Below are 72,089 nucleotides of genomic sequence, written 5' to 3'. Positions count from 1 at the left end.
TCTGTCAGCTCAAGATTAGTGGCAGCGAGAGGGATTTCATCACCTTTATTCAGAGCGGAAAAAGGAAGGGAAGATTGCTACTCTGGAAATGTGCATGCACAAACTACTGTAACCCCCCTCCTCCCCTTTTCTGAAAAAAAATTGCTCCGTTCTCCACAGAGGCCCGTGATTGCTCCACACTTCACTGGACTTGAGGGGCAAAGCTGGAAGGACAATAAGCCACAGGAGATACATTAAAGGCCCTCTAACACTGTCCAGGTTACTGATGGATGAGTTTCTGATAGCGGAGAGAGGGAACAGGTGAGGAGCTCCGTGCTGAATGTGTGCGATTACAGAACCTCATGAACCCGCACAGCCGCACACAAAGCTCAGAGAGGTCTGTAGCGGCCATGATTATGGAGGAGCTTTCGGCAGAGCAATATACAGTATCTCCAGCACGCCATATTCAAATGAGGGGGTTTAATGGAGCAAAAAAAAGTGGGTGGGAAGCGGTTAAGAAAAAAATAAGTGATGCAGGTGTTGGGGATGTAAATGCATTGAGGAAAAAAGTAAGCTGAGCTTCAGCCAGTCTGCTTGGCAAAGCACATCCTTACATAGAGGTAGGCTAAAATCATTTCAGCTTCAATAAACCAACTGCCCCCCCTTCCCCATCGCACACGCACCCTCTCAGAGGAGCCGAGGGGAGATCGTTCACATCAGCTTAGGTTAAGGTTTTTAAAGCTGTGTGGAGTGTCAGAGACCTCAGGGGCTCAATCCAGGAACATATCCCTGAGACGGACAGACAGGCCCATCTCCACTTCCTGTAGAGTCAAAGTGGACTTTACTTAACTTAATTTTACTAGTTGACCTACCAGACCTGCAAGGTTTGAATCTGAACGTCTCCGAGCACTCATTTAAGAGGGCTAATCTTCTTAAAAGGTCAGACAAAGAACCATTTCTCAAAGTGTTTTGAGATGGCACAGTACACATTCAGCGACTGTTGGAAGAAACGCACTAAAGCAAATCAGCCGGCAGTGCAGCTGTACTCACCTCTTCAAACATCACAGTAAACACAAATTTTCAGTCCTTTTTGACTTGACCTTGTCCAAATTTTTCTGAGCGCTGATGACTGCCTTTATGATTTAAAGCTCTCTTTTTGTATCACAGAGGCGGCCTTTGGCTGACGGGGGAGGCAAAGATCAGAATATTGAAAGGAAATGTGTTACTCTAGTTGGACTCATCATGCATTGTCTCTCCCTTTCTCTTGATCTTTTACATTCTCTACTGTTTCTTTCAGGTTAATTGCTTGTTAACCCTCCACTTACAGTAATTACTGGCCCCAATTACCATTTGACAGAAGCGCAAGGCAACCGGGAGAGAATATTACTCTTTTTCCCCCACTTATTTTTGACTTATCCTATCTAATTTTTCTAGTTCGTACAGTCCTTTACTTATGAGAATAGCATTTACAATTTGAGGGAATGAAGGCTAATCTATTTCATACCAAAATACGTTCCAAAATATCTTCTATCTAAGATGAAAATACTAATTAGCCAAAAGGTAATAATTGATCTTGTTAAAAATATCCTGCTTCCAAAGTGAAGGAATAAAGGTATTTGTTTATTTGAAAAATTCTTAAATTCTGAACAGGTTCCATAAAATAAATGGTTCAGTTACACTTCATTTTACAGTATGTTTACTTACAGTGTACTTAGCAAGTACTGGTAATATAATGGGTTAAGGTTAGGTTTAGGGGTCAGTTAAAGATGGTTGTAAAATAAACCGTAAAACTGTCAAATAAAGTGCTACCGATGGTTATTTGCTCACAGTGATGCCATAGAACCACCATTTTTGGTTACTCTACAATAAAAAGTTCTTAAAAAAAAACATTCTTAGTGTGAAAACCATTACATTTTAATAGTTTAAACAATTCTGCAATGGAAAGGTTTAGTGGATGCTCAACATAGATGCCAGTAAATAATCCTTATTTTTAATAAAGAGAAAATGGTTCTTTTAAGAACCATGGAAAGGTCTTTTCGGGAACCAAAAGTGGCACCTTAATGTTTAAGAGTGTATAGCAGCACACACTTCCTGTACAATATGCGTTCTAAAGACGATTTTCAATGAAGAATAACAAATTCAAACAGTATTGAAAACAGGATATTGTAACTCTTCAAACAAGAACATTCATCTGAGCACACTACAGCACAAACTGAGCATGAGGCACACTTATCCAGCCTTGATCCATAAAGTGTTGTTACACAGTAAATAAACTATAAGTTTAAACAAGAGCTGAAGAGCCGACAATATTTTTTTCCCCAACTGTTAAAATGGATAAAGAACACGCGGCTACAAAAATACAAACGAAAGTCTGAGATAAACCCAAGTGCTTGGTTTGACATTAAATAGAACTTACAGAGGACATGATGTTTTAAATGAAAACATAACTGCTTTTTTGAATATTTTATCTGCAGAAATGATTTTGTGAGAGTGCTGAAATGGCTCCCAGGGACCCTCGAGCACTTTGCATTTTCCTGCCTTTTCTTTCCAGCTATTCCCCACAGACGCTTCTTCATCACTGCCTGGCAGATCCAACATTCACAATTTTCCACCTCCGTACACCTCTAATTACAGGAGACACAATTGGCACAGAAACTTGCATGACTGTAAGTGTAGCTAACTTGTAGCGTAACAGTTGTCATTGATATAAGAAAGATGTCTTTAAACAATCACATCATTTGGTGGCTACCGAGAAACACTATTCAATAAGGTTCAATTCATTAACATTAGATAATCCATTAATATCATGTAGTTTAATGTTAATTCATTTAACAACAAATCTTTAATTGGTCATTCATGTTCATAATGTTATTTACATAATTTGGAATGTTACAAATGTAGTTATTAACATCATTAACATACATTAAAAGGATAGTTCACCCCAAAATGTAAATTACATCCTAGGTATATGACATTCTTCTTTCAGACAAATACAATCGAAATTAAAAAAAATCCTGGCTCTCCCAAGCTTTATAAGGGCAGTGAATGGCTGTTTCTGTTTTGAAGTCCATAAAAGCGCATAATATCCATCATAAACATGCTCTACACGGCTCCGGGGGGTTAATAAAGGCCTTCTGAAGCAAAGGGATGTGTTTGTGTAAGAAACATACTCATATTTAATACATTACAAACTGTAATCTCTAACTTCCGTGAACTGTACGCGTGTTCATAAGAGACTGGCGTTCCAGCGTATAACTCTCCGGTGAAAATAAGCTAGTTCTCGCGAGAACCAATTTTGTTTTCCTCTATCCTTTACGATGTTGCGTTTGCCACCGGAATTTACGCTATGCCTGCGTTATGCTGGAATGGTAGCAAAACTTGGTTTTCTTAAATATGGATATTTTTCTTACACAAACGCATTGCTTCTCTTCAGAAGGGCTTTATTAACCCGTGTGGAGCACTTTTATGATGAATAGATGCACCTTTGGACTTCAAAATAGAAACAGTAATTAACTGCCATTATAAAGCTTGGAAGGGCCAGGACTTTTTTATATATATAACTCCGATGGTATTCGTCTGAAAGAAGAATGTCATAGGATGGCTTGAGGGTGAGTAAATCATGTGCTAATTTTCATTTTTGGGTGAACTATCCCTTTAATTAATGTGTATGTAAATTCACAAATGCATTAACTAGTGTTAAAGGAGTGATCCTTGGAAGTGTCAGTGCATTTGTTTGTTAAAAAGCATGAATAATTAAGTGCTAATGGAAAACATTTTGTTAAGATTGTGTTAAGAAAATTACACAAAACCTCAAATCAAAAAATTCAAAAGCAAGATCTAAATTAGTAAGCAAATACAGTCTTAGCATTAAAAGCTCTTTATGTTTCCAACATAAAGGTTTACTTCCAAACAGCCAGAAGGCAACATTACACAGTTGAGAAACCTCAACCCGTTTTCCCAGGATTCATGCTTCTTTTGGCATCTGTATGTCAAAACTGTACTCTTACTTTTTCAAGATGAGCAAAGGGAACAGAACAGGATTCCTTAGTCCATTTACAACTTTCACAAAGCACTCAAATAAAGGTCCCGAGCACTGGCACGTGGAAATACCTTTGCAATGTTCGCACATCTGCTTCTTTCACAATCGGTGGGTGATCGAACAATATAAGAAGGCCATTTTTAGATCCTTTCCCATGATTTCACCGCTCTATATTCACTCCCATTTTCTCTTTTACAACTTTGATTTGGCTTCCTAACCATAAAGCTCCGAGAACGGTCATGTGTTCCCCTCAAGGTTAATGGAGCTGCAGCCGCACAGGTAAACTATGGGGAGAAAGATGACCCCTTGTATTATAAAAGGTTTATTGCTTTGCGAGATCTGACGTTGCCTATTTGGTTCAGTCTATGGCTGCTGGCATTCACCTTTTGGCCTATTGTGGCATGCAGCTACATGAAAGGACAGTTTCTTCCTACATGCACTGTTCAGCAGAGTCCATTGCAATGAAAAGCCTGTTATCAAAGCTTCACACGGCTATTCTTTTACCCTCTTTGCCGAGTATTTCTGATTTGAATATCTTTCTGCACAAAAAAGCATCACACTGCTACATTTATTACTTTATTCAGATTTGTACGCAGTGCGAACGTCCACACGCTTTTTCTGTACGCTTGTGTTAGAGGGGAAAGCAAGTAACCGCATAAATATGCACATAGAAAACACCCCCCCCCCCCCCCCACACACACACACACACACACACAGAACATGCAGAATATCTGCAATCAGCATCCAACTGTTCTGCATTCCCTCCCGCCCTGTTAAAAATGCAATTTCTCATGGAGTGGTGAATATGAAAAACAAACACACACGTAAATCACTTCCACCAGTAAATTACCTGAGTCCCGATTGCATCTGACCCTTCACCCTGCTGTCAGTAGCCAATTACAACCCCTCTCTGCGAACGCGGTGCAACCTTGGGATTGGGATGTCAAACGCAACTTCTTGAATTCAGATAAAGCTACGCAAAACCTGTTTGCACGGTTCACTTGTCATTTCTCTCATCTCACAATCTGGGGAATTGTTCGCTATTTGGGTATGTGCTGACAACCAGTGAATTTTATGACAATGAGCCTTTGATGTTTTTGCTGTGCATTGCAACAAAAAAAAAAACTATTTCTTGTTTTACAGTAATCTAAACAATACAAATGCAATTTAATTTATTTATATAAAAACTTATAAATTAAACATGTATAAATTAAACAATATCAAAATCAAAAAATATCATATAAATGTTATAAACTATAATATCTTGAATTGGGTACTTACATTATTGGCAACTTGTTTTTCCTTGCAGTTTTAAGTGTAAACTGCTTATGCTTAAAACAAGAAAACATATTAAAAACATATCTATTTGCAAAGATATGTGAAAAATAAACTTTAATTCAATACAATGTTCTCTGAAATTTAATTTTGCAAGTAAATGGATCTTGCTTAGAAGATTGTTATGTTTTAGTGCTAAACAATAAAATATGTAGTGCGATTTTTTTTTGAGAATGTATATTGAGAATGTATAATAAATGAAAATGTTATTTATTTTTCTTACACATTTTCTTGTGTTTTTAACAAGCCTTGTAAGATTTGTGACCCTGGACCACCAAACCAGTCATAAGGGTCTTCTTTTTTTTTTTTACTGAGATTTATACATAATCTGAAAGCTGAATAAATAAGCTTACCATTTATGTATGCTTTGTTATGATAGGAATATTTGGCTGAGATACAAATATAAGAAAATCTGGAATCTGAGGGTGCAAAATGAGAAAATCACTTTTAAAGTTGTCCAAATTAAGCCTTTAGCAATGCATATTACTACCAATAATACATTTTTTTTAAATATATTTAGAGTAGGATATTTACAAAATATCTTCATGGAACAAATTAATATCCTAATGATTTTGGCATAAAAGAAAATCGATCACTTTGACCCATACAATGTTGGCTATTGCCACAAATGGCATATTATAAAAGTATATTATAAAATAGTATAAAAGCGTCCAACTTATGACTGGTTTTAGGGTCCAGGGTCACATTTATGCTTAAATCATATCTTATTATTCAAGAAAATCTTGTTTTAAAGATTTTTAAAATATGTTTACAGGAACAAGACATGGCAAACCTATCATCTCAGACTTCATGCAGTCATTATCGTTAAAACCGAACAATTAAAATCTCTATTCTTTCTCACTGTCCATCTCTCTTTTTCACACACACACACACACACACACACACACACACACACACACACACACACACACACACACACACACACACACACACCTAAAGTGCTGCATTAATCATCTTAAGTCTCTGGTCAATATGCAGGCGAAGAGCAAAGCGGCTCAGCTCTCTGCTTATTTAACGGCTCAGTGCTTTTCCACCTCTGTGGATTAGAGAAGAACGACCTGCATTTACACATTTATTCACTCCACAGAGACCTGCTCATCTTCCACTCTTCACTATCAGAGAGAGAGAGAGAGTGACCTCACCGGCCATCAACATACTGTGGAAAACACTGTGTTCTCCTGCTTCGCTGCCTGTGTGCAAATGTGTGTATACTTCCAGTGATACCGCTGGAGAACTCGATGGATTGAAACCACACAGCGGATTAAATTGCTCCGTTATGAAATTGCCCTAAAACTGATAAGATGAACAGACACAAGGGGGAACAGCCTTTAAACATAATGGCAGCTTGACAGACAGCGCAGCACTTAAATTTTAAGAGGCACTTAAGAGCAATAATTGAGTAATGTCTTCACACAGCATCTTTTTGACGGGACGCAACAGGCACGTCGTGGCTTTGACAGAGCGCAGAACTTTCTTTTTTTAAATGACGGTCGTGGTTTGAAGCGCTTTCATTAGTCGATCCTTCTGCGATTAGCTCAGCTCATCCAATCTAGATTCATTGAAAAGTCCTCTTAAAACTCTGGAAAGTAGAAAACTGATTTTAGAGGGCAAGGTTCAGGTGGTCCTACTCCATGCTGGTGCGATTTAGGGGCATATGCCAGGCCCCGCATTTGACCCCAAAGGCTCCCGTGCAATTCTACCCATCAGAAATGGGGCACTGAGAATGCCTGTTAGACGGCATGCTGGGCACAGCAGAGAGCCAGTGTCTGAATGGCGGGGTCAACGGCTGGGCCTGTTTCTTTATGAAGGCCTGCTGAGGAGGGAGGAATGAATGGAGAGCAATGGAGGAAAGCGTGACGCACAGGGCAAAAAAGGCCCAATAAGCGGTGCGTGGTGACAAGGGGGGTCTTGTCAAAGGCCATTTCAGTTAACGGCCTCCCAAACTCACAATGCCCCGTGCTTTCACTATCCACACAGCCAAGTGAATGGGATTGACCAGCTGATAGGAGGTCACGCTGTAATTATGATCCAATTTTTACCTGCAGGGCTTTTTTATCTTCAGGTGGAACTCGGCTTGCGATCGCTAGTGTAAAATACCCCGTTGAATAATGAACAATACTGGTGATCTCCAAAATTAAAAGCCCATTACATGCATGTAATATTCAGAAGCTCTAATTCAGGCTTTTAGAGGCCACCGCGAACGCTCGCAGGATGCCCTGAAGCAAATTCAATCTGTGCAGTATGAACACCTGCTCGCTCGATACGGCCCCCGTGTCTCTGAACGCATCAACCGGGGACTTGTTGTGCATGCAGAAGTAACGAGAGGTTTTTAATCTTCCCATGAGGCTCTTAAGGGCCAAAAACGATATTTATAAAGATACCACACCAAATCATGATAACTTTCTGTATTTTATAAGCATGCACTCTTTAACATCAGGCGGATACTGATTTTAAGGATATCTTTCCGTTATCTTTATCGTTATTGGTGTGTTGTGGACTTCCCTGTTCTCATAGAAATAGAAAGATTAAAAAAACGTTATAGTCATTTATCGTTGTTAGTGTGAACGGGCCTTTACCCTAGTTTGGGCTGTTTTGGTCCACCTCTAAAAGACAAATATACAATAACCTAATGGGCACTCATTTACTACAATGGCCTGTATTAACATCGCAGTGAGATGCTGTGACAGAGCTCTTCCTGTAATGAGAAGCTTGAGAGTTTTGGGGAGAGCTTTGCTAAATCCTGTCCCATTACAATATGAAATTAATCACAAAAAGAGAGCAATTATATCAATATGGTCTTTTGTCATTAGAGAGGCCACACCTGCCACAAGCCGTCAGGGTGACCTGGGTAATGGCGCACGGAAACACACCAGTCCTCCATCACCGAAATTACGCTGGCTTGACCCCTCACAATGGGCAGCGACAATGCGAGCGTAATCTCTTAATCCGCAATCCTGATTGGGAACACCTTTCAGTTATGATTGCATTATGATGGACAGCCGGCCATTAAGCTCGAGGATACGGAGAGAGTGCTAAGACATCGAAACACGAGAGAGCAGGGAGTCATTCTCCTTATCCGTCTATCCCAACCAAGCTCCCTGGACCAATCAGAAATGATTAGAGAATTATATTGACATCCTTCCACCAACCAGGTCCCGTATCAGTGCCCTGAGCCCTACTCGACTGTCATATCCCTGAGTCAAAATCACTGTCTGGAGCCAAGCACACCTTCCACTCCAATTAAGACCTGCATCCGATCATCAGAGCTCCATCCTTAATCTCATAATACCACACTCACACAGCACAGACGCAGATAAGACCGCCACAGGTGTATCTGAGGGAGGAGGAGAGTGGAGAAGAAGGGGAGATGGAGATTTTGGAAGGTGACAAAGTTCAGGGATTAAAGGGAGAAAGAGAAGGTAACAGGTGGAATGGTGATGGGGACTGTGAGAGGATGCGAGGAGTTATAAATCCCCTCTTGAGTGCTGTGTGAACAGGTCTGAGAGTAGAGGGCTTTAGTATTAATTCCATATGCATTAACAACCCTTCAGTCATCTGGTTATTTAGTAGTGTCTGTCACCGTCCACCACAGTGCAAACTGAATGAAAATTAAAATCATTTACTCACTCTGTTGTTTCAAACCTGTATGACTGTACTTTCTTCTGAGAAACACAACAGAACAATTTAAAATATAAATACAAATTTTAAATAAATAAGTGTCAGTAATATACAGCTACGATAATATTTCTACAGAGCGGTTACTAAACCTCTGAGGATGTACGTTAGGCACTTACAATAGCTTGTGGTAATTATTACAATGTAAGGCAACTATTTGACAGTTTTGTAGGCTACATCAATTGTTGCAGTCATCTTTGCATAAAAAAGTGTAATGAACGCGGTTGAATGTGTTCCTTTTCCCCCTTACAACGAAAGACAGCTGAGTAGCTCCCCACTGGCTTTTTATTGTATGGAAAATAACCGTTGAATCTTTCTTAAAATATATTGTTCTACAGAATAAGAGTAAGTAAGTCATACAGGTTTGGAATGACAAGAGGTTGAGTAAATGACAGATTATTTTAAATAAACTGTCCCTTCAATCATATGCACACATACTCACATAAACAGTCCCTTGGTAATTCGATAAGTGTGTTTTGCGCCTCAGTCTTTAAGTAAACTTTCTCCTGACGAGATTGCTTTTGCTCGGAGGCACCGTGCAAATGAGCTCGCAGCTAAAAGCCTAAATTAGAAGCTCTGAATGTTGCATGTTTGCAGGACATTTACTGACAGGCGCCATCAGGTTCCCAAAGACCACCAGAGAACCCCTTAAATAAGCTCCCCATGCAAAAAGTGGAGACTGCTGCCACCCACTGGTGGTACACGGTGAGGCAGGACTGTGGTCTGTATTTCTGTCAGCATAGTCTGTTATTGGATTAAATCATTCAACACTGAACAGTAAAGCAGGATAAAACAATCAAAGCCTCATATCCGTAAATGTCCCGATCATTGGAAGCTTCGCTAATATGATTCAGTTCGATAATCCTCATGCCGCCCACAGGCTACTGGTAAGTGCAATTAACACTGCTTACTGTGGCCAATCCAATTGTGTCAACAGAGACATGAGTGCTGCTGGTGCAGTACTGCTGTTCACATAGGACTAGATTAAAGTTATGTTAGACATTTCAAAGCTCAAACTAAAGAGTGAGGTTGATTGTACATGGTGTAAAAGTAGGGAAGGGTGGGTAGTTCGTAACATTAACGAACATTTAAACAACCGTTTAAATGAGGTACAAGGTTTCCACCATCCTCCTGATGTCGCTGTACAAATATATAAAGGGCAAAAAACAACTGTGAGATAGGAACAACAACTTTTTACTGGAATTATATATATTTTTATTTTTGGTTTATCTTTGGGTTAGTAAGACTTCTTATGCTGACCACTTATTTATTTGATCAAAAATACAGTAAAAACAGTAATACTGTGAACTATTATTTCAATTTAAAATAACTTTCCTACTCATATATATTCTTTTTTTTTTTTTTTTTTTTTTATATATGATGGCAAAGCTGAATTTTCAGCACTATTACTCCAGTTTTCAGTGTCACGTAATCGTTAAGAAATCATTCCAATATTCTGATTTGTTGCTCATGAAACATTTATTATCATTGTTGAAAACAGTGGTATTTTTCAGGATTCTTTAATGAATAGAAAGTTCAGAGGAACAGCATTTGCTTGAAATATACAAGGTACAACAAAGTCTACTTTCACTTTTGATAAATATAATGTGAATGAAATATTTCTTTTAAAAATGTATAAAAATTATAGTTAAGAGGAAGGTATAAAACAAATATGATTTTTTACATGAATGCATTTTACAGAAGAACATTGTTTTGTGCTCTGGCTCTGTGTGACTTTACGGATGAATATGGTTATCCTACTACCCATAAAACATTTACAACTAGGCTTAAGATGCACAATCAGTTTAGATGGAAAGGTTTTCAAGCTCACTAACTGAAGATGTTACTGTAGCTGTACCCATTAAATAAACACAGCACTTCCTTGAAAATAAGTTCTGGAACAGCACTATAACAACCATAATGAAATGAGCCTTCACAATAAATAATGCTTTACAATGATCTCTGTTAGAGGGCTACATATGGCAATTTATCTGTTTAATAATATACCTTACTCCCCTGTTGAATGATAAAAACTGCATCTCTGCAACGACTTTACAAATGTTGAAATCCCTCTGTTTTCATCATCTACAAAAAGCCTATAAATGTTGATTCTCGTTTTATTACGGGCTCTGTTGCTTTCTCTTTATGCATGCAAAAGATCTTCTGTTCTATGTTTTTTTTTTTACAGGTGATTACTGAATCAGGGTTAAAGGAACACACTGACCTTTTGGGACTTTAGGTTATTCACCGTATCATGAGATAAGTCCATACATACCATTCTCATCTCTGTGCGTGCCATAACTCTGTCTGACGCACACACCGCTAGCCTAGCTTAGCACAAAGACTGGAGGTAAACGGCTCCATCTAGCCCACTGCTCAATAAGTGACAAAATAACACCAACATTTTCCTATTTACATGTTGTGATGTGTATAGTTACAACGTGAAAAAACTAGCCTTACTGAGTAGGCTAGATGGAGCCGTTTACCTCCAGTCTTTGTGCTAAGCTAGGCTAGTGGTGGGTGTGTCAGGTAAAGTTACGGCATGCATGGAGATGAGACTGGTATGCATGGACTTATCTAACTCTGGGGGATACGGTGAATAATCTGAAGTCCCAAAAAGTAGGCGTGTTCCTTTAAGCCTAAAAAAAAAATCTCTTGCCACAAATTACAAACTACGTAAATACTGCGCATGTGCAACCTGTGAGTAACTAAATATGGTTACAAGATCTGACGACACACGTTCACATGCTCTTTTGATGACAACATTTGCATCATGCCCATCCATTGTAAGATGACCCTCATGTATACGTAAAAAGTGAAGTATACTTTGGCATATACAGTAAAATTATTTGCATTAGTTACATTTTAAACAAAAAAAGTTGCATATGTACCTTTACCACAGATATGTATACGTATATATATATCTATGCCTTTAACATTAAAATGTTATAAACACGTAGAAATTTTAAATTGACATCCAATTCTGTATGTGAAAGATTGAACGACAGCAATTGCTGTAGGCCTACTTGACATGAATTTATACAGTTTAAGAATTGTAGATTTAAATAACATCATTTGTAACAAATGAGCATGGGAAGATTAGATCCAATTCTGAGGGAAACAGCACTAAAAACATCAAGCTACAAACAGTCAAAAAACAGCGTTACAACCATCCCTACTTGGCTATTCTTTGGAATCTAACTTTATGCTGGCGGAAGCAGTTCTCAGTCATTCTCTCTGCTTCCTCATCAGCCTCTCAATATGACACCCATGTCCTGCTGCTACCTTTCCCTCTGCCCCATAAATAAGATATATGTCCTTGTCTCCACGCTCAGCTGTCATCGTCTAAATTCATATGGCTCACGGGAGACACTCAGCATTGTGTTTCACAATGACCGCCCAAAGGAGCGCACATTGCGTCCAGATAATGCACATACACAATTGGGCAATGTGCATTATAGAAGTGGATTAAGAGCATTCACGGAAGTGGCCCGAGGGCACCTCCAGAATTAAACGCTTCAGTTGATTTGAATCAAAACTATTTTTATCTCTCTGACCTTGTGGTTCTTCTCCTTCGTTTGGCTGGAGGACACAGGGTCAAATGACTAACAGGTTGGCGGGCAAATCAAACGCGGTGAAACTTGATTGCGAGCTTTTGATTGGCTAAAAAAAAGTAAATGACTACAATGTGCGAGAGAGAAAAAAAACATACAAAAATGAAGCAGACCAGGCCTCAGTGTCTCTAAACACACGCTGTGGCGAAGTAAAGTGTGTGCGTGTTTGTTGGGCCGGCCTCTGTGGTGATCTAGTGATAATCCACTCCTCTCAGCCGCAAATGAGGTACAAAGAGCGAAAGAGAGAGTGAACCGGAGAGAGGGTGGCCTCAAGCAGTGATTACTCTATTTAATTCAACATGACTTCTGAGGCATGAAACATGCTCAACCCATAAATGACTTCCTCCTCTTCTCTCCTGTCTCCTCCAGTGCCTGGTCTAGCCCGCAGACCAAGGCTCCCGCACCTGATCGTATCTGCCTCTCTCTCCTCACTTACAAAAGAGAAGCCATAATATGGAGACAGATATTAGAAGCACATTGGTCTGGTTCCCCAGGCTACAGCACATCTGTGAAGGAGAGTATAAATACATTTTATACAATAGCATGTTCACTGATACTATATGAATACAGCATGCCTTTTCAAACTTTTTGAAACCAAAGATCCTTCCTAAAAAGGAAGGTAGACATGTTGTACATAATAAACATCAAGCTTCATATTAAAAAGCAAATTTGATTCCAAAATATTTTTTTTAAGTTAATTAAATAATTAATTAAAAGCTTAATTAGCTTTTATTTGCCATTGTACTAAAACCAAAATGCATAATTGAAACATAAACGTATATGCAAATATAAATGCATATATATATATATATATATATATATATATATATATAATATATATATATATATACACACACACACACACAAATATATGTATGTGTGTGTGTGTAATGGATTTTGCACTGTACAAACTGTACATTACCCCTACACTGCCCCTGCCCCTAAACCTACCCGTCAAAGGAAACATTCAGCATTTTTACATTTTCAAAAAAAAAAACACCATAATTTATGTTTATGAATCAATTGACATTGTGGGGACCGCTGGCTGGTCCCCACAGGTGATCTCAGGTTTTACTATCCTTGTGGGAACATACATTTGGGAACATTATCCTTTTGGGATATATATATATATATATATATATATATATATATATATATATATATATATATATATATATATATATATATATATATATATATATATATATATATATATATATATATATATATATATATATATATATTTTATTAGAGATATAATACAGTAGTACAGAGACTCATACTACGGTGTGTATGTGTTTATATTACATTGTGGGGACCCCACAAGGATAATGTTCCCAAATGTATGTTCCCACAAGGATAGTAAAACCTGGGTCCCCACAATGTAAATTGATTCATAAACATAAATTATGTTTTTTTTTTGTTTTGTTTTTTTGAAAATGTAAAAATGCTGAATGTTTCGTCTGATGGGTAGGTTTAGGGTCAGGGGCAGTGTAGGGGTAATGTACAGTTTGTACAGTGCAAAATCCATTACGCCTATGGAATCTCCCCACAATTCACAAAAACACAACGTGTTTTTGACTAGACAACAATTTGACTAGACTACAGTACTACAGAGACTCTTACAAACAAGTTGGAGAGGGCATTGGGGTGTCCTGATCCAGTTGAATGTACTGTAGAGCGGTTACACAAAACACAGTCTGTCTTTTACTCTGCAGATGCATGTTACAGCATATTGATTCTCACGCCCTATTAATTGCTAAAAAATTGCTGAAAAACCAGACGAGCCAAGCAGAGATGCATGTGAATGGGCAGGCCTGTAATTGGAGCCTGGTGTACGTGAGCGGCTTATCCTACCCTTACAAACACACGGTCCTGCCCTGACCTCACAGGGGCTCCGAGGTGTCATGTTCTGATCCGCTCTCACCGGCATTCCTGCTCTTTTCACTTGACTTGACAGTGTTTTGTTGTGAATCGCATAATTAACACAGGGATCTACAGAATTCAGTGACTAAACATAATTACTTCTCCCCTCCTATCCTTTCTTAATTCCTTCCTGCGGCCAGGGGTTTCGGCCTGGCTGGACAAACACAATGGGCTGTCATGTCAGGACAGCGCCGGCTGGTGGGCCGGTGGCTGAGAGGGAGGGCGCATTCAGCTCCAATGGACGCTGCATGCTGAGACTCAGGGATATCCACTGACACAGAGGTGACAGCTCAGAGAGGGAGAAACAGAGAAAGACATAGCAGGGGAGAGTCGTAATTAACGTCGCTTGACAAATACGAAGTCAGAGGAGACTGAGAGAAAGTTTATCACACAAATACATTAGCCATACAACACCTGCTGCTCGCAAGAGCTACGATCTTTGACGGTGACCTGCGGAAGGAGATAGAGTAAACTCGCCTCCATCCAAACGTGCAGCATTCGCCTCCCAAACAATGATGTCTGAGAATGCACAGGGCAACAGTATGTCTCAACAGGTAGGAACAAATCCTGCAGGAATGAAGAAAAGGTGGGGAAGAATACATGCAGGTCGGTGAATGTGGTTAATTAGAGCTGAATTACCTGGCTCTCTGTCCCCTGCTCTGTCCTCTCATTTCCTCTGTAATCCCACCAATCGGGCGGCGGTTAAGCTTCGGCCCCCAGGACGTATGGCTGTTCCTGCCCTGGATGCATTCTTTCAACAGCTCATTTACTTCTGCAATGTAACTAGGCTTTGGAAAAGAGGGTAATCCCCAACACCCCCCCACCCTCCCGATCAACCGCTCAGACCCCCACTGCTAACTCTATACACACGAGCTAAGGTATTTTAGCAGGCCGTTACAAACGATGATGCAAGCTTTATATACTGGATGTTTGAAAGAGCACAAGTAATCGATGCAGAGGTGAGCTAAACAATTAACGGCAATGTTAGCTAAACAGCTAAAACATCTGCTACATCGTGAATCTCCTCAAATAAGATTTGCATCTGGAACAGAGCTGCTGGTGTTTGATTTACTGTTAGCGGCCGTTCACGCAATGCGTTGTTCCATTGCGCAGAAAACATGGGCTAGATGGACGTATTTGACTATTGTGCGCACATCTTGTGTCTTTTGGAGCTTTCTAAAAACATGTTGCTCAAGTTTTTTTTTTCCATGCTACTGCCCTGCGTCTAAAGTTTTTAACAACAAAAACATGTTCCATGAGATGTGTTCAGACAGAAACAAAAAATCCTTGCATGTTACATGGACTTACCATAGTAATAATAGTAAATGCAAAAATATCTACTACCAAACCCTACTCTAACCCTATAGTAAGTACATGTTGTTAATTAATATTATGCACACTGTAAACATTTTTTGTTGGTTTAACTTAAAAAAGTAACCTGATTGCCTTAAAATTTTGAGTTTATTGAAATTAAAATTTTTAGTTGATACAATGAAGAAAACTGGTTTAATAAATAGAAACTCAAAATATTATTGTATCTGAACCACATGAAAAGTTTGATAAATCATGAAACTAGCACAATTTGGCATGTTTTACTGCATCCTTACAAATAATTGGGTAACACACAGTTACCCAATATGCTTACAAAATCTTTTAATAATATTTTAATAAAGGTTGATTCTCAAAAATGTTCATTGTATTAACTCAAATTTTTTATTTCAATGAACTAAAACTTTTAAGGCAACCTGGTATCTTATTTTTTTTATATCTTTTTTTTACAGTGGAATACTTAAAGCTACACTGTGTGATATTTTCCCCCATCTAGCGGTGAAAAGGTATATGACCATCCAGTGAATATTAGTTTTTGTTCCTTCTGATTTCGTTTTAACTCCTACGGTGGCCGATTTAGTCAAATATACATGGCAATCCCCCTCTTCACATTCGACACGGTGCCATCGAGTGTTAAAATGCGAAAGGCGAAGCTTGAATTTATGTGTATGTCCCTCTTTGGCTAATGTACTTTCAAGATGGAGGGGCAACATGGCGACCGGCATTCGAACCCCTCACCTGTATGTATTTTCAATGGCATATTATAAACTTATGAGAATACTTTATACCTTGAAAGAAGTAAATATACATTAATGAGCACATATTTTTGAAAGAACTAAGTGTTTTTAGCTAGGACTAAACTAAAAAAAGTTACACAGTGTAGCTTTAAATATACAATCAAACCCAAATTTATTCAGACATTTTCTCACAGTTTATTCGCTATAGTTTAGAAAATGGTAATAACATATGACAACTCAAGAGTCAAATGTGTCAGAACAAATTAATCTTAATAATGTCAGACAACGTTGATAGAAAGGTATGTAATGGATTACAATCAACCAATCAGCTGTCAAATTTAAGTACACAATCAATTTAGGTCAACCAATGACCAAGCAATGTTTCATTTTGTTCAGTCTGTGGTGTAAAAGGTCACATTAGCAATTAAAGAAAAACACTTAAGCAAAACATGGTCAGGTCAAAGTGTCTGAATAATTTTAGGTACCAAATTTGTATCAATTTTACTGGTAGTCCAATGTATGAAGACGTTAAGGTATACTGTTTACTTTATTTGGCCATCCTCACCAACAAAAATGAGCTAAAGTGTCCAGCACGCACTAGTGAACATTATATCTAGAACAATTTTTGGTTCGACTTTATAATTACTACCCCTCACTTACTTATTATCTGCCCCTCAGTCAACAGGTGTTTTGACTAAACTATCCTCCCTATACCCGTTACAAACCATCATCTATTCTGCCTTAATCTCCCAATCCACAAAACTGAGAGGTTCTGCACAATCTAGTCAAGTTCCCCACCGCTTCAGCCTAAAGAGTATGGATTACCTTAATCCACATGTTTGGCATCCTGATCCATGGGAAACAATACTGTGTAACCATGCAGGGACACTTTTTAGATGGGGGTGGGTCTATACTAGATCATTAAGAGGATTTAGGCTTTGCAGTGGGAGACATTGTAATGAGGTACAGATGTTAAAAGAAAAAAAGCCAGTTCAGGATGTCTCAGCTCAGAGGCAGAAGGGGTGAGAGGTGATGACCCTTCAACAGCCTACAGTCAGGTGAGCATGACCAGTCAGCTGTGGTGTAATGCACACGGTTCCTCATCTTTTCTCACGTCATTCACACAGATACAAGTCTAAAGTGACACATCCTCTTAATGAAACAAAATCCTTTCAGCTTCATAAAGACATATTTTATCGCCAAGAGGAAATACACACTGCTGTCCCTCTAAACCTAAACCACAGTTTCTAGTTCTATAATTAAGTCAACTTAATTTTAATAGCTTTGGCACAAAGAAAAGACAGATCATTTCCAAGAAACTAGATACTGCTCAAGGAACTCGTCGGTCCACTGCATGCCTTCTTATTCAGCCCTCAGAAACTACTCTAATGAAAGTTTGACTTTAACTCAGTTATCACGCCCTCTTGTGTCAATCCACTGATATAACCGTTCACACCTCAAAACACAACAGTTTAGTTCACTTCATTTACGCGAATGTTCCGGTGTCGGACACTTCCAGTTATTTTAGCGATATCCGACAAAACACTCCGACTCGTTATGCTGTTTGATATTGAAAATCATTATTCATCGTAAACAAACACACTGGTTTGTAGTGCAAACAGCTTACTGCACTTTATTCAGAGTCCAACAGTTGGGTTCCAGAAGTAAAATGGCTTTCATTTGATCAGGGGAAGTGATTTGTAACGACAATAAACCTCTAAAGTCAGGCCTACTGTGGGATGCTAATTAGGCTACAGTAAAAAACAAAACAACAAAAAACAAAGGTCTAAGACCAAAATGGCTAAACACTTAACTTTTAATAGTCTTAACCACAAATTATTGCTCATGAAATTAGCTCAATTTAAGCATATGCACTACATAAAAAGCCATTGCCCTCTCAAAAAAAAAAAACAGATTCAGGTTTTTGGCAGATTTTAAAAAATTGTGTGTGGAGTGATGGATCACGATGAAAGTGTGGTTTGCATGGTGATGCTCCAGAGCGGTATTCAAAAATCTGCTGAGAAATATAATAAAGAAGTATGCAGGACGAGATGTCATTGTGTGAAGAGCTTTTTTGGCTATTGGTGAGCTGCTTCACTGTGAAAAGTAACTTAATGCTTTGGAGTGCAGGAGAATATAGTAGAATTGCTTGCTTCCCACAAATGGAGTTATCTAAAGAGAAATGGTCAGGTGCCATTTTCCATCAAGACAATGCTCCTGCCCAAAGTGGCAACGAGTGGAAAAAGTGAAACCAAGTCCATCAGGCTCATGGTTTGGCCTTGTCTAGATTTGAACCATAGTGAATATTTGCCTCACATTAAACAATTTTCCACTCATAAATTGTAACATTATGTGGAACAACACAAACTCTTGAAAAAACTCTGCAAGCTGGAGAAGGCTATTCTGTGAAAAGTTACTTATAGTATTTGTATTATTTCTCATTTACTAAAATAGTTAAGAACCCAAAATATTTTGGCATTTTTGCCAAAGCCCAGGAGTGTATGCATTTGTTGAAGCCTTTATGCTTACATTTTTTTATGTTCAACTGCATTAATTCCAGGTGGAAAATTACTCATAATACAAAGTAGAGAATCTAAGTGTGTGTGTGTGTGTGTATATATTTTGCAATAAATAAACATACGTTTAGTAGTTCTTTCTCTTATTAAAGCCACTACCTTTGTACCTCATCTTGTCAGATTTTTGCAATGTTATAAATCACCTGGTAGTTGGTTGGTTTGGCCATTGGCTTAACTTTGAAATACTTTATAAATCCCTATAGGAAAATATCAGATTGGGAAAATACTTCAGGAACCAAGGCTGCCAAAAATGTAGAAGACGACTGTTGCACTCAAAGAATGCTAATGAACAGAAAACAGCTTCTGCATCGAAAGGTTTCCTGAGTGGAGAAAAAACAACAAATAAACAAGACAGTAATTTCACTTTCTCTGAATGATTCATGGTATGAATCCTTCTTTCCCCTCCTGGAATAATGCAAGATGACACCATTTTAACCACAAGCAAGTCATTGTGTTAACATCAAACTTTAGCAATCCTTTATTGAGGAGAACAGATCATATTCACTGTTTGCTACTGAAACATCACAACATCATACTGGGGACGTTCATTACATGGGCTTGTCGGGTGGTTAGAAAGAATCAGAGAGAAATAGAGGAAGGATGTGAGAGCAAGAGAATTTGATCACACTCTCCAAAATACACGGGACAGTAGTTTCCCCCTCCGGTGAAACCCTCTCTTCTTAAGCCAACAGGACTTGGAATAAATAAAATACTTTGTCTCAATTATTCTATGCAACAATAATTGTTGATATACACAATGCAAATGAATGTCCTTGAGCACTCACAGCACAAAATATATCTCTATCATCGACTCGATCTAGTCATCTTAAAATTAAGCTTTCCAGCATATGGCTACAAATTGTGTGTACCAGAAGAGGGGAAAACTGCAAAAATATATATACATACATAAACAATCATCTCATAAAATTCAATAACACACTCATTTTAAAGCTACACACCAGAGCAGGTGAAGTCGATGAATAAACAACAACAAAAAAAGGGAGGAAGAAAAGAAGGCCTCCAAAGCATGTCTGTGTCAGATGTACAGACAGGGCAGGAAAAAACTTGCATGTGAAGTAAATGGAGTAAGAACGTGAATGTATACGATGAAGCGAATCAAACGATAAATGCACATATGAGAGTGTTATGCACGAGCATGTACAAATGGGTGCGTGAAGGTATATGTAATGTGTATCAGTGTGAAATAAGGGGTACATTCATCCATAGCCGACTGTCCTGTAAGTACACCCTTACAGCATGGTTCACCTTTTACAGGCACGGTTCAAAAACAATCCTACATTAAGGATTTAGAAATAAAAATAAATCAGAACCAATCATGAATATTCAAGTACCTATCAGCCAGTCTGAGGAGAGAGCGTCCCCTCCCACTCTTTCACTCTGCTGTTAAAGGAGAAAAAAAATATAGCTATATACACATACATATTTCTGCAGTTTCACTTTAGAAATACTCTACCTTCTCATAGTTTCTCTTTCATATAGTTTTTAGTATTTTTTGTTTTTCATAAGCAAATGTGAGTGCAATCAAACAATACCAATTACGCCATATAATCTGTAATAAAAAAAAAATTAAAATGCTGAGTCAAAATGATAGAGGGGGAAACTATTCTAAATTCGGGACTTTTGTTAGAGAAAACCACAAACCAGAAGGCAAGCTGATGGGAGAAATTCGGTGGGGAGAGCTGGGGGGGGCGAAGAGTACGGAGCAGAAGAAGAGGAGTTCAGTTTTTATATACCGTCTCTTGGGTGACTATAAGGAAGTCACCGTGACAAGTTCCTCCGATCCGGGTTCGCCATAATCTCCTGCTGTCAATATGAGTGTCCTTTTTTTTTGTTTTACATTTTCGTTTTAACAGCAAGCACCAAAATGAATAACACAAGAAGAAAGTCGCCTCTGCCCCAAGAAGAGAAAAAGAAAAATCCACAACAGATACATGTCCAGCTGGTCAGGTAGAGCCTTGTAAGACTCGCAGGGTTAAAGTAGATGGCGGCGGAAAACGGTGAACAAGAAACTGAGATCATGCCTCCAAAAAGCTGCAACATGCGTGATGTGAAGGGGTTAAAAGAGAGCCGCGTCTGAACAAGGGTCCCTGTCCCTCTCAGAGCCCGCTGGCCCCGCCCTCCTCCAGCTGAGTTCAGAGTTCATGCCTCCAAATTAGCATCCAGCAACTTTTGCTCAAGCAGTCTCGTCGCTGCTCGTAATCGACACAGATTTCAGGAGGGAGGGGGATTGGGGGGGGGGAGTAAAAATAAATCTCTCTACCATACAATGCAGTTCTAAAAAAACAAACAAAAAAAACATCTTAACATTTTATGTAGTTTTCTCATCTTTAAAAACAAGCGTATGTATTCCCAGACTCGTTTAACATTTCCTATGACGCTCTCCGAATCGAAACCAAAAAAAGTGTGTGAGCAAGGGTTTTCTTGTGTGAACTGAGGACATTCTCGTGTGGATTCAGAAGCCGTCGGCTGCTCGGGCTACCAGGGGTCGTCCAGGTCAGCTCCGCTCTACAACAGGGAGAAAACAAGAAAGGGAAAGAAATGAGCAAACAGAGAAAAATTAAAAAGGGTAGAGCACTCACTAGTGAGAATCGGGGAAGTAAAAGAAACAGAATGAAATGTGTGAGGGTGTGAAAGCCGAGAACAGGTGAGAAAGGAAGATTTGTTCATTTTTTGAATTCCGTGAAACGGAAACACGATTACCCACTAACTAAACAAATTTACATAATTCTCATAGAAAATACATTACTGTTCAAAAGTTTCAGGTCAGTTTTTTGTTTCTTTAAATTACTTTTATTATTATTATTGTTATAAGGATGCATTAATATAAGCAAAAGTGACAGTAAATACATTTATAATGTTCTTTTGAGATTTCAATTAATCAAAACCATCTGAACATTTATCTCAGTTTCCACAAAAATAAGCAGTTGATGGATAGAAAATGTTTCTTCAGCAGCAAAACAGCATATTAGAATGATCTCTGAAGGATCATGTGACACTAAAAACTGGACTTCATGGCTGCTGAAAATTCATCTTTGCCATCACAACTAATTACATTTTAAAATATATTAAAATTAGGGCTGTCAACTAACGATTACTTTGGTAATCCAGTAATCGATCGATTTTTGACAAGTAATTGAGTAGACAGACATTTTTGTGGTGATAAAAATAGACCTAAGCAAACAATAGCCTTTAAAATGACTTAAAATACACACGCACACACACACATAAAAATACAATAACTGAGGCAATAATTGTTTCAAATAAAGTAATCAATCAACAAATCAATCACTTTAGTTTATAGAAATACATAAAAAAACCTTGACATAATCAAATTTAGCCCTAATTAAATGAGAAAATATTTATTTTAAATTGTAATAAAACAATATTTATGTTTGATCAAATAAATGCACCCTTGGTGAGTATAAGAGACTTCTTTCAATTCATTATCAAATCTTACAGACCTCAAACTTTTGAACAGTAAGTGTAGGTGCCTTCTAACCTACAGGTGACTCCAATGTAGGCAGAGGACAAAACAAAAGGGGGAAAAAAGCTTACCAATAACAAAATCTGCATAAAACCAGAATAAGAGTAGTAGCATTCATTCGTAAAAAAAAAAAAATATACATATTATAATAAACGTAAAATAAATAAATAAAAAAAGCTAATGAAAATGTAAAACAATTACAAATAAAATGGGTGGGAAAAGACCTCCAAGGCCTGGTCAGCCTTTTTTTTTTTTTTTTTTTTTTTAAAGATGCATTTCCATCTAAAAAGAAAACAAAATTTGCCCAGACTGATTAATGCACATTTGAAGCTCACTTACCTCAAAACTCAAACTTCCACTGAGCTTACGAGTAAGAACATTGGCCATATAAGAGTACATATGGAAATATTGGAGTATTAATGATAGTTAAGAGCTCAAGTTCTTTCAAGAGCCATAAAAAGCATTCATGAGACTGTATGTGGTGTACCATCTCCACTAGAGTGATGAGATTTAATAAACCGCAGCCAAGACAGATATCGATAGTTGAATTAGATTTATTTTGATTATTTTGTTCAAAGAACTTCAGCGTGAAACAAAACAAATATAAACCTTTGCCCTGGATATACTGCTCTATGGACAATTAAGTAAAGCTCTTTCGATACTGCTGAGGGGGTATATTAGTAACATGAGTTTAATATAACAATGGCAGCATTAAGCATGCACTTACTCTAAGTGTTAAGAAGATTACACAGTTTGTATTATGCATTAACTTCCAAATCAACAAAGTAATCAGCTTCAAATGGCTGGATAAATCAGCCGAAGACAACACATCACAAAAAGCAGTTGGGAACAGATTTCTTGCCATATGACACAATCCATGTGGACAGAATTCAGCTTGCTTTCCAAAAAACCTGGGTCATAAGAATAAGTGCAATAAGAAGCCCTGTGCAAATACTGCAGAGTACAGACATTCATGAATGATGTAGCAGCGTTGCCTAATGTGTAGAGTTCTCCTAAAGGTAATGCAGTCTGTATTGTCCCCTTCAACAAATGACTTTTATATTGCAAACGTAAAGTCAATGACTGAATAGTGAGTTTGTGAGAACATATGATTGTGTAAGCTTCAGTAATGTCCTATGGTCCATGCTTATAAAGCCAGTGCATTCCCATTTTGTGCTTATTTCCTCAAGGAAACACCTGGATAACTGAACACTTAAAGAGCAGACACAGGACATATTAAAGAGGTCAGCTCAAATTATAAATCAATATGAAAGATATGGAGAGAGACAATATATACACACACAGCATTAGAGTTCCCTTTTAAATGGTGAAAGAATGGCTTTTGATCAGTTAATCAATCATCTTGCATAACATTTGATTCACACACACACTAGATAAAGAGCATAAATCAAGCTGTACCTGATGTTTACTACAGTAGGTTAATATCCTAGAATTACGATCAACCACGAGACAACCCAGGATAAGGTGTACACATGCATCGCATGGCACGAGAGCAAACAGTTGTGTGTATTCTTGGCACAGCCCAGATTGTCCCCTTAAACCATTCCCACTCCCAACTTAATACATGGGTAAACTCGCTGGGTGTGAAACAGTGACGGTCAAGTAATTCAGTTGTGTGACAGTAGCCAAAACTCCTTAAAGGGACAGTTTACCCAAAAATGATGTTCACCCATCAAGTCATTATAAACCTGCATGACCTTTTCTTCTGCAGAACACAAAAAAATCTAAACAAAACTAGACAAAACTAAAAACTGTTCCACAGAAGAAAGTCACACAGGTTTGGAATGAAATGAGAGTGCATAAACTACAAATTTCACATTTGTATAAACTATCCTTTCAATCCTTGAATAGATTACTCATCCAGGTCTAATTTTAAAAACACTAAGCTAAGGGCAGAGATATGAGAAAGTGCTTACTGCAGACAGAGCTGGGATATGCCAAGGTTAACCTCACTTGCAGTTGCAGAGCAGGTTTTTAGAGATAAGAATTTTGCGCAGAACTTCCTTAGTATGCGACTTTTACTGTGTGCAGAGCTCTCCAAAACACCCAAAGTGCTATCTCAAAACCATAAAGACATCCAAAAACCTGCACTGAAACTGCTCTAAGGAGGAACATTGCCAAAAGCAACCTAGCAATCTGGGGAAAAGGGTTTGATAGCAGGGCTGGGTTTAGTGGGTCCTAATTAGGGTCATGCAGTGGGGGCGTCAGAGAGCTCGTCCAGAGATGGTGACGTGGCAGCTTCGTCCTGTTCCTCCTCAGGGCTGAGGGGTTCAGTGGCTGGGGACGGTGGGGGTGAGCGAGGTTCCTCCTGTGGGTCGGTCCGTGTTGTGGCACCTGTCCCGTAGGACAGCCGGTAAGTGGAGAGCGCCTGCTCCAGCACTTGGCGGTATTCGCCTCGGTGACTGAGCCGGAACTGTCGTAGCGCCTCCAGCAGTTGGGCGGCTGCGGAGCTGCCTTCCTCCTCACCGCCGGCTGCTCCCTCCTGGCTGTCCTGGTGCAAGACGCCAGTGTCAGTGGACAGAGCAGGTTAAGAGACCCCGCTTAAAGAGCGGGCCACCTGCCCATGACCTTACACTGCCCTTTCATTTAGAAAGAAGCACGCTTGAGGGGCGACAAAATAAGCTGTAAGTGGTGGCAAATGTGTGTTCGTCTGTGTGTGCACGAGCGAGTGTACAAAAGATGCAGGAGCTTGTCAACACGGGTCTCTTCTCACAAGTCTTAGGAGCGATAAACTTGCTGAAGTAGCATTACCAAGATGCGAACACAAATACAAACCATTACAGAGTGGCACAAGCAAAGACGGACAAACAAAGCCAAGGCCTGCAAAAAAGCCTTGCATTTACATCTTAAATGCAGAGGCGCTGCTCTTAAAAATAGTGGTGTTTGGATGTTTAATCTGACCTATATATAAAGCTATCTCAGAGTACCAGTTATGCTTGCCTAAGTAGGACATTTGCTAATCACTTACTAAATGTATCACTTCTCATGATCAAGGGAGTAAACGTATGCATAAAAGTGGTAGCGTCAGCTACCTACATTAAAGTCCAAATATTTGCTGGTGTGATGCATTAAAAGTATTAAGATGATGAGTGAATTAATGGACTTAAGTCTAAGCAAGAAGACTTAAGTGACCTTTCGTTTTTAATTCTTATACGAACAAAAAAAAGAGGAAACACTCACCCCATCTTCTTCTCTGTGTGGGTTTAGCCTGTTGTAAACGGCTTCAATTACACTACGTCTGGAAGAGAAAAGAAAAGAGTTAAACAGAACCTCAGATTTTTCATTTTATTATTTTCATTTGTACTCGATTCTTATATATGGATATTTCTTTTACAGCTGTATTCTCGCACCAAGAATCAATATCTTGAATTAATTTAAGATAATCACAAAAGTAATTGTATATACTACATAATTATATAACAGCAGCATTATAAAATATGAAATAATTTCAAATTTTAGTTAATATACAATTCTGGATGATACCAATAGGCCTATAATTGTGTTATGACAAACTGATATAGTTTAAATTAAAACTACACTATTGTATGTAAAGTGCGTTGAGCTCCTAGAAAATGTTCAACAAATTATTATTATTGTGTCTAAAAGTGAATTTAGGCATCACAATATAACCATAAGTCCAACATGTTTACAATAAGAAAAATGTATAGTTTCTAAAGACATTTACTAGAGATTAAAGATTAAAATGTTTAATCCAAATGAAAATAAGAGTCTGTCCAATTAAATATTCAATATCTATCAATATGACCAATATCAACAGATGGATCAAACTCATATATCCACTAAGGTGAAGGCACACTGTGATTTATATTCATCATATCAAAATAACATTGCATTTCTGAGTTTCTGCTGACTCCTACCTCCAATACAATTGAAGAGCAATTACAAAATGGCTTTGATCTGCAGAAATGGACAAATGTTACTTGATTTTTGAACCGTACTTGCTAGCGAGACCACCTCCCGGTGGCAGGTTGGGGATGCTCTCAGGGCGGAGGTTGTGCATGATGTGGCTTAGATCTGGGATGCCTTCCTCCCCTGACTTCTCCATGATTTCTGCAGAGAGACAATTACATTACAAATATGGAATAATGGAATAGTGTGCTAATGGATGCCTGAAGCATTTCTTCCACCATGACTACGGCTGTGAAAAAGGTGTAGGCATTGGTTCAGCCAACCCGATTAGACACAGTGTGAGAAAAAATAACATCCAGCTGGAGGAAGAACGGCAAACAGGTTTCATCACAGCTGTCCTGACTTATATCTAGTAGAAAATACAAGAACCTTGTTCAGAATTGATACATTCCCCATCCAGGAAGGATCATACGAGCCACCGGACAGTTTAGAACATGCCAGAATGTTAAAAGAAGAAACATGGGGAGAAGAAGAGGACTGCAATATACGCATCATGGCTGATGCTAAGGTCTTGGCATTAGGACATTTTTTTGAATAAATAACAAGATGACCATTTCCACAACGCTTAAAGGACAATGCAGAAAACTAGCTTACAAATGAACAGGTGTCACCACTTACCTTCAACACGAGCCTCCAGGAACTTGTCCAACTCTGCCTCTCTCTTAACAGCCTCCTCTGATACCTTCGGTGCATTGGGGAAACATACTAGAACAACACTCATGTTGTCACGGCTTCCCTGGTTAGGACAAAAAAAAAAAAAAAAAAAGACAGTAGGTTAAAAAAGGCAGTTCACTGGACAAAAGTCCAACATGTCAAGCAAGTGCTTATAACACCACAAGCTTCTATTGTAAACCACTATAAATCTAGACCGCTTCCAATTTTGCCAATGTTTACCTCAGATGGAAATGTGTGACATCTATTCATACTTGGAAACTAAGCAGACCATCGTAGAGAAACATCTTCCAAGTGTGTGTGTGTGTGTGTGTGTGTGTGTGTGTGTGTGTGTGTGTGTGTGTGTGTGTGTGTGTGTGTTTGGGGGGAGTTTCCAATGTATATGAGCCATTCATCATAAAAATAAAAAAGAAAACTATGAAGAAGGTTACAGACTAATTCGGAAAGCCCTGACATAAACTTGAGCAAATCCATGCCAGATCCAGAGCTGTGACCTCACTCACTATGTCTCTGGCTCTATCTGATCATCTGGAGAGATGGTGTCAGCACAGGCAGAGGGCTCATGTGTTTTTCAAAAAGGGCAAATGCAGGGATTTTGGATTCTTGAATGTCATGAGACAGGGAAAAAATTAAACGCTTAAATGCAAAGTGGAAAAGGGGAGTGGGGATTGTTTTTATAGAATCATGAGTTACACACAACTGGTCAATCTAATGAGACTAGCAGGACTAAAGGGATTATGTAAAGATTCAATGATTCAACTTCATTAAGTTGTACTAATGTAAAACAGAACAAATAGACTAAGGTACAACAGTAACATGATTTAATGGGTAAGCATAAGACGTGATATCCAATTTGTAAACAAATGACTGATTGTCAACAGTTTTTTTAATGAGTCAGTCAAAAATATTCAAGTAACAGCCTATTTCAGTGCAAGCTATGATGTCCGATTAGAGGGAGAGAAGAAAAAATTGCTTGCATAATAGTCAGTGCATCATTCAAAGATAATTAGGAATAAATAAAATTAAAGTTACCATTAGACTTGCAAATATATGTATTTACTGACTGGCTGATCAAAAAAGAAAAATATATATATATATATTTTTTTTGTAAAAAATGAAGAAGCGTATTAATAAATGCACACCTAACCATGGATTTTCCCCACATATACCATTGTCACTTTGACTGCAGTGACAAGTTAAAGCTGTTATTGATGTATGTAGTGCAAAATGTGACGAAATGTAAAAAATTATGTGGCTCATTAATCTAGCATTCTGCATAGACAGAAGAGATAAAGTAGTGTATTAAGATTACATTTATATGAATGAGAGAGAGAGAGAGAGAGAGAGAGAGAGAGAGAGAGAGAGAGAGAGAGAGAGAGAGAGATTGTGTAAATGATCTGCATCTGTGCAGTGTTTCACTACTAACAATGAAGGTGTGTGTTTAATTACTTCAAAAACAGCAAAATTACCACCTTGTTGCTGAAGAAAATATAATTTATTGATTCACTTGTGAAGCTACTTTAGTCACAAGGCAGCATTCACAAACAAGTTTCTGTGCTCCTGAATGTTTTTGTGTGTGTACAGTAGGGATGGGCATTTCAAGCAAAAATAATATTCGGAGATCGATGGGAATTATTTGATTATTATTCGAAAATCGCAACTCCTCCGCATGCACGCATGTATAGTCTACACAGAAACAGAGAGAGAAAGCCCATTCACACTCTCATTCTGTTTAATAACAAACTGTTACATGCATTAGGGAATAGGCTATATTAACTCAAGCCATATCATTATTGTAACATGCTGAAACATTATTTGATGTTATTTGACATCGCCCCAAGTTACCGTAACCGGTGTATGCCACGCAAGTGTACAGTGTGTGTGAGCAACACTCGAGTGCACGCTTGTTCAGGAAGAAAAGTAACCAGTGTGTGTGTTTAAGCTGATTACAATGTCATTAGTTCAATAACGTAAGGGATGATGATAGTGTTGTTGAGGATTTACCTTAGATACGACCAAGAGAGAGCCATTGTTCACGCTTTTTTTTTTATTTTATCATCCTCCCATCCGATAATTGACACAACCATTAAAATAGGTCAGTTCTGTTTTTAATGTTAAAGTAGTTATAAATCGTTTTGGTTCTTTAATAAATTAATTTAGAAAAATGTTTTCAAAAAAGGATTTTTTGTTTTTTTAAAGCGACACTGTGTAACTTTTTTAGTTTATTCCTAGCTAAAAACACTTGGTTCTTTTAAAAATATATGTGCCATTAATGTATATTTACTTCTTTCAAGTAATAAAGTCTTCTTGTAAGTTTATAATATGCCATTGAAAATACATACGGGTGAGGGGTTCGAATGCCGGTCGCCATGTTGCCCCTCCATCTTGAAAGTACATTAGCCAAAGAGGGACATACACATAAATTCAAGCTTCGCCTTTCACGTTTTAAGACTCGATGGCACCGTGTCGAATGTGAAGAGGGGGATTGCCGTGTTAATCTTGGACTAAATCGGCCACCGTAGGAGTTCAAACGGAATCGGAATTGAGAGGAACAGAAACTAATATTCACACAATGTTCATATACCTTTTCACCGCTAGATGGGGGAAAATATCTTTAAATTCAAGTTTTTGTTTTATAAAGTGCTGAGCAAGCAGCCAGCGGTAGACCGTGAGTTAACTTCATGTTTGATCAGTTTTGTCTCTCAAAGCAACACTTGACTTGTCTTGCCTAAAGTCAAAAGATGAAAAACACTTAAATTATATCAAAATGTTTATGTTTACTATGACTACCACAGTAAAAAGGCGTTTTTGGCATGCTGAGGCATGGGCTGATGCTGCTCGCAAATGAAACAGCCTATATAGGCCACAAATACGAGCTGCATTTAATTCTTCATCAGCTCATGCTCAAACACCGCGATAGAATTTATTTGTATTTTCAGGATTCAAATTACTCAGATTTTCCGAGTATGGCCCTGTATGACTTCATAAAGTACGGATTTGCTTGTATGGGCACTTCTCCCAGATGAGCGCTTGCGCACACCAACCACATTCTGGTAAGTCTCCCATAACCCAAACAAGGCCATAAACGAGCCTCGTTTGGGTTATGGGAGCCGTCGGCAGCGCTGTCATTTTGTTTTAAGACTATGAAATCAACAGTGTCATTAAACAAGTGTGTATCCTTGTTCAGCTCCCCAAATAACCAAGCATTAAGGAAACATTGGATGCAGTTTGTTTTTCCAGAGCAGCAATGGAGTTCTGCAAGTGTGTTTTTTCTCGATCAAAAGTCAAAAACGCATGTGGTGAGGTACACTGCATCAAACTTACAGTATTTATAGAGTAAGTGCATCTAATGTAAACAACATAAATGTATAATAAATCGAAAGTTATCCAGGGATGCCATGATTTATTGTGTGTGTGTGTGTGTGTGTGTGTGTGTGTGTCCCATGTGTGTAACTCTGCCCACCTGCACAATCTCAGCTGTTTTCGGAAAGACTCGGTACAGTTTATCTGTCTTTTATAAATATGATAAAACTAAAGAATCTTCGAAATATGAAGGATGCAATACTACTCTATAGGTTAACATGAGACTGACAGAATCTGTGTTATGTACCCTTTAAAAAAAAAAAAGTAATTTTGCTCATAAATGTTTAAGGCAAGTAAAAGTAAATTTAAATTTTGTATAAACTATCCTTTAAAGAAATTTTTTGTGATCTCCTCACCTTATGTAAACAGGTGTCCACCACAGAGTTGCAAACCTTCTCCAAATCATCCAACACCTCCAGCCGAGAGCGCACAAAATCACACAGCTCCTCATTGCTCATCACGTCCCAGATGCCATCGCAGGCGAGCACCACAAATTCATCCTCGTCTGAAACGCGTGGGATTTCAAACACCTCCGGTTCCGGAGATACCAGCTGCTCTGTGGGGCCTTTTCCATCCACACACTTGTAGTCATAGTCCCCCAGTGCGCGGGACACAGCCAGAGAACCATTCACCCGTTGGATCATCACAGAACCTCCTGCGTTCTGAATGCGCTCTTTTTCACGTGGGTTGCACGGCTTGTGGTCTTGCGTGGAGAACCGGACCTGTCCGGCACGGCTTAGCACGGCACGGGAGTCTCCGCAGTTGATGAAATAGAGGTGCTCGGGGGACATCAGCACACCGACCGCCGTGGAGCCACTACGGTCCATGCCGTTGCGCAGATCCGAGAAGTTGCGCATGTACTCGTCGATCTTCAGGAAGCCAGAACGAATGCCACTCTTAACACCTTCCACGGAGTCGGGGCCCGAACGGAAGTCCTCGCTGCTGGTTATGATGTGCTCCAGCAGGTGTTTGGAGCAATAGTTGGCCACACGGGAGCCAGCATGGCCATCATACACCGCAAAGAAGGACCAGTCGTCCAAGCCGTGCGGCAGACCCACTACGGCCGTGTGTGCATCCTCCATCTCTACTCGCCAGCCCTGCATGCTGCTCAGGCCAAAGCGCAGACCGTTGCCCGACCCATGAGCATTGTGTTTCTCTGTCTTCGGTTTGTCCAAGAAGGCCCCCATGGCTCAGGACACCGTCTGCAAGATAAAGAGTGATGCAAAGCTGTTTTACTACAACAAAGGGCATTTTGAGAGGTTAAAGGCATTAGTTTACCCCAAAATTTAAACTATCATCATTTACTTACCCTAATGTCATTATTACCATTAAAACTTTTGTTAATTGTCAAAAAAACTAATTAACATTTTTAAAGAAACAAGGTTTTTTATTTTAATTTTAAAGATATTTAAAATATCTTAATTTGTGTGTTAAAGACAACATGGGAGTAAATGACAATAACATTTTCATTTTAGGTGAATAAGCCTTTAACAATACCATGCAATGTTCTTCTAAATGTGTTAATGGCAATTTAACTCAAACACAGGTTGGGCTTTTTTAGGACATCAGCCAAACAAACACTTGAGTACACCAACAAAACCGTAGCGCTGACAACAATGTTCTTAAGCATTACACAAAGTCATCAATCCTCTTTTGTTCATGAAACTGGGCATGTATAAACGTATGAGAATGAAGGCTATGAAAGGGACAACTGCCTACTGACAGATCTTGATGTGAGCTAAAGGCTACTGTAACAGCAGCTATGAAGACAATGACAAACTGCCAAAAGCAACTAAATATTATTTCAAACAAGCCTCAGCAATTACAATCATCAAGAGCAATTAAATATGAGCATAGAAGCATTAGAGGACTAAATCAGTCAGAATTCACCGAGTTGGCAGCAAAATAAAAAAACAAATACATTAAATGGCATAGATTTTAAACATTTAGCATGACGCTAAATACAATTCTTTGCAGAATTGGAAAGTATTGAATTTTTTCACTGATCAACTAGACCCATTTTGTCAGCACTCATCATTACGTAAAATTTGTTGATATGGAGCAGGCGAGTGTTCAGAAGGAGAAAAGTTGGGGTCAGAAAGACATTTTTTTTTCTGCTCACCAAGGTTGCATTTATGTAATTAAAATACACTAAAAACTTAATTATTGTAAAAAAATAAAATAAAATAAAAACATTTTAAAAAGTAATTTATTCCTATGATGGCAAAGCTGCCATTACTCCTATCTTACATGAACTTAAGTTCTAAAATCTATTAAATATGATTAATTGATTGACTGAAATATTGGTTCTGCACCGATCGGTTACTGGATACACAATATTCATTCTTCATTCACAAATCTTAATTCTGTAAGATAAATCAAGTTGTGAGCATGACTGTAGGATTTCAGTGAAGTGGCAGCTTAGAGAAATAGCATGAATGAAAGTTTACTGTCAAAAGCTGGATATAACTCCTAAATTAAAGCATAAGGATGTCAAAAAAGGCTTCTGGATACATAAGCTACACAGATAGATGGGGTGTGTCCGGACAGTAACTCAAGCTCCTGCATCACATTTCATCTCGAGTGTCATCTCTACCATGAACCACGCTTGGAAAAAAAAAACTAGTAAGAAAAAACAAACTGGCTTTGGCTATCCTCAAGACAAGCACACAAACAGACATCAAACGCATGTGTGTACTGCACAACCGCCACATGCACGCAAAACTCTTTAAATGAGCTTGGCAGAACTTACAAGGCCAGAGGAAAAATGTATTATTGATTGCTACCAAGACAGAAGGCAAAATTTATTTTTCATAAGTCTGATTCCCCATCTGAATGCAGGATTAGAAAGTGTAGAGCAGCTTTAAGCTGCTTTGGGCAAACCCCAAGCATAAGACCATTACATGACTCCAGGAATAGCCACTGAAATGTATTACAAGCCCAAATAAGCCATTAGACAAATGGAACGAGAGCCGCCTCGTAAGCTATGTGATCACAGCTTGGGACCTTGACCTAGCAAACCCAAAAAAGACAGTAGGCTCCTAACTAGCAGTAACTCAAGGTTTGTCATTAGATATTACAAGCAGGGTCATGAGAGAGATCAAGTGACAGTTTCTCTCTATTCTCTCTCCCTCTTCGCAGGTCCGCTTATCAATCGGGAGAATGAGAACTGGCAGGGTAGAGATCCAGTGAAAGTTCCAGCATTCAGAGGATCATGGTCTTGTCCAAACCAGACCATGTGGCCCATCAGGGACTAAAACTAGACTTACCCAGAAGGGTGATGTCCACAGCCAGCTTTTTGCTCACTACTTCACACACGACAGGCATGGAAGGCATGTGACCAAAAAAGGCGGTTGTGAGCTGGGGTGTGTGTGTATGTGTGTGGTTGGATGAGGGCACAAGTTGTTGTGCAGTGTCATGGCTCGGCTGGCCAGGCTGTCGGTTTGGCAGGTCCTCCCCCTCCGAGCATGGCTCTATTAATATCCTTTCAAACTAAGATTGGGTTACTTGCTTCTGAAAGCGGGCAGGGGTAAAGTGCTGCATCCTTATGGCTGTCATTCATGCAGGGTAATGGGGCTTCTCCCCAACATTCAGGTTCAGACGTCCTTGTCAGATCCTCTTCTTTCCGAGGCCTTGAGGCTAGGATGATCTCTGTCAGCAGTAAATGGGTTGATCCATCATGCAGCGTTCGCTTTGATCAAACCCTGCCATTAGCATGGCAGATACACTCGAGAGGAAGCTTTGTTAATGCTCGGGCTTCAAAACAAGAGCACAAGACCAGGTGCAGTAAACGCACGGACGTATCAGATCAAACATTAATAAACAGGCACAACAGCAGGAAATGAGGGGGTTTGGAAAGGTGGCTTGATGTGGACCTGAAGAAGAGATGGTTGAAACTGGATGGTTTACTTTTATCTCCTCACCACACACTGAAGTCAAGATTAAACATTAGGGGTTTAACAATTTAGCGTTATTTTGAGATATCTCAATATAAAAAAAATTCAACAATAAGCAAATGAAGATATTTTTATGAAACCTGTGATTTCTGTCCTTCAATTTAAAGTCCATTTCTCTAAAACTTAAAAGACCACTAAAAAAGTCATAACAGCACCGTAGAAAACGAATAAATCAAGTGGTCTAATCTACATTTTCAGATAAGTCGTGATGGCTTGTATGATGAACTGATTAACAACGATGCAGGTAATGTAGTAAACACAGACGTTCAAATGCTTGCGTGATGTGCAAAAACAACATGAGAAAATGATTAAATGCAGAGCTCAAAGTTTTGGAAGAACTAACCATTTACAGTTTGGGAATATTGACATGCGATAAGAAGTTGCACTGGTCATCTGAAGCACAAACGATCATCAAAATCCAGTGCATCTTTCATCTGACCATGTGGATATTCTTTTCTCCCCCCTCAACATGAACATGTGAAACCATATAAACATGATATACACTTGAACCATTATATGGTTATCATGTTTATGTATGTTATACACTACAAATGCCGCAGTTTGCCTTATTAGCATTTTTTCCTATTCACTTTCCTTCTGTTCTGTAAAGGGATGCTCCTTTGGGTTCATTTTCCCGACCGACAACTGATGCTCATTAATTGATTATTAACTGACAGTTAAACCCGTGGAAGAAAGCCTTGTTTACTTTCGTCTGTCTCCGCAGCGTGAGCCTCAGGCTCGCGGATCCGCTGACTGCGCAGGCGCCTGTTTGGGAAAGTGTAGCCTACTCGACGCGCTAGCAGTTGTGCTGTTCTTTGAGACGACAGAGGGCGACTTGGAGTAATTGTTCTATATAGATGGCACTGGTGCCCGGGCAATACAGATATGCCTCGCTAGAGCGGCCAGCCTCGGGAAACGCCTTTTATTTGCTTTCCTCCATCAGTCCGGAGCTTGTACTACTGCTGTATTGTAATACCGCGTAGCTTATTTTGCACGTAACTTCTTCACCCTTTCTGTCGAAGTAGTCCCACACAGCAGGCTTCTTTCCCATTGCTTCATTTTGCCAAAGGTGGAACGTAACGAATTACATTTACTCGCACTACTATAATTGAGTAGTTTTTCTGTGTACTTCTATTTTTTTAAGTCGTTTAAAAAACCTGTTATTTTACTTTTACTTAAGTATGTTTTGATTGAAGTACACTGAAAAAAGTGAAACTACTGTGTCATTTATTTAAAGTACATTTTTACATTGGACTAAGTGAAAATCATGATTTCTGGTTTAAACCTGTTTTGTTCAGGTTTCCTTAAAGCAAATAACGAACACCCTAGACAAAATTAAAAGCAACAGTTTGAGTTAAATAGCATTTTTAACTCAAACCAGAGTTTTTAATGTCACGTGACCCCATGACGTCACATCAACGAACTCCTTGCTCGGCCAGCCAGAGTTTTTCAATCCGCCATTGCTCCCTTCGCTTCGAAGACATCAAGACTCCGGTCTGTGGCCCAGGAAATCTCCTTGACTCGGTAAGCATTCGATATTGTATTATTTTTTTACGTGAATAAGTGTTTTTCATTCATATTTATGGTTAGTGGCAGGATGGTCGACTGGGCTATTACTTTACATACAACTGTGTTTGTGCAGGTGTTAGCTAAAGCTATAGCCAAGCCTCTGTTTGACAAATTCAAAGTTAACTTTTTATTATTTCACTGTGATGTAATGTAAATTTGATGATGGTGTATTGTGATGATTGTTTGTCTCTAACACAGTTAGTCAAAGTGCTTGAATAAATTAACGTTGTTATACCTCTTTTCTCACATGCACTGCAACCGTCAACTAACGTTAAGTTAATTTAAGCACCTTGCAGCCTGCAGGAACAATATATGAAAAGGCCAATGTCCGAATTAGCTAATGTTCGATTGAGCCCATGTGTAATAACTCCGGAAAATAATTATTCTATTAGGTATTCTACATTTAAATGAACTTTAGATTTTGAATAAAAACTCCCGCCCGAGCGCGCCCTGCCCCCACGGCACCGTTTTGATATCTCCGTGCATGGGGGATGGGATCGATCGCAATCACAGAGCACTCGGCTCGGGTATTCATAACGGAGTGATGCAGACGGAGCAAAGTGACTCGTGAGTGTTTCAACTTTTCAAATTCATTCCTATGAAAGTTAAGCACAGGAATGTCACACGTACCGGTACTTTAGTCCCAATTTGGTACTGAAATTTTAAAAATTTTAAGATACCAGCATTTCTGTGGTACCGATTCGAGTATATCCGGTAAAGTGACCCGCTGCGTTCAGTCACTTCCTATCGTTACTGTGTATGTGAATATTAAGCTGCAAAATACTATTAAAATAGTACTCCTGCATGTTCTGTGTGGATGACGGGCACTTATGATGAATAACGTTAGCTCTTTGCTCTTGTGATGAATGAACTGACTCGTGCTGCGTTTTGCATTTATGAAATGCATTGGAATAGAAAATGTGTTCTGATTTAAGAATTCATATTCTATTGTTTCACCTGTCAGCATAATCTAGTATTGTACAATATCACCAGTATGTCTAAGGTCTAATTAATAATGACAGTCTAGTGATTATTTTGGAAAGTGCTTTAACTGCCCCAACAACAACAAACTAAATTGTGACATTTCAACTTTTCCTTTGTTTTACAGGTTGATTGTGTTTCCTGGAAATCTTGCAATTTTGGCCTTCTTGCTGAATTTGGTGAGTCCCAAAGAATACAACTGTGAACATTATTTTCATGTATTTTTAAATAGGAATGACTAACACTAGAGAATAGCTTTGAAATTACCACAGAGGTATCCTTGCTAATATTATACACTACATAATAGTATAAAAATACAATGGAAGGTTCACTTCATGTCAGTATTTAATTTATTTGATATATTTATTACATTTTTTGAGAGAACCCCAAATCAAAACTAATCTAGAAGTTACCCAATTTAATGTGGTTTCTTTTACCAGGCAGTATAAATAAATCAATAAAACGCAAAATTATTTCATGAAGCTTCAAATGTCCTAAAATATGGTGTAGAGATACTCGCAAGAAATCACTTGAACGCTTGTATCCCATTGAGATGTGCCATATCGTTTAATTTGATCTCACTTGCAGGCAGTGATGGCGCATTACATTTTTTAATATAAATACTGTTGTGTTTCTCGCATAAACTGATCGTTCCGTGTCTTAAGACATCAATGTGTCTCCACGAGCCACAGGGTTTAATATGGATCCCTATGTCTGTGTGTTTTTTACTCTCATAGAAGTAAAATTGACATGCATTATATGAGCAATGAGTTAAAAATCTTCATTTGTGTTATACACACATCTCGGATACCCTGGCGGTCAACAGATAAACATCACACTCTCATTTTTGAGGAATTCAAAATTTCCTAAATGATATTGACTGATATTTCTTCTTCTTTTTTGCCAGAACTGTCAAAATATATTTGTTAATCAATTAATTTGTGAATATGAATTTAATGTAAGATGCTATGCCCAATTTTGTACTACAGCTAATACTATTGTTTCTTTTCTTGTTTCAACAAGATCCTTTTGGATGGGCAGACCTGGCAGTCAAAAGGCCAGCCAAGTCGCGAGTTATTCTGAATCCCGATGACACCAGGAAGCTAATTCTCCCTCATGGCATTCCAGAGTCAATGGAGTATCTTATGGATGAAGTCCGGAAAGTGTGTGGGTTGAATGGCAATTTAGGACTGCAATACCAAGACAGAGACTTTGGAGATGCGCTAGTGAACTTGACATCTACTGTGGAACTTGAGGATTTGGCAACTATCAAGGTCATCCCAATAACTCATGATTGTAGCCAAGTAATCACTCTCACTGTCTGTGATGATATAGTGTCTGCTCAATCAGATGTAGTTAAGATGCATCTCTTAGCTCTGTATCATGCTTGAAGAAAATTTTTATCTCTATTTGCACTTTGAATATTGAGTACTTTGATTACGGTTGTACTTATTGTTTGCACTATGATTGACACTATGACAATTTGTGGAAAGGAGTTCAGTTAGGAGGTCAAAAGTTGTAGGAGCTCATAACACGTGCACCAAGTCTTAAAGGGTTAGTTCACCCAAAAATGAAAATTATGTCATTAATGACTCTGTCTAATGTCGTTCCACACCCATAAGACCTCTGTTTATCTTCAGAAAAAGTTTGATATTTTATATTTAGTCCAAGAACTTTATGTTCCTTCATTGAACATGTATATGCGGTATACTGTCCCTTTCCAGAAGGACCAGAAAGGTAATAACAACATAATCAAAGAAGTCCATATGTGAAATCTGTGGGTTAGTTAGAATCTCTTGAAGCATTGAAAGTGCATTTTGGTCCCAAAATAACAAAAACTATGACTTTATTCAGCAATGTCTAGACGCCATTGATAATGCTGAATAAAATCGTAGTTTTTGTTATTTTGGGACCAAAATGTATTTTTGATGCTTCAAGAGATTCTTACTAACTACTTTGATGATGTTTTTATTACCTTTCTGGTCCTTCTGGAAAGGAACAGTATACTGTGCATACATTTTCAATGAAGAGACAGAAAGCTCTCGGACTAAATATAAAATATCTTAAACTGTGTGAAGATGAACAGAGGTTTTACGGGTGTGGAGCGACATTAGGGTGAGTCATTATTGACATAACTAACGGAGAGTTTTAAAGGAGAGGTGTACGAAACAGTTTTGCATTAATGTGGTTGCATTTAGTGGAAGTTTACATAAGGTTTAAAAAAAGGTCTGGAAAAGACCATTTACTTTATTCCCCAAGTGTTGATGTGTAAAATGCATACCGGCTTGCCTTACTGGCAGCACAATTTGACAACAGTGATGTATCTTATAGAAAAACTATCACAATAAACATTTGGGTGTTTTGAGAGAATATTCCTGTCTTTATTTACAGTAAGTCAACTATTTTCTGACAATGCTTTTGTTTTATTTTAAATGTAAATGTTTCTTTTATATTAAAGCAAGTTTAGCTTTTTTCATGGTAAAAGTTAAGTTGTAACAAAGCAAAAATAAATATTATAGTAAAATGTTTTCTTGTGGCTAAAGAAAATATGATTAAGATATTATTCAAAAATATAGTTTGTACAGAATCAGAAATTTAATTTGAGCTAATTTAAAAAAAATGCTTGTAACAAAATTACAGCATTTTATTTAGTTTAGACCAAACTAAAAATTATACTTTGTTATTATAATAAAAAGCAAGTTTTTCCAAAATACAAATTTAAGTTGTACCAAAGTAAGAAAAATGATTCATGGCCTCTATAATAAACAATATTTTTACTTTGTGTGAATGTAATTTTTTTATCTTGGGCAGAAGAACTATTTTGATTAATATTAATATTAAATTGTTAAGTTTCAACCAAATTAAAAATATAGCTTGAGGAAAAACTAATAAATTTAGCTGTAACAAATTACAGTAATTTTTTTAGGTTGGTCCAATGAACCATTTTTTTCAGTGTATTGTACTTCGCTACATTTTAAACCACATCCGTTACTGAGTAAAAATAAATCATTAATGCAAAAGGGAGGGGGGGGGGGGGAACGCGATCCCGAAACGACTATATTTAATAGAGGGCGTGGGGCGCAGACAAGCGCGCAAATATCAGATGGAGACGAACAAGACAGACGTTAGTGACGCAGACCCAGGTGGAAGCAAAACGCTGTTGTTAATCCCTGGCTAGTGTGTAAATACTTTGGATATAGAAAAAAGTAATGTGGTGTTGTCCTGGAGGATATCAAATTTGCACAAAATGTGGATGCAAATGAAGAGACACATAGAACATGTTTGGGAACACATCCCTCTGTGCAAATAAAGGTATGTTTATAACTTAAGGCCGATTGATTTCTGTGACGCAGAGGGAAACCCTGGAATCCAGTCATGAACGTTAACTTTACAATATAACAGAAATCATGTAGTACGCAAACCAATGGATGAACAAATAACTCGAAAATAAAGCTGTAGGTCTAGAATAAATTAAATCGCGACATGGTCTGTGAATATTAAAGCACAAAACATTGCTATATGAATATATGATCTGCTTGTTTTATCTCTGTGAATGAGCTGCTACGACTACTACATAAAGGACTATTTTTAAACATTTTAATGAATTAATGATAAAAAAATAAGTTAATCTAATTCATAATCATTTATTGAATTTAGTTTATTAGACATGTTTTATTGAAATTTTAATAAACAAACAAATGGTTAAGTTTGTTATAATAAAGCATTTGTTCAACCAAAAAAAAAAAAAAAGACCAATCACCTTCATTCATTCAACATAATTTTAACTAGTGATAATAACCATATTTTAATAATAGGTACGGTTTATTTATTAAATAATTGTTTAATACCGTGATGTTTTCTGAGATAGTTGTCATATCGTGAAAATCTCCCCCACCCCCACTGTTAAAAAAAGTAACTAAGTAACTTTTACTCTGAGTACATTTTAAATGAGTTACTTTTTACTTTTACTTGAGTAAATTTAGACCAGTAATTTTACTTGTACTTAAGTTAAATTTCATTGAAGTAACAGTACTTTTACTTGAGTAGAATATTTTGTTACGCTTTCCACCTCTGCATTTAGCAATAAATATTCTGTCTATTAGGGCTGGGCGATATGGCCAAAATTTCATATCCCGATATAGCTCATTTGATATCCCGATAACGATATACATAACGATATAGCAATTTTAGGGTGTTAGCAAGGTTGTTCTTTGTAAAACTACTTAAAACTATACTTATTGTAAAAACAGAGCCTGAATTGAATGTAAAAAAAAAAAATCAAATTATTTTGGGGACATTTGTAGCTGAAAAAAAAGAGAAAATCACAATGTTACCACAATACTCAGCATATCGCAAAAGGTTTAAAATCACAATATTATCATATCGTGGCTTAAGTATCATGAGCAGAAAATCATATTGTGGGGCCTCTGGTGATTCCCACCCCTAGTAATTTGTAGGTATAGGGATTTCATCAATTGATTACATTGATTCGCATGGTCTCGATTCAATTCCAGCAACTTTTTATGTCATAACTGTTTCTTGCCTTATGTGGCACACAGGCTTTTTAGTAAGGAATTTAAATTAACAAAAAGTAAAATGTGATTTGCAATTGTGAATGCAAAGGGAAACTTCCAACATGGATTAAAAATATGAATTAAAAATACATTTAACAAAGCCAAACTATGCTGTAGATGTATAGTTCAGTAGACATTGGCAGGACAAGATGACATTTTAAAAAGAGAGCTGAATTAATTAGAAAATATTTTTACTCAGTCCTACTCAAGCTACATAAAACTATAATCTGAGTAATTACATGTGTATAAAAAACAAACCCACACATATGCATTAAAAACAGAATAATGTAGGAAATGCTGTAGCACACAATGACCCATAACGATGACTACTGCTATAGAAACTGTAATACAACAGCTTAAATGAAAAGCTTGTTCAAACAGAACTGCTGTAGCAACACTTTATGAACAATTAGGATGTGATTTTAGTCTAAGGATTGCAAAGAATTTAGTCTAATTAGATCTAGTCTGTGTTTAAGTACATGGACATAAAAAAGGCCCGATATAATTTCCCCAAACCCTCATCTTGTTGAGGCACAATTATGACTAACCCCTCACCCCCATTTTCTTTACAAGACTCCATTCTAAATATAAAGTAAACACTGTGGCGTCACCAAGCAACTCCAGTGCTATGCTCTAAAGGGGAGGCTAAGCTTCATTCAGTGAATTAGCTGCAAGCTCTGCATCTTCTTGGGACATGAGATGACCCCAACACATTTCCACTCTGCATGAAAACAGTCTTTGAGCTTAACCTCTGTTATAGAGTAAGCTACTGATAGGATTCTGGCTAAACCACTTAGCTTTCTGTTTTGATATGACTAACAATACTTTGTTGAGCAGTAAAGATCTTTTTTATGGTGTCATGACATTACACATAAGTAATAGACGGTATGTTATATGTGTAAAGCCTATCGGGGTGACAAAAAGTGTCTATCGGTATCACAGCATGCAAACATATACATGTAGAAGATAAAAAAGCAGGACAGGCATGACGTTAAAGAGCTTTAATGAAAACTACACTACACTTCCAGATTTTTCTATCCCCACCCCAAGTCAGGTCAACGGTTTACTACTGAAAATGTTATTACTTAAGACATAAGCAATGAGGATACTCGCAAAGACTGGCATTTTGACAATTTCAAGGCCATTCAGGCACAAACAATGAACTGAAATGAGCGCAGACAGAAGAAAGTGGGAGTGTTCCGAATTTGTTTCTCTTTTGCACCTTCTTGTGCTTGAATGCTTGAAAGCAGATGAAAGCAATTTTTCTTTTAGGATAATCTTGTAGTAATATAGTAATATAAATATAATACATGCATTCATAATTATTTTAAACAATGTGTTTTAATTTGAGCTCTGTGAACCAATAATTATTAGGCATATTTGTTTGATTCACATCATGCATTGCTATAGTCAGATATTCTTTCATCTGCCTTCTCAAACTAACGTGTTTATTCCTGCCTTGTAAACGCATTTAATTTCATGATAATTTTCAAAACAACCTCTCAATCTTCAGAAGAGAAGTGAATCAAACGGACACTGTGATTGGCTTTCAGTGCACTTTCAGTTGCACACGCTTGAGAGTGGATCGCTAACTCTGGATTAAACCTGAGTTGACAGAGAAAGTTTATACCGAGCTTTGAGAAACAGTTGAACTTGATCTAAACAAGGTTGGATTTATCTGGATTTGTCAATTCTAAACCAAACCTGAAACTTTGTTCAGCAAGCTTCATGCAACAGGCCTCTGGTTTCTGTCTAACCATTAGAAGACCAGGGGCCAGATTCACAAAACATTCTTAAGAATAAAATTATTTTAAGCAACATTAATGCCTTTCAATAAAATAATACTAAATAACACCATTTATTTTCTTCTTAAGTAAAAAAAAAAAAAAGATTCTTTGAACTTAAGAATTTTTCAAGAATTGCACTTAGGAACACTTACGTATTTCTTAGAATATCTTAAGAAATTTCTTAACTTCTTTCTTAAAAACATTTTTTGAATCCGGCCCCAGGTGTTGGGCAAAGCTGAAAATTTGACTCAGAGAAAATCAGAATTAGGCAGATCTGTCTTTGTGATGGACACATAACTAAAGCCACATACAATTTGTTGGATGATCTGTCTTTGTGAAGGACACGTAACTAAAGCCACGTACAAGTTGTCTGGCTATCACCAGACTAAGCGCAATTTAAAATTTTACATTGGTCTGGGGAGTCTGCTCTGTATTTTCTACTCCACAAGAGGAGTGATCAACGAGCGTTATTGGAATAACGCAATTGGATAGTCCTTCAACCAATTCAGTTCGACCAGTTCGATTACGGATATTTCACGTCATCTTCGAATGCATATTCAAATATCGAATAAAAAGTCACAGCCCTAGTCCCAAGATGTCAGCGCCGTGCAGGCCGCCTAAAAGCTTTAACTATGGCAAGCGGAAATGGATGATGTCGAGTCGTCCATATTTTTTTACGGTCTATGATACGAATGTACAGGTTTCCAGACTGAGTTGCAGGGCGAAACCAAATCGCCAGCAACTCAGGCTGGGTTTACCCAATCTAACGTACAAGGTTATCCTGGAAGAAAACATGCTTCCTTCTGCTCTGACAATGTTCCCCAACTTGAAGGATTGTTTCAGGACAATGCTTCAATCCATGTAGCCAGGTCAATCAAGGTGTGGAGACTTTCTGCACGAGGGCACCTTCCAGATTGTAGTACGAATTAAGCATGAACTACATTCGGTCAAATGCAAAAGCTGTACTTTATACATAACTACACTTAGGGCTGGGCAATATGACGAAATATATCGTCTGGACGATAGAAAATGTCTATCGTTTTATATAAGGCTCTATCGCTTACGCCACGATAAGGCGTTTATGGCAGAATTTTACGTCAAGATGCACCTCACGCCACGGCATGCCCATGCAATACATAAACGCGCTCCCTCTGTCTCTCTCTCGCTCTCTCACTCACACACACACACACGCGCGCTGCCGCCTCCCTTCCACTCACGTCACTTTTTTAAAATCCCCCACAGCGCGAAACACGAGTCCCGCAAACGCGCCGCAGAGGAGCTTGTTTGTAATCAGAGGACAAATGGCTCCTTAGTTTCGAAATGGTTTGGGTACAAGGTAATCGCGTTGAAAATAAAGGCGTTTGTCCAGCCTTAGAAGCTCATTTGAATCATTGCCGCGGCTCATTTAAGAAAATGACAGCTCCGAAGAGACGCCGCTTTAGTTTGAGGTAGTGCTAACAATAATAAAGAAAGACGATCAACACCTTATGTGTTACCACTGAAATGAAGATGTAATATATTTCCAAATCAAGCCCATCTTAAGCGAAATGCACGCTTCATACTGTCGTCTGCTCTGGCTCTAACCTCGAGTGTTTACTTTTTGCAAACCTTGTGAGCGCGCAAACCCAAATGCTGTGACCTGGCGCCAAATGTTTTTATTGGTTTATTAAGTACAAACAGGCGAGTTATGAAAAATTGAGTGCGAGGGATATGTTCAATCACACAAAAAGATTTTGGAATGAGACGGCCAACTGTAGTAGTGTTTAGTCCACTGTCTATAATAGCCTAATTTAGAGATCACTTTTTTATTTATTTTAACCGACAACTTTGATCGGTTAACGTTGATACGGTCAGCCATCGGTCAAACGGTCATCGGTTAACATCCCTAGGCAGGTGTTAACTTTACTAACAGTCTTGCTTTAAAAAAAGGTTCTAAATAAAATAAAAATGTAGTCCATACTACCTTTATTTGTTTTGTATATCATTTCAAACTGCATTTCCACATTGCAATTTTGTATAGACTATTCATAAACTGAATTAATAGAAAGGTTGCTATATCGTTATGTATATCGTTATCGGGATATCAAATGAGCTATATCGGGATATGAAATTTTGGCCATATCGCCCAGCCCTAACTACACTAATGAAAAACGTACCTTTTTCGCCTGCAAAATTGTTAAATGTGACAGGCTGGACACAAAACTTGACAAATGAATGATGTAAATGTCCTCTATGTAGCCCTCTGTATCACTGGGCCCACCGACTTTGAATCTTGGCCCACCGAATCAAAAGTTGGCCATTAATAAAATCTTATCACACTATACTTTAAGTTATTAAAGTTTCCATGATCAATTGCAGATTATCCAGCTACACAACAGCAATAAATGCGCAACAACATTCGACAAAGGTTTGGTTCCATCTGTTGCTACGGTTATCACTGCCAATCATAGCAATTCCAGGAGTAATTCACAGAACAATGTAGAGGATTCACTCCCATAATTATATTGTTTCTTGACAATTTTCCGTGCAGTTTTCATACACTACACTTTGCCCACCCCGTTTTATAAAAGGCCCACGCACTTGAACATTTCTGGTCTCGCCCCTGCTCTGTATGTAGTGCTGTACAGTGGCTCCAGCTACTTTATGTTCCCTGTCCAACTAAAATAACATTTCATATTCAAATTATGAAAGGTTTATAAACAGACCATGATGTATGATGTGTATTTATAGTCGGGTTATGTAGTAAGAAAATCAGTTACATCATTTGTTTGGTTATCAAGTCAATGAAGACATGGGCCAGTTCTGACAGAGGTTTAAAGATAGCACACAAGAACCGTTACAAAGAGGTGTTTCTGTGGTTAGAGTGCAACAAAAGACTAGATAATAGTTTCAGGGCACTCCCTTAGCTAAAGGAAGATGTGTTGCATTACCAAGGCACCAAAACAAAAGAAGTGCAGCGAAACCCTGTATGGAGAGAGCTATATCGGTCCAGCTAGCCTCAGCTGAGTAAACACAGAGTTTGGAGGACGACAACCTACCCCTCTTCTATCACTCACACCATATGTGGCCTCTGCTCTTCTGGAGGCAGGATGAAAGATGCGACGTCGGGCTCCTCTCCCCATGCACACATGTAAAGCACAGAAGAGCTCTCACATCTACTGTACGAATTATCCGCCCCCTCACAGACACACTGTAACTCCCACACCGCCCTATCACAGTTGGAACCACAAACTCTCGCCATCTTTCCCCTCGAAACTGTTGTCACTGGCCAGTCATTTGTATCAAAACCACACGGTGAAACCTGAAGCACAGGCCTGTACTGCAAAAATGCAGCCAAAAAACATTGTATCTGTGTAAGAGGGAAGTGGATTTTGGCAGACTTACACAACCACTGAGAGTTTGAGCTGACAGTCTGCTCGCTAAAAGGTCTGTGCAAGGAGAATAAGAGACACCAGAGGGTTAAAAAAAGAAAGGGAAAGCTCAAAATGAATGACAATTAACTACCTGAAACACTTTCGACAAGATACTACACAACTGGAGATTCAGCATTTCATTTGAAATCTTCCTTTTAAAGACTTGAGAAGAGCATCATCTTGTTGGAAACTCTGCTCTCCGCAGGAGCAGCACTTGCGATCACAGCATGTTAAAAAAAAAAATTATATAGGAGGTCCAACAAACTGATGTTACAGCAAAGCAACACATTTAAGTAGGAGCTGGAAACACTTGAGAGAAAAGTTAAATGCAAACGGTGTACCTATGATTAAAAAAAAAAAAAAAAACATTCAATACGTGACTTTTTTTACTTACAAAAATTACTTTTCTTTTGCCACCACGTGTTTTTCATTTTTACGGTGTTTACTGACCTCAGTACTGTTAAGTTCCACGTAGAAAGATTTCCAACTATCGGCTCACATTCACTCTAAGAAATTGGGCAGAAGCCAATCAAGATTGGTGGTGACGAGCTCTTGCCATGTTTGTATGCAATATGCATCAGACGATCTGTGGGCGTAACGCCTGAGGGTTAGACTACAGTAAGATCAGAAACAGACACCTAGCAGCAGTGCTACAGATTTTTTTTTAAATGCAACACTTCTTTAAAACAAAGCTTTCTTTTTTAGGATTTTACTTTACTAAAGGTCTTTGATATTGGCCACACAAAACGCTAAGGCTGCCAAAGCAAGTTGGTGCAGCGGCAGTGCAAACAGAGGTGCCATTTGGGACACAAACTGATTTTGCGATGTGAACTGTGATTGCTAATAAGACCTCCAAGTAGCTTAAGTTCAAAACATGGCATCATCTGCACCTTCTGAATCTTTCAAACACACTCACAGCAGACGCTTGTTTCCTTCTCGCCACAATGGTGGTGCTCAGGCAAGGCAAAGAAGAAGTTGCTTTGTAAACCAAATGGTTTGCTGGGGAAGAAAAAAACAACACGAACAGAAAAGCAGAAAACGTTGTGCTGTAAGAAAGAAGAAACTGAAACTTTGTTTGCACAATAGACAAGACCATTTAGGATAATCACAAAGAAGTTATGAAAACGCCCTTGTAAACATTCAAAACCAGTGATGAAGCCTTCTATTATAAGCACAGCAATGATCTACAGCTTGTAAAGGGAATATTTCATCATAATATTCATAATAATTTCAACCAGTGTCAAATAAAATGGTATACAAAGTGATTAGGAAGGTTTATAATGGTTTAGAATAGGGGTGTAACAATATGTTGTGAGACAGAGAAAAAAAATCAAGTTTACAGAGTTTTAGGTTCAGTACTACATTAAACTACTGTATATAATAGGGGTTTAATGGTACACGTATTCGTACCGAACCGTTCCGGTTCAGGACTTCTGGTACGGTGCAAGCGTACAGAATGCTACAGAGTAGGGATGTCACAAGAACCGGTACTGAAATTTAAAAACAGTGAGGATACCAGCATTTCTGTAGTACCGACTTCCAAGTACCCGCAGCTGCGTTCAGCTAGCCCGATGTGTTCATACTCAATTCTAGTCAGAATATGAGTCTGACACCGCTCCATTGGGCTGTGATTATGAGGCGTGTTTCAACCGAACCAGAAAAGACATCAATTGGATAGACTATCCAATTGAAGTCTTTCCTGGTTCGGTTGAAACACGCCTCATAATCGCAGCCCAATGGAGCAAACCAATCAGAGCAACGAAGCGAAGCATTGTCAAATGTCAACAGACAGAGCTCAACTGCACTGTGTTGCCAAGTCCGCGTTTCTTTCGCGGTTGTTTTCTATGTCCAAGGGTTGAAGCGACTTTTATGTGATATATATAGACCCATGAGTGTGAATTTTAGCAGGCAACCTTGCCAAAATAACACACATTTTACCCCCCAAACACCATTTTTTTCCCCCGGAGAACCCCCCGAGAAGATATTGTTTAGGGCTAGTAGTTGGCGGATTTTGTTGTAAAAACTTGGCAACCCTGTCTGCACACGCGCTGGAATAAACGATCTTTGCCGGTGTTGTAAAAAAAATAAAAGAATGTATTGATACACAGAGTACTTACCCAACATGATGATCATTTCTGAGAGAAATTATGAAGGTGATGCAGATACAAACAAGCTCTCCGTTTAGGAGAGCCCAAACTATTAGCCTAAATTCAGTTGCTATTTATTTTTAAATATAATCAACAGTCAAACAAAATATAAACATATATGCAAACATGTAAACGTCACATACGTTTTTTTTTTTTTGCATTAACTTCTAAATTTAATTATAATGATGTTTCTTCCCCCTCCAATTCATTGTTGAAATATAATAATTTATACACAGTGTCTGTCCTTTTCATGACAGATTTATTTTAACACACTGAATCTACTTAACTAACAAGATAAGTAGAATACAATATATATTGGCAAACAAACAGGTTACTAGTTACTTCTATTGTACAGACAGTACTTTTAGATTTAGTATTTTAAGAGATTTATGTTTCACAGATTCAGATTTAATCCCCATTCAGATTTAAAAAAGACATGAGGGTGAGCAAATAATTAACAATGAGTTTCCAGTTTTGTAACTTCTGAATGAATGTCTAATGAAAAACAGTTCACATGCCTGGCATCAGTCAGTCATTCAACCAAGCAAACCTGCTGTTACCTGCAAAAACATCCACTTCATAGTCCATACAAACTAAAGACAAAGCAAAACTGTTACATTCAATAAAAGTATTATCAACCAAGATAAACACTGTAGTAGCACTGTTATGAATTAAATAATCTGCATAAGAAATTATTATTGATTTTAAATATGGTTGGGCTACTTAACATCCATTAGTGAATTTACCATCATTGCATATCAAAGGCAGGATGCACGAACTTGCTTTTTATAGCTACCTGTGCTATCGCTTTTACTGAACCCCCCATATAGCCAACTCAGAAATAATCCACAACCTCCAGCTATCAAAACACAGCTGGTGGATTCCATTAAGGTGTAAAGCAATGGACCAAGCCATCTGAAATCCAACCAGCAAACAATGCAAAAGTTTTTACCTCGAAACAGTAACATAAGAATACAGTGACAAATACAACCCAGGGCCTAACGGAACGGTCACTTGCCAGATTGGGCCAGTGCTGCATCTTCAGGGAAGTTAAAGCCTTACCAGCTCAAATATTCAAACGCATTTAGATGTGAAACTACCCACATCTCTCAGTTTAAGACTCACACGCACTGTGCGATACGTTTTTTTTGAGTGTGTGTGTGTGCAGTAGGGCTGCACGTTTTCAAGTTTTTCATTAACCGTTAACCGAGGCCCTTAGCGGTTAATACTCGGTTAACCATAGTGTGCGTCAGGGTTATTTTTAGCTTATTAATTTGACGACCACCATCTCCGTAGTGAACGCGCCTATAGAGAGAAATGCACATCATGGATTACACAATCAGAGAGTAGCCTATTTCTTTTCGTTTTAAATTGTTAAAAGACATTTCAAGTTTCTTAAGATCTATTTCATGTCTGCGAGGCGTACGCTGAGTTTCGTTAAATTAGGATGAGATGCGCTCCAGTTCACGAGCAATGCGAGTGGCCGCGAGGGCGCCTGCATGATTAGAGCGTGTAATGTTAGTAAAATATGCAGCCGAGAATGATTCACACAGACTCAGCGTTTGACTCGCGCGGCTGATGAGCCTCTCCCGGCAGAGAGTTCAAGCATCTGTGGACTCGTCCCTTCAGCTCTGGCCATCTTGCTTTCAGTCCGCGATCAGCTTTTTTGTTTTCTTCATTACAGTTAAAGTAACGTCTGCTTTTCTCTAGTCATTCACAAGTTTCTCACTTCAAACTTTCTTTCTTCTGATCCGTTATGCATAGCGCACGCGGCTCGCGCTCTGCTTCTGCCCTAATGCGACTTATAGTCCAGTGCGACGTATGTTATTTTCCTCTTCATGACGCATATTTTGACTGATGCGACTCATACTCCGGAGCAACCTTTAGCCTGAAAAATGCGGTAAGCACTGCATTGCAATACTTGTATTTCGCCCCGTCACTCTCATTTTTAAAGTGCTCCCACGCTTTCTTTGCCCGCTTAGAAAGCTGGTCATGACTTCTTCTTGTGGATATTACAAATGTCTGGCAGCGCTCTTGCGGTCTCTAGGGGTGCAAACATATATTACAACTAAATTCAAGGCACGTCATTGACGCCACTTAACCGAGCAAAATGTTTCACTCGGTTACGCAATTTTTAACGGTTAATCGGTCAATCGGTTAACCATGGACACCCCTAGTGTGCAGCAACAAAAGAGAGTGCCCAGAATGCGGTGAATACTCTTTCGTGCCTTTCTGAGCTTGAACGGATATTTTTCACACAAAAATGTAAAAAATAAAAAACCTGTCTTGAAAAGAACTGTTTATTTAATTTGTATGTGTTTGTTTTGTTATATTTATTTGTACAAATTTTGGCAGGGCTAGTAAAACTTTGAATCTCTGGCTCGACCAGGCTAGTAGAAAAAAATCCTTAGCGTTGAGCCATGCAATTACCTGCATCTGAGAACACAATCAGAAATTTTAAAGGAGCCATAGAATGAGTTGAAACAATATCTGAAATTGTTCTCTGATATATAAATAGAGGGTATGTGGCTTATTTAAGGGCAAACATTTTCCAATTGTGGTTTTACAGGTCCACAAACCTAGAATTTGTCCACATCTCAAATGGAGATTGCAGAAATGCAACTTACTTGTTTATTGGCGTTCAGTTTATTGGTGTTTTTTTTTTTTTTTTACTTTTCTATTTCAATACATTTCAAAATTTATATTTTTTTCCTGTAATGGCAAACCTGAATTTCAAAAGACCAGAATTTATTTAAAATACAAATCGTCTGTAAAATTATAAAATGTCTGTCATTTGATCAATAATGCATTTTAGCTGGAAAAAATATAACTTACTGACTTCAAACTTTTAAACGTTACTTTAAATGAATGCAATTTTTTAGACTCCCTTACGTCAGACGTTCAGTGCAAAAACTTGCGCACGCCTCTCACACACCCACACCCAGGAAGGTGGTGAGGAAAGAGTTAATCCTGAGTCATTCTGAACACCACCCTGCCAAACCCATAAAACATACAAATACTCTCAAAGCATAGGAAACATCTTCCATGTTTTCACACTGTAGTGGTCCTCACACACCACCTATTCGGGCCTCTTGACATTAATCCCCTGACGTTAGACTGTGAGCTGGAGAGCTGGTTCAGCGGTGACAGCATGATGACAGCAATAAGAGGGTGATCTACACGACCTGATTGTGACCCATACTCATATTAAGATCATGCCAAGTAAATTAGAGGCGCTACCAGCGACTGTCATTATGATGATGCATATTTAAATCGCATTTACTCAACATAGTCTCAAAACAATCATAAACATCATGGAAGACAACATCTGAAAGGTATCTAATTTGTTTCCACCACTTCTGGCTGATGCCATGTAATGAAACCAGCCAATATGAATGAATGCACACATCAGCAGGGTTGTCAAAAGTACTGGTACTTTGGTACTAGGGCAGGGTATTGACACAGACTTCATGATTCGGTTCGATTAATTTAGATGTACATGGCAAATTTTCACACACAAAAAACAAACTCAACTAATGCCGTGAACAGAGTCAGCTGGTACTTCATTAATATTCAAGGTCAAAATGAACTGATTTGTATCTAAACACAAGCTACTCACATAGAAGTTATAATACTAACTTTATAATTACATAATTATGTTTCTACTAGGGATGGGGCCGATCCGATCCAGTATCGGTATCGGGGACCGATATCAGCGTAATTCACGTATCGGATTTTCCCGGTCCAACCAGTGGAGAAATCCGGTATCCATGAGCCATGTCTGCTTGTCTGCTATCTGGCTGCAAACTATGGAATGGATTTCCTGAACGGAGGCGCGGCTCAATGAGACACAGAGTTATGAGATAAGCCCCTGCTCAGGAAATCCAATCCGCAGTTTGCAGCCAGATAGCACGATAGCATTGAGCAGCATTGTGGCTAGCCATACACCGCAGAGCAAGACGATGGTTGCAAAACCGTAATTCAGAGAGGTGGAAGCTCCCTCGCGTCATACACACCGAACGCAATCAAACATTCAAAAAAGCAGATAAGTTCAGACAAGACTACCGTATTTTCCGGACTATAAGTCGCACTTTTTTTCATAGTTTGGCTGGTCCTGCGACTTATAGTCAGGTGCGACTTATATATCAAATTTAATTCATACTGACTGACAAGAATAAACATATAGCCGCGAGAATGCGATCTATGCTGCTCCTGTAGCCTAATATTTACTTATAGACAACAACTTAGAAAGACTGAACACAAACAAAATGCCCCCATAAAGAAAATCTTATTCTGCAAAATACAAACAGCATGTAGTAAAACATGCAGCGGAGAACGATTCACTCAGCGTTCGTCTCGCGCGGCAGAGCCTCTCCCGGCAGAGAGTTCAAGCCTCTGTGGACTCGTTCCTTCAGCTCTGGCCATCTTGCTTACAGTCCGCAAGTAGATTTCTTTTTCTTCTTCATCACAATTAAAGTAACCTCTGCTTTTCGCCAGTCCCTTACAAGTTTCTCACTCACTTCAAACTTTCTTTCTTCTGCTCGGTTGGGGTTATGCAGTGAAGCGGGCACAAGCGAGTGCACGCGAGCAGGTGCTCGCATGCGCGCGCGGGTGCTCGCGTGCTCGCATGCGCGCGGCTCCAGCTCTGCCCTAATGCGACTTATAGTCCAGTGCGACTTATATATGTTTTTTTCCGCGTCATGACGCATTTTTTGACTGATGCGACTTATACTCCGGAGCGACTTATAGTCCGGAAAATACGGTAGGTTAAATGACATTAAAGGGGTACTTCAGCGCTGGGAAGATGAATCTGTATTTGAACTGGGTCATCAATGCAGTAGAAATGTGAAATTATTTTTGAATTTGGTGCTTTCTAGACTGAGAAAAGACAGAAAATGTATTTTTGTCCCATGGGGATGAAAGACTACAATTCCCAGAATGCTTCGCTGCCCTGTGCCATTCCCCAACACCACCAACTTGATTACAGTGACTGAGTTAGAGAAGACACTACAATTAAAAACTGAACGTGTCTGTTCAATATAATGAGTGAGTCACCGCGCGAGTATCACAGCACTGAGCACTAACTGCACGAGTGATGAGAGCTGAGGTAATCGCGACTACACTCGCGGCATACATTCACAACGCGAGTTCAGTCTGGCGCGTTTCAGTTCATGCCTTTACAAGCTTAACTTTCATAGAAATTAATTTGAGAAGTTAAAAGACTTACATTGCACACCATAGCTCCGTTTAAATGAGTGCCTTCCAGCTGAGCTCTCCCTGCAAGCTGAGTGTTATCTCCCATCCCCCATGCGCGAGTTCAAAACATGTGGAAATTGCTCCCTCTGCTGGCTGTAGTCTTTAGCCTTTGGCCAAACATTCCTCCTATGATGCAAAAATCGTCAATTTGCATCATAGGAGGAATTTTTCTAGAAATAAAATGCATAAATCTCTTGTCTCAGTGAGATATGAGGGGGGAAAGCACAATAATTTGAATATACTCCAGGGTTTCTACTGATACAAAGCCATATGCTAATTGCTGAAGTAACCCTTTAACAATCGCCATCTGGGGGTGTGTCGGCTGTGGCGCGTGTAACACTCATACTAGCCACCCACTTTGAACTTATTATGGTCTTCTCAAAATCCATTTGTTATAATCGCGTTGTGCATCATGTGCATTGCGCGTTGTTTATGAATATTATAATCAGAGGCATTCATATTAGTCAAAGTTTTGTTCAGAGCGCACACAGCTATCACTGAAATCTACACTAAAAGCAGAGAAGATTGTGCGATGTACTGCGCAGGAGATTCATTCAGCATACAGTGATTGGTAATTTCTGTTCTATTTCAGCCCCGAAAATACTTCACAGCAGAACTAGCGCATCTGATTTGACTGGCATAAAGTCTGCTTGACGTTCGCGAATTTAGGGACTGTCTTTAAAGTTTCGTAAAACATTGGTATACGTTTCTAACTTCAATAGTATTTGAAGAGAATGACTTAGTCATAAAACTGACTGTAAAGTGTTTATCTAGGTGTCAGGTATGATGCACACCTTTTGGATTTTTGATATTTAATAAAATAAACAAATATGCTTTATTTCACTAGGATATTGTATGGGATGGGCTCATACACAAACTATGCTAGATTTAAATGTGTCATAGCTGATAGAACACTGATGAGAATATTGCTTGAGAATATACAGAGATAATATTAGAGATTATACAGTATATTAGAGATATAAAAAAGATTTATGCATTATGCATTGCCATTGACAACGGCGATTTATAAGGAAAGAAATCCCACAGAATCTAGCTTAAAAAGTGCTTAGAGCTGCTTGATTTATTTGTTGTTTGATGATTTTTAAATATAAAACTTGTTGAAATGTTTTAAGTTTGTGCATCTGTTCTTTTTGAACACTTTCATCTTATTTGAACAAAACGTGATAATTTGGGTCACTATAATCGTGATGTGAAATTTCCATACCATTTCATCCCTAATACATAAATATCATACTTGCCGATTGAGAGGAGTTTATTTTAGAATCATATAAAATCAACAATAATGATAATAATAATATTAAAGCAAACACAGCTCTGGTATCGGAATAGTATTGGTAGATATCAAAATTCAGGTATCGGGATCGGATCGGAAGTGAAAAAAATGTGGATCGGTGCATCCCTAGTTTGTACTAAATTTTTTGTATTTTTATATAAACATTTAAATGGTGGCAGTCACCAAACCTTGACAGATTTATTTAAAAATTCAATAATGATGAACAGTAATAAAATATATTATGTAATGTGGTGCATTTATTTACCAAAATGCACCTTTCTAGAGTAAATTCTTCTAACTGACTAATGATTGTTTACAAGTGGTTTTAGTTTACAAGTTACTGAACATTGTTTACAAGTGGTTTTATTTGCGTCTTTTCGCAATTGAAACACTGATCACTTCGTTTGAATTGAGGCGTCAATGTCACACCACATTAAAGTGTCAAAGTGAGGTAGCAATAAAACTGACTGAATTTTAAATCGAAGACTCTGTTCATACGTTTATCCATCATTATTCAGCATCAGTAAGTCAATACTGAAAACAAATATTAAAAGCATAATGGCACCAGATTTTCTGCAGTACCAGTAGTACAGAGCAGTCACAACACCCAGGTGGAAGGCAAAGGTCTACATTGACCACCAGTGATTTTTACCAGGTTGTACTACGAATTAATATAGTAAGAGTGACATTAAAAGAAAATGTTTAGAAGGATTTGTAATGTTCCCCCATTTTAGAGATTGAAATATTTAAAGGGGGGGTGAAATGCTGTTTCATGCATACTGAGCTTTTTACACTGTTAAAGACATGGATTCCCATCCTAAACATAGACAAAATTTCAAAAACTAATGTTGGACGTTTGATAGAGTATTTCTGTGTCGAAAATACTCCTTCCGGTTTCTCACAAGTTTCGGAGAGTTTTTTTCGAGTATGGGTCTACTTGACGTTAAAAGATCGGAAGGTCCTTGTATGGGCTGTACGGGCTCTTCTCCCGGTAGGGTGCGCGCGCGCGTCACTAGCGCAAGAGAGGAAATGCACGCTGTAAACAGTAAACTGCTCTCAGCTGCAGATCCAGTCGTCCCTGAAGACTAATGTCGGTTATAGTCCGCGCCACGCTCCACTTCATTCCTCCACTTTGACATTAAGCGACTTCAACGCTTCAGCACAGCATTCCGGGAAGGCAGCGCTGCATTTGAACCGATTTGAACTCAGAAATGCTTCAGTCGCATCGCAAAGTGGATCTCCACACTCCAAGAAGTGTGTTTTTGACAGAGCCGTCCCAGCGATAAAGGTTCGGTCCTGCTTTGGAAGCAGCCGGTAAGTAAAACTGCTTCAAATGTCTGTGCTGTTGCTACATCAGTAAACGACACGATCGCGTGCTTCGTCATTCAAATGCACTAACGGACTTCATTGCTGTTCTATGTAACTTGTTGCACTACTCTGACGTGCAAAACCGTTTTGCTTGCTACTAAGGTTTGGTCGCATACAATAGTCCATAAACCGAATCATGTCATGTTGACAGGCCTCTAAATACAGTACATACAACAGAGACGGACGTCCTGCTGTTGCTGTTTCTATTTCAGCCTCCGAATTAGATTCTGGATCATATCTATTAGCTGAGATAGCGATGGGTTTCTATTTTTTTACAGTCTATGGTTTCTCCACGCTTGAGGACGTCACCGCTTTGCGCTCGTCATTCTTTAGCTCCGCCCCCACGATACGCCTCCAGGCGCTCGTTTTTTTCCGGAAAGACTCGGTACAGCCTATATTTCTTTTACAAATATAATAAAACGAAAGACTTTTCGGAGATATGAAGGATGCAATACTACTCTATAGGTACTCAAGATTGACATGAGATTGACTGAAACTGAGTGTTTCACCCCCCCTTTAAGTTCAAAATATGAAGTTCGAAACTTTTATTCACATATTTTTGTTTGTATAATTTATTCCTTTGAGAGACAGGCCTGAATGAAAACTACGAGTACACCAGAGTTTATTCAGCGTGAGCTCTGAACACTCACGAATAGTTCCATTTTAACCAACAAAATATAAAGATGTTAAAAAACAAAAAGCAATTATTGCGCAGTATAGGCCGATTGCTTTTTTTATTATAATAGGTAAGGGTGTAAAGAAGATACATGTCAATTCGTACACAGACTCTCCCAGTAATAGGTATGTCCCGCTCTCCCACTATTAATGCACTACACATATAAGGACAAACCATCTAAAATGCTCTGAAGCTTTCACTCTTGATGTATGTTGTTTTCTTAGATCATGTAAGCAATTGAACATCCGTGTTTACACACGTCATTATAAATCTGTTCCTCAAAGACATCATGTCTCTTTAGAAGACTTGGATCAGACTACTACATTGATTATTTTTATGATGCCTTTATGACAATTTTTGGATCTTAAGTTTTAGAGGAATGGACTTTAAAGCTACACCATGTAACTTTTCCGTCCACTACAGGGCACCTATTCCCTTGATGACGCCAAGTTTGAGTGCAGAATCGCAGGACATGTGGTTTTCACCTCACAGCCAGTGAAAAAGTATCAGGCAAGGACTCTGGCAGAAATCATGTCCATGGATGCAGTTATTATTGTTACTGTAGTATGAAGCAGAGCAGGACCGAAAAAGGGCTGAACGATATGGACAAAATTTCATATCTCGATTTTCATGCCAGATATCTCAATATCGATACAATACAATATGACTACGTGTTCGATGAAAACCAAGCATTTCTCAGAAAAATAAAAAAATTTAAGCCTACATTTCAAAAAATTGTGTAAGAAAGGTATTGTTTTTAAGCCTTTCACAGTCTAGGCTGGTCCCTGGAGCGTATGATCAAGTGCATCACGATCAACTGCTAAATTCAAATGTTGAATTTAGCCAGAGACAGGCGCGCTCAGAGCTGTCATATATCACAACTTTTCAGTGTTTTCAACCACATACTGTTTATTTTAGGTTTCAAACAAATAAATTCATATAAGTACTAAAAAAAACAATACATTTAGTTTGTAAAATACACACTGATGTCTATGGAAGAGGTAATAATAATCCTTTCCATTATAATTTGACACGTTTTATTCATTTCAGATACACATTGTGTAAGTAACTTCAATGTTTATTCTATTCTATTCCCAGTTCACCAGCCACTTACTTTTAAGTATTTCAGGAGAAGTGGATGAATTCACGTGTTGTTAACATAGAGGTTGTAAATCTGCAACCGATTCTCTGAACTGCGTCTGCAGCACAAACCAACACGGCGGCGCCCATCGTGCATACAGCTCAACTAATGCGATCGTTATAAAGGTGTTTAAACAACAATATACTTCCACTTGTAATTGACATTCGGAATATCAGATATTTCATGCCATAGCTAACACATTTGTGAATATTCTGAATAAAAAAGGAAAAATGACGTAAAAGCAGATCATCATTCATTCAGTGCTTTTGCTGCTGCGGTGTGTCACGTGACAAGCAACGATGCGTCACCATGGAAATGCCGCTAAATGTCGCCAGATGACGTAATGCGTCAATTAGCATACATATTAGCATGCTTATTTATTGTATTTTAAAATAATATAATACAGCCGACTGTCCAATAGATGTTTACATTTCCTATACCTTATTGACATACAATGGCCCTCATTTATCAAAAGGGCGTACACCAAATTTCCAGCGTACACTCAACCCATGGTGACTGAGATTTATCAATATGGACATTGGCGTACGGCACGCTCAAATCCTACGCCAGCTCAGGAGGTGGTGTACGCACGTTTGGAATTAGTGCGAAAATGCGCAGAAAAACTATTCCTAACACCACAAAACGCACTGACAAAGATATGCTATATGACCCACTGTAAAAAACAACAACATAGTAATTATAAACTTCAGTGTTTATTTTTGTGCAACGTAAACTTCAATGTTTAATTTGTGTGACTATAGGCTACCAACGCATTCCTCAATCATTGTTGTGATTGGACAGCAGCTTAGCGCACTTTGCATGGAAAGGTCCCGCCTCTTACCATAACGGGGAGATGCAAGTGCTCAATGTGCGCTCTTCTCCACGTGGGAGAGCAACAAGACCAAGCCCCCTTTTTTGCGTGTTCTTGTGGGCGGAGGGTTAGTCAACAAACTGTTCTAGCTAAGTCGCTCCTGCAAGGAATATCTTGACTTGATATTTGAAGAGTGCAAGCCTGCTTATGTGTGTGGTTCGGGCTTATCCACCGATCAGACGGCCAATAATAAAAAAATAAAACAATCGCAGGTGGATGAGAGATAAATCATTGTGTTTGTTTGATAAATAGGTTTTGAGAGGTCTGTCAGTTAATTATTCCAGTTGCCGCTTTCAAAACAATCCCTCCCGTAAACTGACAAGGGAGTTTGAGCTCATTAAATATGCAAATCTTCAATCTCCAATCAGCCGTGGGCGTTTACTTCCATGTCTCCAGTGCGGCATGCCCATTAAAACCCAGCGTTCAGGAGAGAGCCTCAAAACCAGTGTAGAAAATAGCTTATTACATATTCATTATGACATTTTTGAATGTACAAACCACACAAACGTCATTAGTTGACCAACAGTTGAGACAACAGAATAAAAGAATTTAAAAAACACCAGTTCATGACACCTTTAAAGCTCTACTATGTAATTTTTCCACCCGCTATAGGACGCCTATTCAAAACAAAGGCATAGTTTGATGATGCCAAGTTTGAGCTCAGAATCTTGGGACATGTGGTCTTCACCTCATATCTGGTGGAAAGGAATCAGGATAGGACTCTGGCAGAAATCATGTTAATAGATGCGGTCATTATTATTTAATTGCGGTTGCTGCGCAAACACGCAAGCAACAGGAATTTTATTATGACGGGTCAGTCGCGGGCGCCATTTCCACTTTTCCGTCATGTGTATGAGTTAACGCAGCTGTTTATCATATTAGATTTCAGTGTGTTTAAAAAAATGTTATGACGTCACTCTGTGCGTTCACTCAGCAGCTGCTGTGACACTTGTTGCACACTGTTAAGAGTAAAGCATTTTTGCCAAATAAAACCAGAAACCGAGGGTAATGCAGATATTACATAATTGGCAGGCGATTCTCTCAGACACCCCGGTCAACTGAACAATATATATAACACTGGCCTAGTGGTTTTTGGATATTTTACTGCACAAATACTATATAGTGCACCTTTAAAGTGTTTAAATACAAAATACTTGTTTCTTTTATTTTTTTTTACTAACTTTCCATTTCATTTTGTATATATTCGGACACCCACAGTGCCTGAGTATTTTTCCAAGGAGCTCGTCATCACAAAAAACCTGCATGTTAGACACATGCTTCGTTTCCTCCCAATACTTCTGTGCTTGTCACCAAACTGGACAGACTTTTAAGAAAGCCACAGAGGAAAGAAAGGGGTCCCCTCATCAGCTTTTCCTACACTGTCCTCCCCACTGACGCAGGTCAAGCCTTTAGCAATCAGCATCTGATGAAAGTGCAGAGTTTGCAGTTTATCTGAACAGTCTTGGTCAAAGTTTCACACAGTGTTCAATCATGATAAAGAAAGTGTGTTAACTGTTGTCGTCATGTCTACAGTCCACAGTGATACTGACTGGGTTAACAAGTGATGACCAAAGCTCTTTATCTACAGTTATAATCAGACCTTTAATCTCTTTGGAGATGAGCAGTGTGTCAAAGTTTCAGTTACTCTAACACTAAATGGCTTTACTGTCACTTTTAATCAATTTAATGCAACCTTGCTGAATAAGTTTTTATATAAGCCCCAAACTTTTGAATGGAATCGGAGTCATTTCACACTAGATATGAATCGGCACTTGCAAAAGACACTAAGATGCCACTAAACTATACATTTTGAAGCATGATGAGGTATTATTAATTAAGAGGTATAATGCAAATAAGATTTCACATTTCTAATCATAAATGATACTTAATACCACATCAGAGTTTTAAAAAACATGCATCACAAAACTGACATTAGGAGTATAAAACGCTTGAATAGATGGTGAGAAGAACTTATGATGATTACAACACTTTACATTATATATCTGGCTTAAAGTTGAATGGTGGCAAAAAGTTAGTAAGGTAACGTTACTGTCTTCTGTTCTTCCATTACCCCAGTTAGGAAAAATATTACCAACACTTTATCTAAAGTATGAAATCACAACATGTTGTATTACAGGAAAACGAGGTAGGCAAATGATATACGTTAATAATCGATTAGAAGGCCTTGGCAGAACTAAACTGCAAAGATGTTTGCATATTTCAGTCCGTCCTTGCAAACACCCAGTAAGGCAAACTAACCAGCTATGCAGAGCCGGCCCAGCCACTAAGCGACCCTTGCAATTGCAAAGGGCCCCGTGGCCTGCAGAGGGCCCCCTAGAGAGCGCACGCACCTCGCCTCATCTGTTTGGGGAGGTGTTTATTATACTCGAAGCGCAGACTGGGTGCAGGCGTGATGAGACGTCATGCTCGGCCAGATTCGCCTCGAGCTTCTTCGGTTGTGGAGCCGCACGCAAAGTTACAAAATTTGACGTGCACACCGCCAAGCGAAATTGGGTCTCGCGCACTCCTCGTTGACGCAATTTTTGCCGCGCTCGTGCGGACGCGTCAAGTATAAACAAGGCTTAAAGCTACACTGAAGTTGGCCGTTTGATAAATGCAAGTTAATTTTTCAGTTCAATATTTGTGTCTAAAAAAGGCACATAAGTTTCTGTAGAGATAGCAATACACATTCTCCTCTTTTTTTGCCAAATAAATGAAAGCATTGTCATCAATGTCTTTCTCTTGCTGTATCAAAATCTCACCTAGCTTTCCTCAGAGATGGTCAAGTTCAGTTTGTGCATGATTACATGATATAACAATTGTGTTAATACTGTATCCTGAATTGTGGATAAGTAAGCTATATATCATATTATGCTGAAGTAAATTTCTGGAGTGTTAACAAGTAAAAGCAAAAACAACAACAACAACCGTACAGAACTTAAAAACCGTGACCCTAAAGCCGTGATACGAACCGAACCGTGGCTTTTGTGAACCGTGCCACTCCTAATGTGTACCTAAAGCAGTTTTCATTAATTTTATTTATTGCTTTTGGTATTTATTCAAGTGTATTTTTTGTTAACAGACTGAGAGTCCATTGCTTTTCTTGTTTTTTGGTTGTTTTGTTAATTTATTGTGGATATTTAAAATGTTTTCCGTATCAGAGTCTTTAGAGATAAAAGTTTATTGATCTTTAAAAAAGGTGTACCTGCATTATTATGCCATTATCATTATTTTAGATGAAAATGGGTTTAGAACGAAAAATCTTATCATTTATCGCAATAATTTCTTGACCAATTTATTGTCCAGCAAAATTTGTTATCGTGTGCTGTTTTTGCCTTTTAAACTCTGGAGTCAATTAAAAATGTTTCTTTGATGGTCAGTGAAAATCACTTTATCAGTCTTTTTATTCAGCAAGTTCATCCGTGTGTGTTCATTGCACTGCACTGCCATTCAGCTCAGTGGTATCATAATTTTCCTGTTAGACACCAAACATGGAACTCAACTCAAGAACTCAAGGTCTTTTATTGACGTTCTGTACATGTTGCCACATAAGAACGAAATACGTACTCAGGACCAGCAGCGTAAAAAAAAGATAATTATCATACAGTAGGCTACATAGAATAATTAAAACATAATTTAATAGACTACAAATTTTTAAAGTAACAGTAGATATATGTACAGTATAGTTATAAGGTAGTCATTGCTTTTCTTTAGGCCTTACTTAAAACGGTCAAGGGCCTCCAACCAAATTTTGCTTAGGGCCCCCAAAGGTCTAGGGCCGGCTCTGCAGCTATGGTAAGCATTAAACCAAGAGGAAATGTGAGCCAACGCATTGTAGGTTTAGAGGACAAGTGAAGCGTCAAGTTTGAGTGAGAAAAGCCTTAAAATTGTCAGAGAAACAGAATGAAAGCTGACAAGAGCCGAGGTTGATTACATAATGCACTGAATTGTAACTAACAGTGAGCACGAGCCTATGGGATTATTTCTGACGCGCGCTTGTTTGTTTGTCGCTGCTACTTGACAAACAAAAGCAATAAAACTCGAAACCTACACACAATAACAACAACAGTGGTTCTTTGTTGTAGCCAAACGGAAAGTGGGCGGTAATGTCAGTCAAATATCGTTATAGCTGCGCTTGTGTGTCAGCTCGCTCGTTACACAACAAGCCTCATACTTAGCAATGAAATCACGCGCAGGCTCGCGCTGGTTAGCTTAGCACGAGCCCTCGTCGAACAAACCCGAGGCCCACACGTCCCCATACTTACATTTCCAGATATACGGAGGATGTCAGCGTTCGTTCCCACGTCGGTCTCTTGTTTGCGGATATTTTCGGAGTCAATAAGCTTGCCGCTTCCTTTAAAAACAAACAATCAGGGTGACTTCACGTGAGAAACGATCATTCCGTTTACGGTGATTCTCTGCTTTGATAGCGTGAATTTTTGCGCATGTTTGACGCCAACGCAGATGTCCCTGAACAAGTCTATCCACTTAATGACAAAATCGTTCTACGTTTCGTATCAATATGGAATCATGGTGTGGGATAAATCATTACATAGATCCGAATAATCAGCTTCTGTAGGGAGGCCAAGATATCCTTTGGTTCAGAGTCTTGTGCGTCTTGATGGAGGGGAGGGATAGTTGCTTCAAGTGCCTCGATGATTGGCCAAAACTCCACAAGGCGTGTTTGCTAATTGGATTATTTTGCTGACAGCAAAGACTACAGATGGCCAATCCCACGATTTGATTGGCTTTCGTCTTGTCATTTACCATCATGACGCTGGAACAATAGTTTACACAAAACGCATCGCAGTTTGTCAAGCTGAGTGTTTCGATCCATCTCGAGGGTGACGCGCGGGTCACAGTTGGGACGATGTGCTTTAATTACAGCACTGAGCCAACAGTAGTTAGTAGACTGGCTTGTAATATATCATTTATTATATACAATGTTAATATACGCTATACCGTTCAAAATGTTGGATTTAAAAAAAAAAGAAGTAGGCTACGTCTCTTACACTCACCACCGCTGAATTTATTAGATACACAATGTAGTAAAAACAGTAATATTGTGAAATATGATCACAAATTAAAATAACTGTTTTCTATTTGAATATAGCCTATTTTAAAACGTAATTTATTCTTGTGATGTAAAACTGAATTTTCTGCATTATTATCATTTGATCATTTAAAAATCATTCAAATATAGCATGATTTGCTGCCCAAGAAACATTCTTTATCATAATCAATATTTTTTTTAACTGTGCTGCTTAATAATTTTGTTAACCGTTTTAGTAGGCCATTTTTTATTCAGCTATAATGCATATAATGTTATATGTATATATTATAATGTGTTTTTAAACAAATGCTGTTCTGAACTTTCCATTTATCAAAGAATCCTGAAAACAAATGTATGATGAATTTAAAAAAAAATATTAACCAGCAAAATTGTTTTCAATATGGATAATAATCAATGTTTATTGAGAACCAAATCAGAATATTAGAGTGATTTATGAAGACTTGTGTGACTGATGACTGGAGTAAGTTATTTTTAATATAAATTATATTGGAATAATATAAATTAAATAATATAATATAAATTATAATATTTCACAATATTAGCTACTGTTTTTTTAATTCTTTTTTCTGTATTTTTAATCAGATAAATGCAGCTGGGGTGAGCATAAGCAACTTCTTTCAAAAACTTATTTTTTAGTGTATGTTTGTATATGTATGTAGGCATGTAACTTAGGCTATCTCATGGATTTCTTTTCTTTTTATTTTAATGGTTTTGTACCAGAACTCTTTAGCTTTTACTGGTTGATTGAATCATTCTTTACAAAGAAGTCTAAACAATGACTTTGATGCATCTGACGTCAAATGTGGGTAAATTAAATTTAGCTAGGAGTAAATTACCATTAGGCCTGTAGAAAGTAGAGAACAATGGATGCACTGTCTTTCTTTTTAAATGAATCTTTATTTGTTTTTAAAGGCTAAGGTCATCATGCAGACTTATATTAAAGATACAATCAAATAAACAAACACTGTATGAAACAAATGACTATGTTTTAAGACATAGTATACATTCCCTTTTAAGTGAAGCACTGATTCTCTCAAATAGGAATCATTTCGAAAATCTTTTCTAATGAATCAGAGGGATTATTCTTGATCCAACTAAGTAAAGTGTATTTTTGACAAATAAATAGCAGCTTTTAAGCAAGATGAATGTCATATGGTGCAAGTGTCAGATTGCTGTGTGTCAATAAAGAGCCATGAGTCCAAGGTATAACCAGTGCCCAATTTCTGATCTTGCTCCACAACTCATGCATTCTCTTTCAACCTTCATTAAACACTTCTGCTCAGTGTTTATTGTAGATGCACTTGCTCTTTGCGTACTGTATTCACATCATGCTATGGTTAACTGTCCAGAAATATGGAAACACAAATGCTTTCATGTCTTGGGAGCTGAATAGTTAGGTGTCCCTTTGCTGTTTTTATGAATCTTTTATCAAGTTCTGAAAGAAAAGACCACCAATTGGCTGCTTGACAGCACCATCAAGTGGTCACTGGCAGCTCTTTTTTGTAGTCACTGGGACTACACTCTTATTCCTGCTTAATTTTTTTTTTTTTTGTACTGTAAATAAACTTTTTTTTATTGTGCATATATTGAACATCAACAAAAAGGCAATTACAAATGAAATACATTATAAACAAGGACTGAGATTACAATTAGTAGATTAAAGACAAAAAAATGTAGGCCTATAAGGGTGTAGGAAGAGATTTTTCTAAGTTATAAAACCAAAAAATTCCATTAAGGAGTACAGATACAATGCTTTGGGATTTTTCATTCCTCTCAGTGTTTCTAGATATAATAATAATAATAATAATAATAATAATAATAATAATTATTATTATTATTATTATTATTATTATTATTATTATTATTATTATTATTATTATAGATTTTATTTATAATGCACTTTTCATTCCTAAGAATCTCAAAGTGCAACAAAGGGAACAAATAACAAAAACAAAACAAAAAATGAATAACAAGTAAAAAAAATAGAATAATAAAAAAAATCAACCAATACAGACAACTGAACAGAAACAGAGCTGATGGTGAACAGAAACAGAACTGATGGTGAACAGAAATAGAACTGATGGTGAACAGAAATAGAACTGATGGTGAACAGAAACAGAGCTGATGGTGAACAGAAACAGAACTGATGGTGAACAGAAATAGAACTGATGGTGAACAGAAATAGAACTGATGGTGAAAAGAAACAGAGCTGATGGTGAACAGAAAACAGAGCTGATGGTGAACAGAAAACAGAGCTGATGGTGTACAGAAAACAGAGCTGATGGTGAACAGAAACAGAACTGATGGTGAACAGAAACAGAACTGATGGTGAACAGAAAACAGAGCTGATGGTGAACAGAAACAGAACTGATGGTGAACAGAAAACAGAGCTGATGGTGAGCAGAAACAGAGCTGATGGTGAACAGAAAACAGAGCTGATGGTGAACAGAAAACAGAGCTGATGGTGAACAGAAAACAGAGCTGAGGGTGAACAGGAAACAGAGCTGAGGGTGAACAGAAAACAGAGCTGAGGGTGAACAGAAAACAGAGCTGATGGTGAACAGAAAACAGAGCTGATGGTGAACAGAAACAGAGCTGATGGTGAACAGAAACAGAACTGATGGTGAACAGAAAACAGAGCTGATGGTGAACAGAAAACAGAACTGATGGTGAACAGAAACAGAACTGATGGTGAACAGAAAACAGAGCTGATGGTGAACAGAAACAGAGCTGATGGTGAGCAGAAACAGAGCTGATGGTGAACAGAAAACAGAGCTGATGGTGAACAGAAAACAGAGCTGAGGGTGAACAGGAAACAGAGCTGAGGGTGAACAGAAAACAGAGCTGAGGGTGAACAGAAAACAGAGCTGATGGTGAACAGAAAACAGAGCTGATGGTGAACAGAAACAGAGCTGATGGTGAACAGAAACAGAACTGATGGTGAACAGAAAACAGAGCTGATGGTGAACAGAAAACAGAACTGATGGTGAACAGAAACAGAACTGATGGTGAACAGAAAACAGAGCTGATGGTGAACAGAAATAGAACTGATGGTGAAAAGAAACAGAGCTGATGGTGAACAGAAAACAGAGCTGATGGTGAGCAGAAACAGAGCTGATGGTGAACAGAAAACAGAGCTGATGGTGAACAGAAAACAGAACTGATGGTGAACAGAAAACAGAGCTGAGGGTGAACAGAAAACAGAGCTGAGGGTGAACAGAAAACAGAGCTGATGGTGAACAGAAACAGAGCTGATGGTGAGCAGAAAACAGAGCTGATGGTGAACAGAAACAGAACTGATGGTGAACAGAAAACAGAGCTGATGGTGAGCAGAAACAGAGCTGATGGTGAACAGAAAACAGAGCTGATGGTGAACAGAAAACAGAACTGATGGTGAACAGAAAACAGAGCTGAGGGTGAACAGAAAACAGAGCTGAGGGTGAACAGAAAACAGAGCTGATGGTGAACAGAAACAGAGCTGATGGTGAGCAGAAAACAGAGCTGATGGTGAACAGAAACAGAGCTGATGGTGAACAGAAAACAGAACTGATGGTGAACAGAAACAGAGCTGATAGTGAACAGAAACAGAACTGATGGTGAACAGAAAACAGAGCTGATGGTGAACAGAAACAGAACTGATGATGAACAGAAAGAGAACTGATGGTGAACAGAAAACAGAGCTGATGGTGAACAGAAAACAGAGCTGATGGTGAACAGAAAACAGAGCTGATGGTGAACAGAAACAGAACTGATGGTGAACAGAAAACAGAGCTGATGGTGAGCAGAAAACAGAGCTGATGGTGAACAGAAACAGAGCTGATGGTGAACAGAAAACAGAGCTGATGGTGAACAGAAAACAGAGCTGATGGTGAACAGAAAACAGAACTGATGGTGAACAGAGAGCTGATGGTGAACAGAAAACAGAGCTAATGGTGAACAGAAACAGAGCTGATGGTGAAGAGAAACAGAGCTGATGGTGAACAGAAAACAGCTGATGGTGAACAGAAACAGAGCTGATGGTGAACAGAAAACAGAGCTGATGGTGAACAGAAAACAGAGCTGATGGTGAACAGAAAACAGAGCTGATGGTGGAAGTCTCTATAAGCTCCAGTTCACTGTTATCCACTCCATGTATTACATTTCTCCCAGCGCTAGAGGCAGTGTCCTGATGACGTCGTCCAGGCATGACCATGACAGCTGAAGAACAGATGATGGGTCTTCATGACAATTCAGACGATGGGGATCGCCGCAGCACCACGCAGGAGGCAAACAAAGTTTATCGGGTACTTCTGTGGACACACCGGGGTCGGCTCTGAAGTCCAAGCCTTCCACGGCCGCAATGCGGAATAACAGTGCACCCGAGACTCAGCAGCCGAGAAGCAGAACATCCCAACATCACGCCGGACGCTGATGATGCTAGCCCGGTGCAAACTTCAGCCACCATGCAGCTCAAGCCTGAGTGAGACCACCAGTGAGCAGCCTACACCCAGAAGAGAGAGCAGTCGCAGCGAGCAACATGAAGTGTCCTTCAAATCAGAACCAATCAACGTCACCCATAGGATTCCGATAAGCTGTTCTGAAGCTTAAAGTAGGGTTGAGCTGGCCGTTGCCATCTTGCGAGCGAGTCATCGCGTGTCACTCCCGGATAACAGAAAATGGGCAAAAAGGCGGGATGTGCGCGCAGCTGAGGTGACGCAATGACTATAGACGGCAGATAAATGGCTATTCACCAGTAACCACGCCCTTAATTATGCAGAACTTTAAGGCTTTATATAACATAAACGAATGAGTTATAAAAAAATTCACCCCCTCACAGTTGTCATGAAGATCAAAATTAGCCTTATAAGCCAAAACCACAATTTGTACCAGGCTGTAAACATGTTTTTTTCTGCTTTAAAGTTGAGAATTTTAACATGGGGCTCAATAAGATTCTGCTCCCTTCTGGAGCCTGTCCCTAGAGGCCAGTTAAGAAATTGCAGTTTACATTACTTCCGTATTGGCTTCAAGAGAGATCGCGGGAGGTTGCCGCTTGGTTCCAAAGACTTCAAAGGTGCACAGTGCATGAATTTTAGCGGCATATAGTGGTGAGGTTGTGATTTGCAATCACCCCTCCTCTATGAAGCTCAGAAGCTACGGGGGCCTAGCCTGGCTCTGCCCTCCTACGTACTTCTGCTCAATTTTCATTTTCCTTCAGTACTACGTCTGGGACTGCTGTGTAGTCTTAGGTTTTCTCCGAACAAATTTTTACCGGTCCAATCTGCGAACAGAGGGAGTGGTTGAGAACGATGACGTTGATGTCGAGCGCTAGTTTGAGATGTAGTTCAGTAATGGCGTCGGAGAAAGATGCAAACTAAACCATTCATTGCATTTTGGCACCGCTGCCGAATATCCAGAAGTTAAAGCCGGAGCAATAACAGCCTGTGCTGGGGTTTGTTGGTGGCCATGATGTTGTGGCCCTCCAACAGGGTAAATTCGGGAAAAGTTTGATTTTCCAGATCGCTTCGTTAGTGATGAAGGAGTTGGCTGAAGCTATTCGGACGGTAACTGTTTCTCGTGGGGTCGGAAGGTATTGCCATCATTTAAGTTACAGGGACTGGTCAGTGATTTTATTGCCGTCCGTCTCTCACCACCTGCGTAAAAATCTGCGAATCCACATCTCTGAGTTTTCAACAATATATCACTTCAAAATTCACTGTTTGTAATCATTTTTCACCACTGCAGAACACCAATACGGTTGCTTTGCTGTTATTTGGATGCATTTCTAGACTTGTATTTCCTTCAAATGCTGGCAAGTATTTAGAAGAGCAATATATTTCATCACCGCTCAAACAAATTAAATTAAAAGCACTTAAACATTTGAATTGGTCCGTTATTTAAAGCAGCATTTATTATCATACCAGGCATATGACATTTTATTTACAGCATACAATGATGTTACGGACCACGTGAGTGCCGCGTTCCCGATCACAAAAAGATCCCGTGGCGTGAATAAATCACAATCAGAATGCACGAGTTTAAGGTTTTATCCTACAGTTTTATTACTGAGGTGGCATGCACATGTGCACTTTTATTTTGTCGGATTTCCATGTGTGAAACAGGCGAAGGGCGCATGACATACGTCACGACCAAACGTTAGCGATTGGTTATGGCAGATCCAGAGTGGCTCAGGGCAGATCCAATAGTTTTAAACCTCAACAGAGTGTCCGCCTTCGCGGAAATAAACCCTTGTCAATGGAGAGCGGCCAGACTCTATGTACAAATGAAATGTACGAGAGTCTGGTAAGACCAGGCTAACGGGGCCAACAGAGAACAAAAAGGTTGTGAGAGAGAGAGAGAGAGAGAGAGAGAGAGAGAGAGAGAGAGAGAGAGAGAGAGAGAGAGAGAGAGAGAGAGAGAGAGAGAGAGAGGGAGAGAGAGAGAGAGAGAGAGAGAGAGAGAGAGAGAGAGAGAGAGAGAGAGAGAGAGAGAGAGAGAGAGAGAGCAGTGAGCAGTGAGCAGAGAGCAGAGAACAGAGAGGGACTAGCTTTCTGTTAAGAAGTTTGTCCGTTTAGGGCTACTGTAGAAACATGGCGGAGCAAAAAGGCGATTTCACTGTAAGGGGACCCGTAGTGTATGTAGATAGAAATGGTTCATTCTAAGGTAATAAAAACATAACAGTACATTATATGTAAGGCATTTATACTAAAAACATAGTTATGTATATTATATTGCTTTTCTGTCAATAGATCCTCCTAAATTCTACACACTGCAACTTTAATTTTATGTTTACACTTCTCAATTGCATTTTGATTTAAGAATGTTTAGGTATTTGTACTGAAAAACAAAACACAAATATTGAGGAAGACTTTATTTATTTATTTGCAGTGTTAGGACTGTACCCTGTATAGAGGAAAATACCCAGAGCCTTGCATGTCATGATTCAAAACTGGAATTGTTTGTAACTGCAAATTATGAAACACATAATTAAACATATCAAGTTGCGCAGACCGATTATATAGGAGTTATAAAAGTTGAGTGAACATTCCAACACTCCCATTCCTCTGAAGGAAGTGCCGCTCTGAGGCAGAGTTAGATCATTATTGCTGGTGACATCATGCAGCTGTTGCTGACTGGACAGTTTTGCCTGGAAGCAACATCATGTTTAAATATTTGTGAATGTCTGCATTAATGCATCTGCTATGCATGGTTAATTATGTATTACTGCGTGTGTGTGCGTATACGGAGGAGATGGTGTGATACATATGGGGAGTCTTTCTGATT

General features: G+C 38.6%; 1 protein-coding gene and 1 long non-coding RNA gene across 3 annotated transcripts; one reads left to right on the top strand and one right to left on the bottom strand.

The window, feature by feature from the left end:
• Window positions 1-19,680: 19,680 nt before the first annotated feature.
• ppm1bb (protein phosphatase, Mg2+/Mn2+ dependent, 1Bb) lies at window positions 19,681-64,403 on the bottom strand. Of its 2 annotated transcripts, none has more exons than XM_067430492.1 (6): window positions 64,021-64,401; window positions 31,079-31,924; window positions 27,306-27,423; window positions 26,717-26,828; window positions 25,938-25,995; window positions 19,681-21,757 (listed from the first exon to the last, which is right to left on the bottom strand). In XM_067430492.1, exons 2-6 carry the CDS (start codon window positions 31,907-31,909, stop codon window positions 21,728-21,730), a joined length of 1,149 nt encoding a protein of 382 aa, XP_067286593.1. In that variant the 5' UTR covers window positions 31,910-31,924; window positions 64,021-64,401; the 3' UTR covers window positions 19,681-21,727. The 2 variants fall into 2 exon arrangements, with proteins under 2 accessions (XP_067286593.1, XP_067286592.1); XM_067430491.1 differs by lacking the exon at window positions 19,681-21,757 and adding an exon at window positions 23,273-25,248 and having other exon boundaries at window positions 64,021-64,403.
• On the top strand, window positions 35,903-38,893 carry LOC137056048 (uncharacterized). Its single transcript, XR_010900179.1, has 3 exons — window positions 35,903-36,202; window positions 37,356-37,407; window positions 38,252-38,893. It is a non-coding gene; the product is annotated as an uncharacterized lncRNA (long non-coding RNA).
• Window positions 64,404-72,089: the final 7,686 nt, after the last annotated feature.

Source organism: Pseudorasbora parva, chromosome 21, assembly GCF_024679245.1.
Source record: "Pseudorasbora parva isolate DD20220531a chromosome 21, ASM2467924v1, whole genome shotgun sequence".
Lineage (NCBI taxonomy): Eukaryota > Metazoa > Chordata > Actinopteri > Cypriniformes > Gobionidae > Pseudorasbora > Pseudorasbora parva.
Note: the sequence above shows the minus strand (reverse complement) of the source record. Positions and strands in the feature narration are given on the sequence as shown.

What these genes read in the sequence shown, in the direction of transcription:
- ppm1bb (XM_067430491.1), bottom strand. Translation starts at nt 31,909, where the DNA reads ATGGGGGCCTTCTTGGACAAACCGAAGACAGAGAAACACAATGCTCAT. An exon ending in TGGACACCTGTTTACATAAG is followed by an intron (nt 27,424 to 31,078) that starts GTGAGGAGATCA and finishes TGTCCTAACCAG; the next exon opens with GGAAGCCGTGACAACATGAG. An exon ending in GGAGGTGGTCTCGCTAGCAA is followed by an intron (nt 25,996 to 26,716) that starts GTACGGTTCAAA and finishes TTTCTCTTCCAG; the next exon opens with ACGTAGTGTAATTGAAGCCG.